A 72,089-nucleotide genomic window follows, 5' to 3' on the forward strand; every position below is an offset into this window, starting at 1 on the left:
ATCATGCTACTTGGGATTTCTTTCTGCAGGTAAAATGCTTTGCAAGTGTCATGTTTAATTTCTTATTTTAATCTTGCAAGAATCTTTGAACATCATACTTTGATGAAAAGCATGTAAATCCAATAATACTTAATATAACGTATCTATGAAGATTCTGAGTCATCTATGACAACTATGATCTGAGTCAGATCATAGTTGTATCAAAAGTGGTTTTTATTTTTTGAAAAGGTAACTGGACTGATTTTTTGAGGAAGTCTTCTTCCTCAAAAAAGAAAAATAACAGTCCAGTTTGCCTTTTCAAAAAATAATTTTGATTAATGCAAAATACTTAAACATAAATTTTAAAGTCATGTCAATCTAACTTTGTTTCAGGTGAATACTTTATGGTAAAATGAAGTGGCAGCAGTTCTCATACAAAGACTATATTAACTGATGCATAACTATCATTGCAGCAGACCTGTTTTTTTTTGGGGGGGGGGAGGAGGAATGACTAATATGTTGTTCTGAAGAAGTGCTGTTTTCAAGCATCCCAAAGTAAGTCTTCTGAATAATTACTGAAGTATATTCTACACTACTATTTTCTTCAATAAATGTAAGGAAAACCTATATCGGCTAGACCTAGCAGATTAAATCAACAGCAAAAAGTTATAGAAGATTCATTAAATATCATTAAACAACTAAAAAGAGTTTTCTCTGAAAATCCAGCTGCTTTCTTTTATTAATTTTCCACTTTGAATTTAGCAATTTCATTATCACACTTCTGGATCAATCTACAAAAGAAAAAAAGTTACAGTATCTTAACAAATGAAAACATCTATATTTTCTTTTCTCTGTATGAGGCTCTTTCTCTGAGAGTCTTTTTGCCATAAGAAAAGTGGTGATGACAAATATAAATATAGACAATGAATTGCTAATTCTTTTTGTTAATCCAACAGACAAAAACTTTTTAAAGTCTCAGTAGATAGATAGACAAACATATACAGAGAGAGAAAGAAAGACATACACACACACACAGACAAATATATATATATATGTATGTATGTATGTATGTATGTATGTATGTATGTATGTATACATATATATGTATATGTATATAATGAATGTGGGACTATTACACAGCAACTAATGATTTTAGCAAGTTATCATTAACATTAATAAATTTACATATTTACATTAATAACGCATTAATAGTATTTAAATTAGATTTTATGCATGGAAATAGTGACTTCCCAGTTCTACATCAAATCTTGAAAAAATCCAATAAAAATAGCTGTGCACTTTCTCATTTACTTCCCGCTGACAAAAATTTGCAGGCTTCTTAAAATAAACATAAATCAACTATAAAGCCTCATTCATATGGTCTATGGAGTCCAGTTATACTTTAGTTTAGATAAATATTTTATATAGCAAAATTTCAATAAACTTGCTATTCTCCCTTTGTTATCGGTACATATCCCTGCAAATACTACTGAGTCAGTTCACAGGGTCCAATATTCGGCCTTGAATAGTAACCACTGCAGGACAACTTCCTGGTATGAAAACATAAAAACCATGTAGCAAGAACAATTAAGTCAATGTTTCCTCCCATTCCATCTTCCCATGGCCATCAGTGAATGAATCAATCTACACAATCTACTGAGTTCTTGTTATACAAATGCATCATTTCCCAATTATTTCAGTAACATAGTTACTCATAGTAAGACCAGTTTCTTGGTAAAATTCCTCAGGTTAACAGAAAAAAAAGTTTAATTGCCAGAGCTCCGAGTATATGTATACATATCAAAATAAATTAAAGCAAATATTTTCCACCATTTACTTTTAAACGATTAATTGTAACATCTTTAACAAATCATAGGAATCCTCCATGGATTTAATCTCAATATACAAGATATGGATTATATTTTACATGAATATAGAACACATATACAGAAAACAGATTAGGAGAGGGAAAGACACAGGAAAGGGATTTGGAATACTTCATTCCACTTCATGGACCCAGGGGAAGAAAAAGTCTTCAGCAGTATGCAGATGAGAGCCCTGCACTGTATCACTAGCTACTCACCAATGTTTTGTAACCAGGTCAGCTAAGCAAGCATAAACTCAGCAAGCATGTGGTTTTCCAAGCCTACGGTTCCTCTGAAGTCAGGGACTCGGATTTGTTCAGAGAACAGGTATTCGTATACCATTTCTTTCTCTTAATCTGATTCCAGCTCTTTAAGAAAAACTGGGTGGTTCTTTCAATCTGTTATAGAAACTTGAAAGATACCTCAAAGAACTTCTGAAATAAGCAAAGACTGGTAAGGATCCCTACCTAGGATCTCAGCTCCTGCATCGCCCATGATTTACTTCAGCCTGGAATGGAGATAAGAACTCAACATGAGATTTTTTTCCCCCCTAAGGCTTTAAAAAGCAGGGTTTTTAGACTAGGTCCCTCCAATATAGACAATTCAGAGGGGCAGTTAAATTATCCCATTACCTGGGTGCAAAATAAAAAGACCTCCCAGTTCTTAGAAATATGCTTGGAAATATTTACAAGATCATTCTCTTCTTTTTACATTCATATTCATTTACATTCATGAGCATTGATTATATTTGTAATACTAAAGTGATGTTTGCAAAAGGAGAATGAAAATAAGGCAAAATAACGCTCTCTCATAAAAATTGTTCTGCAGTTATCCCATATCTCTTCAAAGCCTACTATGTTATAACTTTTCTTCCTGTGTAAGGCTAACATGGTGCAATATTAAGATTTCAGAAATAAGAGTAGGAATATCAGGAATAATTTAAAGAACGAAGATGGTAGCTGTGATCATGGGATCAAAGTCTGTGCCCCTTTTTAAGGGAGTGACATATGCAATGTATACAAAGTGGATACAGGGCTTTAATCATGCAACTGCAGCCACCATCTTGATTTTTCAACATTTCCACCCCTCCAATAGATGTCCATGAGTGAGTGTTTCTGAAGACAAGTTGAAAGGCAAAACTTTTTGACCAAATTGGAATTATGACATTCCTTTTCCTACCTATTGATATGTCATTTTCACCCTTTTAATCAGACAATACACTCACAAATATTATATCTTTTTAAAATTTCTTTGCTGAATTTTTATGAAAGTAAAGTATTTCTCTTCAAATATCCGCATATGGTCACAATTGATTGTTATGTATTATGTTAAGTTAATAATTTATACATCAGCACAAAGGATAAACTTTATTTTTATTTCATTTGTCATAATATATTAGCAATAAAAATACACAAATAATGGAATTCTTAATCATGTAAAATGGTCGTAAAAATCAAAACAAATTTACAATATTTTTTTCCAAGTATTACTTCATCCTGCATGTGAAAAGTCTTATTTCTTCAAAGCTACAACTGCATAGCATCTGGGGGATTTTATGGCATCAAATAACTTTACCAGTCCAGACCAGGCAATGTTGTCCTGTAAAATAATATTTGATCAGTAAATATAAAAAAGATATTAACTTGAGATTTAGCAATTCATTGAAATCTAAGGTAAAGCCTGTGTTATAAATAAAACAAGACAAAAACTTTTCAAAAATGGTTTCTTCTGGTGCTGCTAGACTCAACTTTTTTGCCACCAAAGACTAACATGACTTTCCTCCAACATAAACTTTGCATATGGAGAACCAAACTGGGGACTCAATACAATAGTAGTAATATACCACTATGTATTGAAAATTCAAATAGCTTTTAATTTCAGCAGTAAACCAGAACTTCAATATTCTCAGATGGAGGCGGGAAGAGAGCTGATGTTGCGACGGCACGACGTGCAATCTCGGTGCTCCGAGATTGCAGTCAAATTTCTGCCACTGGACAGTCCATTTGGACCTAAACTGTCCTGCAGAGATGGTGATTGTGAAGGGCACCTCCAGGAATAGCCCTTTTTTTCCAGTGACAGAAACGCAGCTAATGAAGCTGCTGAAATTGGAAGAAAGCAGAAAGTGCGTCGAATTGGTGAGGAAATTTTATTATTAGAGGAAGAGACTACCCAAGAAAAAAAAATTAATTTAAGATTAAAGATAGAAGACTGTAGGCAGAGAGATTGATCTGCATTGAACTTAGTATGTTATCCAGTTTCTTTTTTTTTTTTTACAGATGGAACTTTTGCAGGGGCTCCCTATTTTTTAAACTGAATGAATTAATTCTTTCTTCTTCTTTTTTCTCTTTTGCTTTCACCTATGGATTAAAATTCTTCTTTTTTATAATGCTTGATTTGATTGATTGGATTGGTTTTGATCTCCATTTAAGGGCTTTTTTTTCTTTCTTAAGCTTGAAATATAAAGAAGATAATAAGAAGGATTATAAAGTGGGTTTTAACAACAGGAGGAAAAGCAGTTACACTGCCACTTAGAGGCTGGCTACATTGTTTTTTCTTCTTTCTCTTTGATCACTTGAGATTCAAGTTTCTTTCAGTTTGTTTACTGACAGTGATAGTAGGAAGAGCACAAGTTGTTTATACAGGTGCCTTTTGAAAGTTCTATCACTAGCTATTGGAGGGAAGACAACATTTTGACTTGAAAGATAATAAATGAACCTGTTTGATGTTTATTAAAATAGCCTTGAACCCTATAGTGGCAGTGTCTGCAAAACTGAAAAAATGGCTGAGCAGGAAAAAGAAACTGTAACATTGCAAATGATTATGTTTGAAATTCAAAATCTATTAGTTGTGACAGACAGAATTGAAAAGAGATTGGAGAATATGGAATACAAAACAGAAAAATCTGATGGAGAAACTGAGGATGTTTACCAAATGAAGAAAATGGGACAGAATTCAAAAGTCCATGCAACATATTTGAAGATTGTTAAAAAGCAAAGCAAAATTGGACAACCTCTGGAAAAGTCTAATGGTCACTATTCACAATCTTAAATAATAAGATTGGTGTAAAAGCCTTTATTGGTTTCAACTCAAGCCAATAGAAAATATATTTACAAATATATCACAAATCATGTAGCATAAATCCCAAATAGTCATGAATCAAGTAGAATGAATCTTGTCAAATGTATTTGACACAGAAGTACAATCTGTAATACACAGACAGAATAATAATCAAGAAAGTATGTTCTTTAACTTTAAATCCTTAATTTAGAGTAATCAGTAATTCACACAATAATTTTACAATCACTTAGTAAAAATTATCTAGGATCCACAACGTATAGAAATATTTTTGAAACATAAATATAGGTCTTTAAAGAAAACAGTTGCACAAAAGTCATTTACTGTTTCAAGCATTAATAATTAAGTTTCCTATGTAGGCAATATCACTTCAATATTACTGCAGTTAAAATACTGCAGTAATTTAACATGCAATTTAAACTACATAAAAACTTTGTTACAGCAAATTTTCCCAAAATAAAAACATTTGCTGTTAAATGATGGATATGATAGATTGGACTTTAAAATTTTGGCAAACAGACATAAACAATTATTTGTTTCTTTAATATGAAGGAGACATGATTTGCTTCAAATACTTTAAAAATAACCTGTATCATGGATAAATCCACCAAGACTTACCTGTTCTTTGAGAAAGCAGAGACGATCTAGAAGTATCAACACCTCTATGCAAGGTCCTAGAACAACTTTCAGCTGAAAATTTAAATACAACTGAATCACATTTCTAAAACGCATACTCAAGAAGAGAGAAATACTACCTACAACACAGATTTACATTTCTTATTTAAATATTTGAAGGTAAACTCTCGTATGATCTCATTACTTCAAGGATATTAATTATTAGAAACGTATGAATCAGTTCCAATCCATTTCAAAATGTTGATCTCATTTGGATTGTTAATTTAATTCATAAAAGCAAGGCTATTTAAGAAAGGGCTTTTAGAAATAGATAAAAGACATTATATTCTCAATTAGACTCGAAAAGTTTAGTTGACTGGGAGTCAACTGAATGACTTTTTCATCAAACCTCTCCAAAGGATACTAAGCGGGATTTTCAAAGTGGCTAGGCCAAAACAATTTTAACTGCTGTCAAAAAGATATATTTGGTAAAGCAGGGTTTAGCAATAATTATTAACTGTTTAATGTAATCATGTAAATGTTGTACAATTACCATATTTTGTGACTGCACATAAAAACATCTACATTATTTTTGTTTCAGGAAAATTGCTGAAATCATTTTTGGCATTTATTGTTTTACTACTGAACAGAAAATTGCATTTCCTACCAAATCTATTGAAGAACATGGAATATTTATTTTTAAAAACAAACTTGCCAATTCTTGCCAATTCCATTTTATTGGACATCTTTAAAAAAGCAGCATAATCGTGAACAAAGTCTATAAAAAGTATTAAATATGGTATCTGTTACCTAGTAGGTCTGAGGTGTAACTCAGCATGAAAAATTAAGTGGCAGCAATTTTGTTCAAAGTTGAACAAAGTAATGTATTAAAAGGAGAACAAAACATTCCTAACATTTATTTGACTAGAAAAAGAATCTTCATATGTTCTCAATGAATGTTAATATAATTTTGGAACAGACTATGCTCCTAGTTAAAGATTATTTGAATTGTTTCCTTCTTTACAGAAAATATCAAACACAAACACTTACTTCATCATAAAATATTAGCACAAGTGTTATTCATGCCATGCTAGCAAAAATATCCCAATATTTCAATGTTACCATATTAAAAGCTTCCAGTTCATTCATTCTATGCTTGTATTTTTCAAGGTATTCTAATACGAGGCTGTCTGAAATCTGCAACAGCAAGAACATTGGTGATGGCAACTAACATTTGCCTCAGGCATATGCTAAAATTATTTTTATAATTAAAACAGTTCAAAAATAAAGCAATTATTTTACAATCAACAATTTCTAATTTATTATAATGGCTTCTTAATTTTTTTCGGAATGATATAACAATATATAAGGGACTATATTTAAAGTGTTCAAAAAACAGTCCAGTTTTAGTATCTGAAAATATATCAGATCAGATCATGAAGACATTAATCTGTGAGCATTTTTAAAACATGCAGCAATTATTACAAATCAGTACAACTTTATCAGTCTTACCAGAATGTTCCCATGTCACTATTTTTTTTAAAAAAAAAAACAGGTAATTTTCTGAATATTCAATGAACATAGTAATAGTAATTTATAAACTGAGTATGAAACTGAGTATAGCATGACTGTAAAAAAAAGGAAGTCCAATTTTGTCACATTAATAGAAGCAGAGTTTCTTATTAAATGCTTAAATCAACAATCAATTTGAAAATCTGTGGCTAGACCTTAGTGCCTGGTTAGATTCATGAAGCACGAACAGTGATAAAATTGGTGCAATGAAAGTATTTGCTGTTTTAACCATTTACCTGTACTACCTCAGAGCATATACTATATATACTGTATAATTATATACATAGTTTTGAAATTCTTTTTCAGTGAATAACTGAGATTCAAAACTTAAAAATTAAAAGCGAAGAGCAAAAAGCTTTCATGCAGTGATCCAATAATAACAGTCAATTAATGTGCTGCTGTTCCATCTCCATCTCTTAATTAGCACTGATTTTATCTGGAAATTATACTTTTAGCCAAATTTCTAGGTTAGAAGTAAATGATGGTTTACACCAGCTACATTTTTAGACATAACTGATCTGCTCAAACATAGAGATACAGAAAACAAGTCACACAGGAAGTAAAGAACATGATGACTGAATCCATTCTTCTTGGACATCCAAGAACTGTCCACTATGCCTAAACTAACAGATGTAAACTTCAATGAATGATCTTTTCATGCAACTATATAATACCTTCTAAAGAACTGAAGGAGAACCTTGCATCTCCAAATTACTAAAGCTTTAGAAAGGTTACATGCAATTTTTATCAAGAAGTTGACATAATATGTTCACATAAAAGAGGTCATCAACTTTTAACAGTGAAAAAATACCAATAATAAAAGTCTATGCTTATTTGATCTTGAATGTTTATCTATCAGAGATTTGTTCCTTCTTCACCAACACCTTACTAAATTTTCAGTTTGCTTACTTTAAACTGAAGCCTGTAGTTTGTCAGATGATTTATGTAGCTATTACAGCTGTTAAAACTGTCAGATTAAACTGAAATTTGGCACTGGAATCATGAACATTGAATGTTAGTTTATATTTAAAGTACAGCCATCCTTGAAATATTGCATAAATAAAAGATTTTACCACAATGCTATCAGCCTTTCATAATCTCACTTGACAACGGAACTACATTGTCTTGTCCAAAAACGCCTGATAAATACTTTTACTGAAACGCTTATTATAATTTAGATTAGCTATTTGCATTAAAACTCAAGCTAACAAGAAGCAGGCAAACCAAATTCTAAACAGCTGCAAATAATTTCATACTAAAGTTTTCTTGACAATAGGTTCCACTGAATTTGACTAGGCTTATATCTGAGTAAACTATTGTTAGAATTGCACCATTGCTATTGAAAAAAAATTCACCAGCAAAAACTGAAGTTTTTTAAAAAATTGCAGCTGTTTCTCATTAATTAGTTGTAGAAATGTACAGTATATGAATGTGTATATAAAATACTGTGCAGGACCCAGTTTAAATAAAGTAGACATACAGTAATTCCTGCTGAAAAGCCAATTTGTATCTTATATACTTAATAAAAGCCATTGTTACTGCTGAGTAAGCAGACAAATAAGTGGAAGATAAAAACATTTTTTCCCTGAGATTTCATCTATTCCCTGAATTTGAGATAGTTTTAACATATAGTTTTAAAAAATGTCTAAGTAGTGTACGGGTATGAAGTCTAAGAATATGTGACTATTTTAGTTATATTCACTTTGGCTAAATACTAGAAGGCCAAAGATGTATCAAGACATTTCATCATGAATAAATGATGCCATCTGTGTTCTTTAATAGTCATTCCAAAGGAGAGAAAAAAAGGAAACGTTGCAATGATAGATCATCCTTATGGATCATATAATAAGTTGTCTCTTTGGAAAAAATGGAAAAAATAGACTTTCCGACAGGGCTAGTGAGAAGTTAATAGCTATGGGCATTATTAATATCCATTGTATTAGGGAAATGTGTAGTCCTAGGAGCAACATATTTCTAAAACTCAGGTAGAATTGAGAGAGCTCAATGCAAACATGTACAGATAGATTATTCTAAATATTTTAAATGTTTTAGGACAATCTATGTATAAAAAGAAGTCAACATTTTACAAATATTCTTTTTCACTCTGTAACTACATTTAAAATTTGCAATACCACAATGCATTAAGTCATTGCTAAAACAAATGTTGGTATCATAACTTCCTTCATGAATACTTATTCCAATGTGTATATTTTGCATATTTCTTTTTTTAGTAGATCATTTTTCATAACAGATTATGGTAGCAAAACTCATACTCACATCACAGGCTGATAAACTAAAAGAAACATAAGAATTTCCTTTTCTTTAAAATATCATCACACCTGTTTCTTTTTTACTACCATTTATCAAAGTGAATTTACCTGTTTTCTTGTATTTGATATGATCAATTGTCTAATCAATAAGGTACACTATTATTACTGTTACTACTACTACTTTCTCCTTGTGATTTGACAGAGAAGCAGAATGACTTCAAACTGTATAAAAATATTGATAAATGCTTAAAATTTCATTGAATTAGAATACATATTGCACTGGCATGGGGTATGCAATGACCCAACGTTTTCTGTAATTGCTGTTGTAGCATCGTTTATCTATAACATTTTACTTTTTAATTACAGTAGATTAAATGCAGAGTGGGGAAATCCTCAGATAAATAGTAATAGAAATAGCACTTCATAGTGCTTTACAGCCCTCTCTAAACAGTTTACAGGGTCATCCTATTGCCCCCAACAACCTGGATCTTCATTTTACCGATCTTGGAAGGGTGGAAGGCTGGGTCAACCTTCAGCCTGTGAGAATCAAACTCCTGGAGTGAGCAGTGAGTTAGCCTGCAGTACTGAATTCTAACCACTGCGCCATCACGGCTCTTATAAGCTGTAAATATTAACCTGTTAGAATTTGGCAATGATTATTATATGTAACTTAGATTTAATTGCCAGCATTTGCAAAATTACATGTTGATCTCAACATAATTTATATGACCAAACAAATCACTGAAATATTCTATAGTGGGTTCACTATATGAATTTCAATTTATAACCAGATATTTACCTTTGATTCATCTAGTTCAAGTTTTTTCAAGGAAATTCTAACGTAATCCAAAAATGAAGATGATTTAGAATATACTTTTCCAATATTACGATCACTGAAATGACAAATTATTTCTTTTGTTATTTTTCCAACAGGACACACACAGAGACACTCAGTACATGAAGAACAATTCTGCAGTGAAGAAAGACTCTCTCTCTCATTCTCATTCTCTTTCTTGCCCCCTCTCTCTACACACATACAGAGAGAGAGAGAGATTTAGTATCTGGCCAGTTTTGATAAGTCTGAAACAGATACTAGTATGAAATTCTGGAGAATCACTGCCATTTTCACTCAGTACAAGCTAGCTTCCTACCATTTTATCAGCTAACCTACAGCTGTGCTGATTAAAGGACTGTAGCATTGTACATACTAAAAGCATATATTGGCAGTATTGCAAACTCAGTTTGATGAAGGCAAGTCAAGAAAAGGTCTAGAGAAGTGCAGAACTTCTACACTTGCACAATTAGAGGTTTATGGTCTATGGTTAAGTGTTTACTTAAGGGATTACTTCTCTGTGTTCTAAAACTAAATTCTCAGTCTTCAGTGAGAATGATAATAATTACAACTCTACAGTTCAACCATGAGGCACGTATATTCTCTTCTGGGATAGTACAGAATGAAATCAGATTTCAAAAGGTTAGCTTGTTGACAAAGCCAAAGTCAAATTGACAGATAGATTTTTTTCAAATAGACAAAAAACAAAAAATAGCTTTTCTTTTAGATTTCAACATCAACAAGAAGCAAATGTTCTGTTTATACAACAAAATATAAAATTGCAGCATATTACCTTCTCTTGATGCCATAACATTCTTCTACAATAACCTGCAGCACAGCCCGATAAAACAAAGATTCTGTGGGTAGCTAGAACAAATCAAAGAACAAGAAGTAAAGCTGCAACCATACACCACAAATAAAACAGCAACAATTATTGTGTATCTTCAACCAGTATTTGTATTTATTTCATCTAATGTTCCTAGGAAGTTTCTTATTACTAAAATAAAATATTGCTCTGTGAATATATTACTGCCAAGCGGAAAAATAAGCACAACCAGCAGAAAAAGTTGCGCAGAATTGAAAAGAAAGCTATAAGAATGACAAAGCCATCTAGATCAAATTATGATAATAGGTATTTAGGTTGGACCACAGAAAATGAACTCATTTAATCTCCCTAAAATCAGGGGAAAATACTTTGCAAATAAGTGTCCTTTTTTTCTCCTTAACAACTTCATCTTCTCTCCTTGGTACAAACAGTATTTTGTTTCTAAAACAATGCAAAGTATTAAAGAATATCTAGGAAAGACTATTTTTAGCCTTCTTAAAATTCAGGGTCAAATCCATCCTATATAAATTCCATCAAGATCTATAGCTTTGTAATAGGAACACAATGGTTTATAAACCTGGAGAACTGAAGACTCAGTTTATGCACATATTTTAAAAGGGATGAAAAATGATGCAGTACTTATTTACATAAAAGAAATTTAGCTGTTGATTTAAAAAGAAAGAATATTTAGAGTCCTGCCAACATCTAGCATTTGTAGCAAATCAAAGTAAATGCTTCCAAATTTTTACTATTGTTATATTTTCAGAAATGAAAGAATAATATTTTGAAAAATGAATTATTGGGAGTTTTAGCCAAGATTAGGAAGCCATTTCAACCAGTGTGTTTCTGGTTAAATGTTGGAATATGACTTAGATGATGAATAATCTAGCTTTAAATTAATGCTATTTCATTCTAGAAAGAAACATTTGGTAACCATTCTTATGAAAACAGCAGCACCACATTATAAGGAAATACAGGCAGCTCCCCAGTTATAAAATTAGAGATGACAAGCATATTCATTTAAAGAAACAATTTATAAACTTTTACTACATTACAGGAAAATCTGAAAGAATCCAAATGCAAACAATTCACCTTAAGAGATAGCTATTAAATCTCTAGAATATAGGTGTTCTTATATTTATTTCTCCATGTAACTATATATCTATATTAATAAACATGTACAAGAACGTGTCAAATTAAGTGAGTCTGAACTTATTCCATAATCATTTGCACTTCAGGAATGAACCTGAGTTACTATATATATTCTATTTGAAGTGTTGGCTTCTTTTCTTAATAAGGACATGCACTACAATTCAACACAGAAAATGAACCTGTATGATCTTCTTGGGATAATTATTTAGAAAGAATTCCTAGCCTGAGTGATTGGCAAATTGACACAAGAGTGCTACCAAATAAGACATTCCAATGTAACATAATCAGATGAGGTCCAATTTCAAAGATCTCTGGAACAGAGAAAATGAATGGAGAACCACTTGCAGGTAAGTCATCTATTCTTGTTGAACTATAAAATACGAATTTTTAAAAGATCAATATAACATTCTTGTACCTTAATTCATTTACTGTTCAAAAATTAAGGGTTTTTTAATATTCAAAATAATAATAATCAAATTGTAATACTATACTATCCTCAACCCAATCAATCAGGATTGATTTTAAACATGGATACTGCAATGAAATAAGACTCACAAATCATTTATATTGATTTAATATACAGATGTTTCTTGCTTAATAGCTACTTGTTCACAGTGACCATTCAAACTTATGAGGCATTGAAAAAATTGACTCATATATGTACCTCCCCATTTGCAAACATCTTTGGCCAGTTCCAACAAGCAAAGTCAATGAGAAAGCCAGCAGAAAGTTGTAAATGACAAGTGATATCCTTGCTTAATGATGGGAAGTAGGACTGCCAGAATTTCCACTGCTAAGTAGTGTGATTACATGACTTCATTCTTTAGGACATCGTTTAGCAATGGAAATTCCAGTTCCAATTAAGGAACTTGTTAACTGAGGATTATCTCTATGTTCTTTCTATTTTAGTCATTCTTAATTAACTGAACAAATTATTCAGCTAAATTATTTTATCATAAGGAAGGCCAGAAAATGTCACGGTGCTGATGATTCAAAATATCAATCTATCTCCAGTTCAAGCTTTACTGTTTGCCAGCTATTCCATTCTAGCAAATTACAAACTTCAACATAATATCATGTGTTCAAAGTATTCAAAGAAAGAAAATAACTGTCATTAGAATGTTAAACAGATATTACTTACCATCTGACCAACTGCAACTCTTTCCAGAGCCTTTAAAAAGAAATTAAGGTATTTATTCATTTAGATAAACTTTATAAATAAGCAGACCATGAAATAAAAAATATTTTATCAAACTATATATTAAAATGCTTCTTTAAAGATGTAATCACTTTATATTTAAAAATATAATATTTGTGTTTGTAATATATATATTACACACACACACACACACACACACACACACACACAATACTTTCTTCTGCAAAAAGCCAAGATGATACTAAGCTGTTTATTTTATACGTAATATTTTTTTCCAAACCTAGTGAACAATTAATTTTAGTCTCTCGTTTTCCTAATTCATATTCAGTAAAGTCAACAGTACATACATTTGGAAGATATGACCTTAAAATGATAATATAGTTTGAAATGTGCAATAATGAAATAAACATTATTAGATTAAAGCAGGATACCAATTCACTTCTGCAAAATTACAAAATAATGTATCAATGTCTCCTCATTAATATATCAACTTAATAAAATAGAACATCAATCCACAATCTCTATGCTAATATTAGATACTATCTCTGCAGGTCTCTACCTTACTGACTCTAATTCTAACTCTAAATTCATTTCATTCAATTATTATGCTTTTTCACACTTGAAACATAGAAAGGAAGTTAGGAAGTTTCTTTTGGACTTTAGTAACAAACGCTACAAACCAGGGCTGTGCATGATTTGCAAATGATTCTGAAGAATTGCTTTAAATTCTATACAACTGTAAACTCAAAATTCTCTACTGGTAACAAAAGCAGTTGCACTGTTTTCAGGATTTTGTGCAATCCAGAAAAATATATTTATTATTTATTTCTTAAGGTTTCCATGCAGCTTCATTACTGCAATTAGGGGAAATATTTATTTATTATTCATTTTAAACTAGTTCTGAGCAGTTCTCAAGGGGGGAAAAAGCATTAGGAACAAATAAAACTGAAGCAAGCAGTAAGAAACCAAAACAGCCAGTAATATAGCTTTATCTTAACTGGCACTTTTAAAAGAAGTCAGGTCATTAAATCGACTCTTAAAAAGTACCAGCATCCTTTTTCTATTTCACACTTCTGTTGATTTTTTTAAAAAAAATCAGAAGTTGATGGATGAACAAAATTAAGACCCTGGGGGCTTTAGCATTTTGCACTTAACTTTTGATCCAAACCAGATTGTGTCAGCTTTTCACATGGAAGGAGTATCCAAACTAGTATAATGTGAATAGGAACTTTTTCCTCTGTACATAACATGTGGTATATACAGTTATAAAGTTCCCTACTTGTTTCACTAGATTCTGATTGGCATCCACACATTTGCTTGAAAAATAGCAACATTCCACAGTTGTTAATTGCCTGATTTATTTCACATCTTACTCTTCTTATATGCATATATTCACTTTTATTATGCTTTTGTTTCCAAGTTTCCTTTGATTTCCCATTCTCGCAATTATATATAAAATATGAACAATGATCACTGAATGAATGTCAATATCATTCAAATACTTTTACTGACAAATCTCATGAGATTATATTTTTACTTTCTGCATCTTGCCAGTTAAAAACTTTACATAAACTGTTAAAATTCATACAGCTTTTACTCTTTAAAAAATCTAACACATAATTATACAATTTTAAAGCAACTTCCTCCTTCCTATTTTCTCTACTGCGCCACATTCATAGTTAGAGATATGATACACATTAAAGAAATGCACAATAATATCCTACTGTTTAAAATGGCAGAACAATGCTCCTAAAATATTTGTTAAGATATTGAGAGGCCAAAATGAATAGAATTCAGTTATTGTCCCCCCCCTCCCACACAAATCCTTCTATGTAATCATACACAATGGTACATCAGTAAAAAAATAAACTTTTTATAAGTCCAGCAAGTGTTATTAAGAAGATATAATTTAGCCATTAGACAATTTGCAATTTGTTGGCTACACAGAGAGATAAAATATTTACTTTGAATGGGCAAAGATATTGATAGTCTTTCCAAAAAGGATAGCTTTTAATTATCTTCCCAATTTTAAAATCTGAGCATAGTGTTCAAAACAAAAATAGAAAAAGTCAAAGAAACAACAAACAGGAATGCATATGAATATCCAGTCAGGAGATCCAGGTAATCTCTCTTCAGCCATCTTCTGAAATGAATACATGCTAAGACTTAAGAACTATTTAGGACTGTTTTCCAAAATATGGTTCACAGCCTGGTTTCAGTGCTTGTAAAAAAAAAATCTGGTCCTTAGAAAATATATCTACAACTACTCTCTTTCTCTCCAACCCGAGTGCTGCAGCCACAATCTTGCAACCACTCTCTTCAGAGAAAAGGAACTTTTGGACGGAGTTGGTTTAAAGCTTAAAACCATGTTTTATGCATATATAAAAACCTACTGGCGATTTTCTGCATGTGTAATATGGTAACAAAGTCAACAGAAGAGCTGTAGTCCCTAACTATAACTATTTGGGGAAAGTTATTTTAGGAGATAATTAGTAGGTATCTTAGCCAATCAAAATAACTTGACTGTATTTAAAATTCTATGGGTATGATTTTTGCCTTCTTTATTACATTTTCCTTTTTTCTCAATATATTATTTTATATATCTTTAGCTTTGGCTTAGTTAGTTAAATAAGGAGATTTCTCATTAAAATACTACCCACATAAATTAGCAGCTTCTCTTGTATTTCAGAATTGCCACATGGCTTATTATACATTTTAGGATTTTTGGTTATTCAAAGGCAAGTTCCTTTCTGTTCTCAGGTAGACTGAAGGAGATGTCCTTGTTGGAAGCGGTAACAATATTTCAATCAAACAGAATAGTTCTGCTTTAACTAATGACTACCAATGATAATTATGAGATACTTTTAGAAGAAGTCTGCCAGTGTGATTTTAAACCAACCCTAATTCTAGCTATAAAAATGTATAACTGAAATAGCAATAGTACTTCGACTTATATACCTCTCCATAGTGCTTTACAGCACTCTCTGAGAAGTTTACAAGTCAGCATATGTCCCCCAGAAATCTGGGCCCTAATTTAACTGAATTCGGAAGGATGGCTGGCTGAAATTAGGATTAAATTCCAAGCTGTGGGCAGAGTTTAGAAAATTCCGTTTCTATCAATATAAATATTAGGTGATGTAAATTTTTTCACAAATGAAGTATTTTTTAAATACATTTTCTTTGGCCATGTTCTTCCCTTCAATTATCCATATGAAATATGCTAAGAAGATCTGGGATGGTCTCAAGGCAACTACATTGATCCTTTGAGCAGTATAGATGCTTCACAACTTTGAAAATGGATGTGTGTATGTGTGTGTGTGTGTGTTTAATTTTCTTTACTGAATGATTTGCAGTCCTTCCTGGTAAATATTTGCCAAATATGGCACTGTCTATGTCAAACAGAGATATCTTACCTAGCTTGGGAAAACCTCCGAATTTTAAAGATGCTAAGAATAAAAAAAGAAAAAAAGAAAAAACTCTAGAAAAGGATATACTTTAAGAAAAACTAAGAACACTGAGATATGTAGAAACTGAGAACAGAGAACATGAATAAAAAAAACTTTTACCAGATCCATAGAATTACTTTAAACAATAAGTAAATTTTGTGTTCCAAGACTTTTTGTTCAGTTTTTAGATAGGAATTGTTTGAGGAACACTCCAGAACCCTTCAAATACTAATGCTGACAGGAGGTGCTATTCATGCATTGCATGAATCAATAATAGTTCAATTATCTGCCAAAAGAAGTCAGAGCTGAAGAACTGTCTTCAGAGAAAAACCAGAAAGTACAGTTGCCTCTTGAAAAAACATCTTTGGGATAACCATGACCTGGATGACTGAGAATCTCCATAGACATTCTGCCAAAAGAATAATTTATTACATTACTAAACATATATTCCACATAAAGAAATATGGAATTATCCTACTATATTGCTATTATTAGTTATATATTTTTATTGTGTAAATACAAGGTCAATGATAACATGGTATCTCTAAAAGCACATCCAATATAAAAAAAATGTAGAAGAGAACAATGCGATGGGAGGAGAAAAGGAATGTATCTTTATTCTGATCAGGCTGCTGAAGGGGAAAAAAAAGCTAAGTGCAAAGAAAGCAACAGCCGCTTGAATGCACTTGCTGGAATTATGAAAACGGAGGCAGAGGATGAGCAAGTCAAAGGGGCAAAGATTGAAGTATATAAGAGGATCACACAAGGATTAAATAAGCATTTGGTTCATAGGAAAGATGTTTCAAGACAGGGTAGTATTGCAATCAGAAGCAGCAAAGCAAACCTAATCTCTGATTTGTTTAACATTCTGCTACCCCATTATGATTTATAGTTAGCTTTTGTGAAAATGCTAATGAGTCATATGAATTTGAATCTAACTAGGGAGAGGATTTAAGTGTCAGAAGAACAGACGCTCAAAATAAATTTGTTTGAAAATCTGAATGCATTTCATGGCTTGTCACCATGCTATGATAATGTAAGGTGCAAATGAATACATAGTACATATTAAAAAAAATTCAGCTGTGTCCAGTGAGCAACACAATAGTCAATTGCATGTAGCCTAGCATATTTACCAAACCCCTTTATAATTTATAGAGTTCTCTATCTGGTGCAAACCCAGAAAGTAGGATGAAGTAAACTATGGTTATCTAATTATCGGGTAACCACATTATGGATATATAGAGCTGTTCTATGAAAAAGATACCAGAGATCTCATCCTGCACTGAAAAGACCATCTTAGTCACTATGTAGGTATTAGAACCAGTAAAGACTAATGAAATTGGCAAATGTACTGCATTTTTACTGAATTTTTCCTTAATTCTCTTCTTTTATATTAGCATTTCTCCTCTAAACTTAATAAAATATGGATTCAACTCAATCAGTTTTGGTTCTTTTTTACCAGTGTCCATTGTTTCAATATTACAGAGACACAATATGCATTTTTTTAAAAACAAATGATCACTATTTTTGTTAATTGATACACCATGATCTATATTATTCAACACATCCTGAATTCTGTTCCAAAGCTATGAATTTGCAAGTCAAACAGAAGCAGAAAAAAGGAATCCATACCAAACAGGCAGCCATTCTAGCATTTCGACCACAGAACCATCCCTCTTCTTTCAAATAGCGTCCCAAAGGGAAACCCCATATTCCCCGAGTCCCTTCTGCAGAAAAAAGTAAAACAATTACATTGTTTCATCTTGTACATATGAATCCATGAATCCTTTAATGAACACCTATGTCTGTGTTCAAATCACGTAACCATAAAAAGCAATGACATTTTATGTTAATGAACTGTGAAAATGCAATTCTTGCAAGGAGTTTAACAATCTGTGATATTTAATCTGGGTTAATTAAAGAATGGTAGCTATTTACAATATGGTTTAAAATATGGGTGTAAGAATGCAAGTTAAACTGATTAACACAACATAGCATGTTAATAAAGATTATTTTAAAGCTATTTAAATAACTTGTTTATTTCAAATTTATTAAAGCTACCCAAGTTCGATAAATTTGGATTTAACAGTCTGAACAAAATCATTTCAATTAGAAGTTACATTTTAAAAGTGTGTGTGCGCGCACGAACACACACACACACACACACACACACACACACACACACACATATGTATGTGTGTAAATTCCTTTCTTACCCCTATGGGTGGTATGTATGTTCCTCAATTTAGGTTCTGTACTAGAGGCTTGAGAGTTTGTGGGTTCTGTGCAGCACTTAGTTGTATCTAGCACTGCACTCTTTTGGACAACTCTGATGTCGTTCCTGGGATCTGTTGAAGCCACTCTCCCAGTTTAGAAGTCACCACCCTGAGTGCCCCTACCATTATTGGGACCACTTTTGTGTTTACTTTCCACATTCTCTCTAGTTCCTCCTTCAGGCCCTGGTATTTCTCCATCATCTCATACTCCTTTTTGCTGTTGTTGCTGTCTGTTGGCATAGCTACATCTATCACCACTGCTGAATTCTGATTTATTCCCATCATATCTGGTTGATTGGCTAGTACCTACCTGTCAGTCAGGATCTTAACCCTGTAATTCTCTACAACCTTCTATGGCATCTCAAGTAAGTAAGTAAGTAAGTAAGTAAGTAAGTAAGTAAGTAAGTAAGTAAGTAAATCTTTGACCGTAATAAAGATTTACTTACTCTGTGGCGTCTCTCATCTGGAGTTGGGACGCTCTAGCCCATATACTGTGCAGAAATTTCTCATGAGACAAGAGAGCCTGTCAGTCTGTCTATCTGTCTGTCTATCGATCTATTGTGTTTCCCTGGAAATACAACCTACTCAGAAAGTAAGTCCTACACGTGTGCCCAATATAAGCCCTATCCCCCAAAATAAGCCCTAACTAAGACCCCACCCACTCCGGGGTGCACGGGTAAAAATTAAGCTAGGGTGGGTATGGGGGAGTGGAGCTGTCCTACTACTTACCTTCGGATCATTTTAGCCAGGCCTCACACACCTCGGCCCATTTCTTTTTCTGCAGCCAGCAAGGCTTTCCTGAAGGCCTCTGTAGCCAATATCAGAGCTCTGGATCGATCCGGAGCTCGGTTATTGGAAGAGACTTTCAGCCTTGCTAGCCTTGCAGAAGTAGTTCTTGAAGGCCTCTGATAGCAAAAAAGAGGCCAAGGGCGAAGCACGCGAGTGAGGTGAGTTAGGGGACAACATCCCCCTTTGAAAATAAGACCTGGTGCCTTCTTTGGTGGCAAAAAAATACAAGACAGGGTCTTATTTTTGGAGAAACATGGTATCTATCTATTTTTTTACTGAATTAAATCCTTCGGGTAGAGAATTATTTTTAAATTCAGCACATTATTCAAAATAATGGTAAATTAAATTAATAAAAAGAATATCTATTTTCTTTTTATCACCATACTTATGCTAGCAAACAGGAAGGGATACGTAACTTAACTTGAACATGTGAAATATTTCTTCTTGTTGCTTTACTTCAGCCTAGTAAGGTACATATATCATACACTGTGGCAAAAATCCTTGTTCACCTCACAGGTTGGGATCACTAATAATGATTTCTTTCTATTTCAATGTTGCATAAAGACAGCCATTTGTGTTATACACAAATACACACTATACACCAGTGGTTCCCAAACTTTTTCAGTCCACCGCCCCCTTGGTGCTACAAACTGATCCTCAGTGCCCCCCACCCAGTGGTGGAATTCAATTTTTTACTACCGGCTCTGTGGGCGTGGCTTGGTGGGCGTGGCTGGGGGGTCATGTGACTGGGCGGTTTGCACGATGAAAGGAAGATAGTAACAGTAAAATTCAAAACTGTAACAATTAATTGTATATTTATTCAAAATCCAATTTAAAAACCTTTTTAGTTAATATTAATTCAACAAAATTGTTGAACATGATCCAGTGATACCAGGTTTTCAAAGTCTGATAGTCATTTATCAAGAACCTTAGTAACTAGTAACTTAGTAAACTCAGTAAAATTTAGTAACTACTTCACTGTTCAGTAAATTCTTAATGTAATGGATGGGCTTGATGAAGGGATATCGGTTTCCCAATGTCTGGTTTTAAGTCACTTAGCAGGAGTCTTAAATCACCACGTTAAGTAATCTGGAGTTGATTTCTTTGCTTGGAGAGACGTTGGATGACCACACTGAAGCCACGTTCCACCAAATATGATGTTGGAAATGCAACAAGGAGCTTCGTAACCACTGTCCATAGTGCAGGATAGCAATCAGAAATTTATTTCTGTAACCAAAACTCTTGGTAGGATTTCTTAAACTTTGGCTTCAGCTCAATGTCATTTTGCAGCTCTATGAGTTGTTCCTCCACTATCCCATCTTCCTTAGTATCTGAAAATGGATTTATCACCCAATCTGGAATTTCCATCAAAAAAAGATCCTGATATCACTCAGACATCTAAGTCTTAGAATGTCAGAGAAACAACTTTAGCTGGATAGTCACATCCCTGCAATAACATCATTGTAATTTTTAGTTTCATTAATTTCCACAATATCAACACTAGCTTTGCTACTAACCCCTTCCAAACCAGCTGCATAGTCTTTAAGATTTGGTGGTCTAAATATCAAAAACAGTTGACTCACATCACACATCTAAGCAAAACTAAGGTACAATCTATTTTTCTTTTTTTTTAAAAAAAATCTCAATTTTAAGATTTGTATTACTGTTTTTATCCAGTTTCCATCCAAAAATGGCAAGAAACTCTGGTGTCATTTTTTAAAGCAACCATGGACAGATAATTGCTCTACTTGCCTTAATATTATTGGCTGTGCTAACCAAGAGGTGCTCTGGTCATTGTAACCCTGCTGCAAAATTTATGTGTGCACACATAAATCCACACAAAGGCATACAATATAATCTTATCTCCTTCAGATTACCAATTATTTTGCACGACACAGACATTCTGCCTTTAAATGCTTACGTAGTTTCAATGGCTAAACTTCTGCTCACCGAACCAACTAGTCAAAACCAGTAATTCCGCAAGGAGAGAGGATGGGAATGGGGATATTTCAAAAACTAAACACATATCCTAAAAGAAAATCCACCCGCAACCAGCATTGAGTGAAGCTTTTATAAGCTTTAGAATAAATGAGCCGGAAGGAACCTTGGAGGTCTTCTGGTCCAGCCCCCTGTTCAAGCAGGAGAACCTATACCAGAGGTCTTCAAACTTGGCAACTTTAAGACTTGTGGACTTCAACTCCCAGAATTCTCCAGACAGCTATGGACTTCAACTCCCAGCTATGCTGGCTGGAGAATTGTGGGAGTTGAAGTCCACAAGTTTTAAAGTTGCCAAGTTTGGGGACTCCTGACCTATACTATAGTAGTATATACATATAGTATACTATACCTATATCAAAGAAAGCTCCCATGAGTTTAACAACACCCATATTTCCAAGGTTAGAAACGGAAGATTGCAATGCGAGCTCCCACCTGCTGGTAATCCAAACCTCCCTAACCAAAATCCACACCACCAAAAGGGAGAGACCGCACTTCCGCTCATCACCCCCTCCCTCCAGTTACTTTTACCCAGCAGCGTCTCCATGCAAAGGAAAAGGATGGCACGAAATCTGTGACCGTTTTTTAAACCAGTGGCAAAGAGCTCTCTTGCAAGTTCAAATAGAATTCGATTGGTGGGGGTTTTCCCCCCCCTAACAACACCGTGCACAATTTCCCGCCCACTGACTGTTTAAAAAAAACCTTTTCACAAGCCAAGCTGGTCGGTTAAGTGGTGTTGGGGGGCGGGTGATTGAAGCAGTGCGAACCCCTCTCCTGGGAGGTGATTGGAGGGGAGGGTGGTGATGTTGCTTAAAGGGAAACCCGCAGTTATTTCCAGGTTTGTTTAGGTAATTTCGTCCTTCTGCCTGCGCCGATGGGCTTTAAACAGTCCATCTTCCACTCGGCAAGTTTCTCCTTTCCACCTGAGAATTAGCTAAGGGGAAGCTACCAATGTAGGGGCGACGCCCTCTGCAGCCAACATAATACACAATCTTTTTTTTCCCTCACCCTCTTAACGCCCCCCCCCGCTGCCCCCTTTGCCTCTTAGCACCCCCCTAAGTCACCCCACCGCCCCCCAGGGGATGGTACTGCCCACTTTGGGAACCACTGCTATACACTATAACAATGTGTAAATACCCAGCCAGTTGTAATTTATTACACAAATCATAGTAAAGTAAAATACAAACTGACATAAAAATTATGGCCAAACAGGAAACAACCTAGACTGTCCTTCATGGGTTATTTTGCACACAAGCCTCCAACATGGATTTGATGGATAGATATTTAATAGCTATTTTGATGGAAGAAATCAGTGAAGGAGAAATTGCTTTTAAATCACAGCAGGGTACAGCATGTAAACATTGTAGAAAAAAACTGGATTGCATCGTGTGACATAGTAAGCTAAATTTAATTCACACTTGTGAGTCTAGGCTATTATCTTTAAGAAGCAATAATAAAAATTCTGTTTAGCCTGTACTAATCTCTATTTAACACATGTACAAACTCTTTCAGAAATACACAAATATAAATATAGGTTTTAAATATGAAAACAGGTGTTGTAGTTTTACCTCAAAGACGGAAAATCCTTCATTAAAATACTGTATATTTCTTATAAAGTGAAATTACTAGAATATGCCCTCTACATGGGCTGTCCCGAAGATTACTTGGTAGCTGCAGCTTGTCCAGAATGCAGTAGTAGTAGGGCAGATGCCTCAATGTGCTCATATTACACCTGTGCTCTATGAGCTGCACTATTCTCATTGTGAGGTGTCCTTGGTGATTAGCATTCATGACATTACCTAGTTTGGGTAATGAAATGTTTGTAACAAAACAACCAAGTTCAGAGAGCACTGAGGACCCCTCATTTCAAATACTCCTTTATTGCTTTCCATTGTCTTTTGGGTGGAATTAAGGTGTAGATTGTCATCTATAAAACCCACCATGGTATATAGCCAGTTTGTTTGTTGGGCTACCTGTTCTCAGCTGTTTGTAACATTCTCTAGATCAAAGAAAGAGGTGTCTGTTGCAGATCCTTTCAACTAAAAAATGTGGACATTTTGAACTTTTCGTATTTTACACCATAGAAAAACATGAAAAAATGTATTCCAAAATGTATACATATTCCCAAATTTTTCTGTACTTTCTGTAATACACACACACACACACACACATTATCTCTGAACCTTGTAAACCTCTGTACATGCCTTTACATCTATGTTGACCAACTGCTCATGTTTTAAACTAGTCTGGATGAGATATTTGCAACTATAATATTCTACCACTAACTTTAAAATGTCACATTCTGAAGTTGAATTGTTATATAAAGGAAATTTTGTAAGCAGCAACGTTTCCAGAGACATATATGCATAAGTTACCATATGTATATGTTACCATATGTATTATCCTGAGGTTGTTCTCTGTATATTGCCAAGGGCATTCATTCTTTAAGAGGATGGAATTGAAATAATAATGAACAAACACATTTTTTTACTGAGGTGTAAGTAAAAACAGATGTCTCCATAGCTACATAAAGTGTTTTGCATTAATACAACCATTACAAAACTGAAAAAAGAATCCCAAACAGGAAAACCACAGGGCATTCAGAAGTGACTTCTCCACAAAGCATAAAAACAGCAAAAATGATTCAATGACAGGAAAAATGACAAGCATTTATTAATTCCATATGCCCTTAAAAAGACTTACCTTCATGCATTTCATGTTCCTCTGAAAGCAAATGGTAGCAACATCCCACACTGCAAACTGCCTTGATTTCAGGTACAACATTAAACAGTCTCAATGTGCTTGGAGCAAGATCACCACAGGTATGCAGACCCACAAGTACACAGTCCTAGGAAACAAAACACAATTCAAACCAGGCTATGAGGGTTAGATGAACACATATGTTAATAATTATCATTGTATACATCATAACAATCTTGGACTGAGACAGGAAAATTATGAAATCTAGAAAAATTCTAGTTCCATGAGCTTAAGGCAAGTTATATTACTATTAATTTCTCTTTCATCCGGGGGTGTAAAATAATGGAAAATTAAAAGTCCTTGGCAATCCTCTAACATAGTAATGGGAAGATGGTCTATTGACAGGATAACAGCAGAGTTTGGAAGAAATCTGAATTAGGCAAGTCTGACTATAGAAATCATTCTCCCCCCCCCCCTATACTGAACAGAGGGATTGCTTTAAAAAGTGGAGAGGGGAGTCATTTCTCCTGTTCCTGACCTGTTTCCCTCCTCCCTACAACTTGTAGAGCAGAGATTGAAGAGGAAGGGATTACAAGAGAATAAGCAGGCACACAAGGGGGTATACACCAGGCTTTTTGCATAACAAACTTATAGCTTCCAGACCCACAAAGCTTTTGATATGTATTTCCCATTTGTGTGTCTGACTCTTTTGAATTCCCTTTTTCTCCAATGAATGCAAATATAAACAATAATTTCCTTCCTTGCTGGAGTGAGTGTTCTAAAAGGCCAAGGGGTGAGAAAAAGGAAAGTACAAACACAGTCACATTTACAATTTAGCAACTTTCATTTAACAACAGACATACCAGTCCCAGTTGTAATTGCTAAATGAAGATACCTGCATTACTTTTTATATAGAGTTTCACTCCATCTTAAATGCATGTTTTACAAACTAAAACTTGATAATCTAAAACTATTAGATTTGCATATAGCATGGAAGAATGTGATAGAACAAAAAGTTCTCCTGATGATAGAAAGTTTTAGCTGGCAGAGAGAAACTAGCTATAGTCTGTTGAGTTCTATTAATTACCCTGTTTCCCTGAAAATAAGACCTATCAGGATAATAAGACCGATTGGGCTTTTAAGTGCATGTGCCATAATAAGCCCTCCCCCGAAAATAAGCCCTCCTCAAAAATATTGCAACACAGCAGCAGCCATGAGGTGACCATGCTTGCTACTTCCTGCACCTCAAAAATAATAAGAACTCTCCAAAAATAAGACTAAGCGCTTATTTCGGGGGTCAAAAGAAAATAAGACCCTGTCTTATTTTCAGGGAAACATGGTAGGTGGTAATGTATTTTTTGATTTTGTACCTATTTTTCCAAATACTGCTAAGTTGACTTCACAATATGTTTAAAACACAAGAATCTGAAGCAAGGGATTTGCTATACACAATTTTTGCAAACATAGCAGTAGGAAAATGTGTTTGATACATTCACTGTTTGATTACATATCTTAATTTGCAATTTTTTTGTCATGATAAATTGAATTGCATTCAAGTGTTACCTCTTCCTATTGTCTCCCTCTCCCTATTTCATACATAATTAAATTAGAATAATCTATACAGGATTTAATTGTGTATGCATTGTGTATATGGGGCTACAGTTATTATTAATATGAAATAATTAAAGTTTGTATGAACATATTTCCAACAAAACTTTCTGGCAAAAAATGTAAATCATATCTCATGAACTTGGAATATTGTAACCGAGCTGGTTACCAAGTGCCCAAAATGCAATTATGTGACTGCAAGGATGGGGAGGGAGTGCCAGCATCAGAACTGGTTGTAAGTACATTTTGGGAATTCTGTCATAACTTCAAATTGCCTCAAGTGCCCAATTGTTATAACACATATAGCATATCATATAATATAATAATGTAATTGTAATGTTATACATAACCATGCCACATTTGTATTCCTGTAAATACATGTTATTTTATATCTACTCTAACCTCTCACAGAAAAGCAGTTTTAATTCAATATTTTTCAATTCAGACTCCGAAATCAGATTAAAAAGTTGAAATAAGAATAAATAACCTCCAGATCTCCAACAATATCACGTAGCTCTGTTTCTGCAGTTATAAACGATGTCAACGGAGAATAAATGTTGGCCTCTTTTGACCGGCTGGCTTTGGCTTTCAAAGAAGCCGCCTTCCTTTGTTCTTTCTCTTCTTCACAGAGCTCTCTGCAATTATTTCTGGATGAACAATTTACTTCTACCGCATCGGTAGGCAGAATATCTAGAAATGCATTTTCTGGTATATTGTTCTCAATGAGTTGCACCCGAACCTCAGGCTTGAGTTCATACTGATTTTTAGTAATCCCTATATTAGGATCTGGGCTAATTTCAGCTGATTCAGTACCAAGAGCATCTGAAACAGCCACTTGGACTTGGCTCTGAAGACTTTTATTAGTTTTTAACCAAGTTTCACTGGTCTTTGCGTTATATTTCTCCTTATCTTGTTCTGCACTTTTCTTGGCTTCTTTCAATGTCTGATCTCTGACATTTGCTTCTGCATGTCTTTGATAGGCTGTCCAGTGTTTTTTTAATTTCCTGTTTCTTTCATTAGCTCCATGGGTGTTTGTATTTGAAGAATCAATTCCATAAACCTTTAGATCATATTGCAATGACAAGAAAGAGCTCAGGTAACCTTTTCCAGAACCCAGGTCAATTACCTAGAATGTAAATAATAAGAATTTTTTTTTAAGTAGCAGATACCCCTTCTAAAACTTAGCGTAAATTTACCATGAAAATTATAAGAAAAAAAGTACAATTATTTTTAACAGATGGCAATGTTTGGATGATAAGACTTTATATTAATAAACTATAAATTAGCCCCCTGCATTCATATTTTTGATCCATTTTTGCATTTTATGGAAACAAGCCAACAACATAAACTACAGAATCTTGTTTATCTGACCATGGGAAATGATAGTCAATGGCGAGAAATGGAAATGGAAGCCAAATTAGGCTTCATATGTGGGCATGGATCAAAAACTCTGTTGATCATTTTTGTGGAAGACCTGCAACATGACTAGATGAATAGAGGTATCCTTCTGGACTGATCACAGATATTGGATGTTAAAGGTACTTATGTTATAGTAGTTCCATTTCTTGTTGCATCGATGCTTATAATACTAGGGGTGGGAGGCAAGGAGACTGAGCTTCTGGTCACTCTAACAGATGAGTTTTTATTCCATGATTTTAATATCTATATAAAACCATAGGAAGAGATCATCCATCAGTTAGGGATAGGTAACCATCAGCAGGAAGATGACACTCGGTTGAATTTTTCCACTACCTGACCTATGAGGCTATGAGTGACTGGATGAAATAAAAAATAAAATAATCCAAACAAGATGAACTGATTTTTTTTCACAAAACCATCTTTCTCTTCCTTTAGATGGGATCTCTCTTCCCCTGAAAAAGTATGTTTGTAACCTAAAGGTTCTTCTGAACTCAAAGAGTTCCTTCTTGAACAGCAAGCGAAAAGTGTGACTAGGAATATCTTTCCCCACTTTTTGGTGACTATCATTGGATGCTCTTTTCATCTCATGTTTGGATTGCTGTAATGCATTTTATGTTGAACTGCTTCAGCAAGATATTCAAAAATTAAAATTAATGGAGAATGCAAAAGCTAATTCAGTAATTAAGAGCTGTTTCAGACAGATTATCATCTGTATTGTGGACACCACACTGGCCAGAAATAAATTTCTGGGTACATATCAAAGTGCTGGTTAAGTATTTTATCATTTGAATTTTTATCTGCAGGATCATCTCCTCCAAATGGAATCTGCCCATTCTGTACACGAGCCCCCCCTCCAAAAAAAGCATAGTCAAAATCCAGTCCCAATGTGCAGCTAGAGAGATAAGAGTTTAAAACTGGCCTTGATCGCTGTCCCAGCCCTCTGTTACAGCTTGTTCCTAAGGTCAAATTGGGCCCTTCTCTTTTAAAGTTTTGCAAATTAGTAAAGACAATTTTCTGTTGAACATGTGGATGGAATATACTGAGTTTGTGATCTCCTGGGCAAATTTTGGATTTTTTAAAAGTCTAGTTTTGTGGTCCAAATCTGGTAGCACTACTGAAGTTTTATTTTAGAAACAAAGGGCTGAGAAAATAGAGAAACCTCATATGCCTTTTAACAAGTACTTTCTTGTTAAAATAGGCATAAAATCCCCCCAAAATACTATTATCTCCAACAGACAAAATAAATTTTATGATGTAGGTACCAACGGTGATTTTGTATATTTTTGCTACATTCAGCTCTTAAAAATGATTAAAGTATTGATCAATTTCAGAGCAAAAAAAAAAATAAACATAAAATTTTATTGCAGACTATTTCTTGTTTCATTTTTATTATTAAAGCTTGTGTTTTAAAAAATTTTAACTGAAGAATCTTGATCGACCCAGATTGAATCTTGCAATATTATCCTGGGACATGTATATTTGCTTTTATTATTAAAAAAATCTGTGGATTGGTCAACAAGAAGCCTGTTAATAAAGCATTTTTACAAATTCCAACATACTAGGCATGACTGGGATGTAGATGAGAAACATATCAGAGCTGACAATTTGTGAAATATGAGATGACTAACATCCTCAACATTTCCATGGCCTATCATGAGCTGACCTTTAAAATGGAGCAAACTGATGTGCATCAGATTGACATGCGGCTTGTTCTACCCCAATTCCAGGCTATATAAATAATCTCTGGATATGATTGGATTCACTCAAGCCAAATGTATTCTCCCTTCTTTCTATATATCTTGTATATTAAAATGAGCTTTATGCTTCTTAGCCTGCTATGACTGCACATTATTAAGCCTAGGTCTAGAGGCATTTCCTTTCTTCTTGTTATGTGCCATATCCGTCATCGGATGTTGGCGATCATGTTAGCGACCCTATTTTTATCAACAGCCACACAAAAAAGTGCTGCTGAGTTTTGTCCAAATCAGTCCCTTAGATTTTGAAGCCCTGGTGATTTTCTTCTGCCTGGACCCCATTTGCCTTCAATCTTTCCCTGGAGGCTTATGTGAAGTATGTCATATTTTTCTGAGTGTCGCATCATGTGCTCAAAATATTCTAATTTCCTTTACCACAGGAATTATTCACGGACTTTTCTTCTGATTTCTTGCCATGTTTGTGCACACAACTAATTATCAGTCATTGCTTGATTTTAACTGCTTGGCTGCTAGGCAGAACCAACCAAGGACAATGTCAACCCATACATGCTTTCTTAACAATCAAGTCTCTGGTCCATCTAATATTTGGGCTCTGATATGCATCTTTGGTTGTAGAAAGACAAATTATTCTCCATCTCCTTTAAACATTCAGAACTACCACTGCATGCACAATACAGGGAGTTCTCGACTTACAACCACAATTGAGCCCAAAATTTATGTTGCTAAGTAAGACATTTGTTAAGTGAATTTTGCCCTATTTTACAACTTTTCTTGCCATATTTGTTAAGCAACTCATTGTGGTTGTTAAATTGGTAATAAGGTTGTTAAGTGAATCTTGCTTCCCCATTGACTTTGCTCATCAGAAAGTCACAAAAGGAGATCTCATGACTCTGGGACAATGCAACTGTCATAAATATGAGTCAGCTGCCAAGTGTCTGAATTTTGATCATGTAACCATGGACATGCTGAAATGGTCGTAAATGTGAAAAATGGCCATAAGTCGTTTATTTCAGTGCCATTGTAACTTCGAACAGTGACCCAACGAGCTGTTGTAAGTCGAGGACCACCTGTAGTGAGAAATACTTTACTAGTAAAGCCCCAGTGGATCTTATTCTAGGGAGGGTTTTTTTGCCACTTGGTAAAGATGGTTTTAATTTAACAAATCTTTCTTACATCCTAAATATTCTCCATTGTATTTGAAGCCTATTTTAACTGGGTCTCTGCTGATGTTCTTAAATGTGATTTGAAATGCTATGGAATATGTTCAGCAGGGCATATGCATAAGAAGAATGAAACATTATTTTTATCATGGTTTTTCCTCATCAGATGATTGGGTTATGGTGCATTTTAGACCTACCCAATTGTACTAAAGATGATTGCAGTCATCTTTCACAGAAACCAGAAAACCAGAGTAGTGCTATTAACTTTTATCATCGAAACAACATTGTACATTTCATATACCATTGTACAGTTTGAGTAGAAAGATAAAGCTAAGGATAGTATAAATCCTTTTGCTGAATTGGAAACTTTTAGAAAGCACCCTTGAGATTACTATTCCCATAAACAGTGTACTTCATTTTACAGATCAAAACTCTGTTTACATTTGGCATTTTCTTATAAGAAGGACTAAAAAAAACTAATATGAAGCTGCCCTTCCCAGTTTATTAAAACAAAAACAGTAATTAGTAAAACTAAAACAAATCATTCTGTGATCATTCAGTTATGACAAGGAATGAAAAAGATACTTTGATATCAATCTTTACATTTATAACCTTTGCAGGTCTGTAACGCAAAGAAAAGTGAAGCAAGGTCATCCATACAGACATGGTTTCAATTGGCAACCACGCTGCTGAATGACCAAGTTCCTGGCTCCAACTCTGGTTATTAAATTAGGACAACATATACCTACAAACACACTTATACTTACTCTTTATCTTAACTTCCTTCATAACCACAGAAAATTAAGCTAAATATAATTTTCTTTAGTTTAATTTAAATTCAATTCACATTTAATACAAATATATCCCATTTCTAGCTTCTGACTCTTTAATTGGGCTTTTTAAATGGAGAAAAGCAAACCTAGAACAAAGTCTAATTTGATATTATCATCTTCCTCAACAGGCAATAGTATCTCCTCTAGCACATCCAAGCCTTTGGAAGGAATTCAACCCCAAAGGGATAAAGTAATAAAAAATGCTTACCTGGTTTAAGCCATAATATTTTGCAATGCCATCTACTAAATCTGACATCAGTTTTACTTCATGTGATTTCTTATCATTCATAAAATTATCTGTTTTCATTTCTACCTCTGATCAAAAAGAAATACACATTTAGCTTAAGAGTTTGGGGAAACATGTATCACTAAAATATTGTCATCTTATTTACAAACTATGGCTATGCCCAATAAATACTGGTAAGTGAAAATGCTCTGAACCAATATCACAATATATTTGCTATGCAAGGGTTTCTGAGTTTGACTTTCTGACAAAAGTTTCCAAAGATCATGTCATGTTTAAACTCTATTTGTGAGCCAGTTCAGAGATAAAATTACATATCATCGCTTGATTTGCCTTTATATATTAGAACAATCAAACAGATGTCAAGTCATATAAATACCATAATGCTCCTTTTGTTCTATGTAAGAGAAGGTCATTGGAGGGACAGGAAGAAAACAGAGGGAAAGGAGGCAGAATGATTCAGGTACTGAGATTGTTCCCTCCCATTTGAAGTATATGCAAAATATTTCTGTATTTGCTTAGAGCAAGAATATTCAGGGAATACTGAATATTTTTGGGAAAAGGAAATTCTTTCCAAAATAAGGAAAACTGTTTCTTTAATCAGGCATTAAAACTACTTTACATGGAAACCCCAAGCTGGAAATCCATGTGATTCAGAAACAGCTCTTATTCTGTCTGTCTGTCTTTTTACAAATAACTCAAGGTGGCAAATATACTTAATACTCCTTCCTCCTCCTATTTTCCCCACAACAACCCTGTGAAGTGAATTGGGCTGAGAAAGAGTGACTGGCTCAAAGTCACTCAGCTCACTTTCATGGCTAAGGTGGGATTTGATTTGGGACAGTCAACATATTGCTCCGAACAATCTCTGTCCTCATTTTACCGACCTCAGAAGGATGGAAGGCTGAGTCAACCTTGACCCAGTGAGAATTGAATTGCTGGCAATTGGCAGAATCAGCCTGCAAAACTGCATTCTAACCACTGTGCCACCATGGCTCCTAATAAATGAATTTTAAGGAAAATGTTTTGCAGATATCAAAAACAATATAACATTAACTTACTTGGTTGCTGTTTTCTGTCCATTGCTTTGAGTATCTGCTCTAATGAGGTGCATACTCCAAGATGTGGCATGGAATAGTATTTAGCAGCTAGTACAAAAGCCTGGACATTAATCAGCCTCTGAGTATTTTTACAAAAAATGTTGTAAAATCCAGAGTTATCTGTGTGGAAAGAACAGGAAACCGGATGAAACAGGGCATCTCAAAGCAAAACTTTTCAATCAAGGTACCTGAAATAGGCTAATCTAAAGCATCTGTTCTGATTCTATAATTAAACCAAACATATTTTTCCTTTTGGATTCAACACACAGCAAAAACCTAATTTTTATAACACCTTCTAGAGTAAAACCGAATTGATAATGATCTCTTAATGATGTAGAAATGTTTTATTTTTCAGCTGTAAAAAGAGAAAAAGTGTTGATTTCAAGGATTAACATAAATCAATTAGATACAATTATCAATTCCATTCAGAGAATTCAAACTATCTCAGTAATATTTAAAACCCAAAATACTTTCCAGAAGCTTGGAAGAGCCGAAGATCAGTTCCTGAATTGCAAACAATACTAATATACTAAATAAAGCAGAGGCAGTATCATAAAGTGTTAGCTTTTATTTATGTGTATTATGTATTTCTTTTATTTTTTTACATCTCAAGGCAGGACACATAAAGCTGATTCCTATGGGAATGATGGGTAGGACTGACAACAAGCGACTCGGCCAAAGATTCCCTCCAACAGTGCCCAGAGGTCTGCCTCAGAAAGCGTCATTTTAAATACATCATCACTCTCTATTAAATGTACTATGTGGATAGCTTGTATTGCACGCTGGATTGAGGAAAAGGAAGTGTATGAATTAGTACTGAGGGGATACTGAAACTAAGCAGATCTAAAGGTGGAGAAAGAGGGAGGGAGAGGATGAGAGGAGAGAGAGAGAGAAAAAGAGGGATTGCCCATGGCAGGGGTCTCCAACCTTGGCAACTTTAAGACTTGTGGACTTCAACTCCCAGAATTCCTCAGCCAGCTTTGCCGCTCGGAATTCTGGGAATTGAAGTCCACAAGACTTAAAGTTGCCAAGATAGGAGACTCCTGGCCCAGGGAACCTCCTGAGTTCCCCAAAGCAATCTTTTTGAACCTGGGCAAATTCTGGTCCGCCTTTTATAGTTGCCACAGTTGAAAAAACACTGCACTAAAGGATGAACGTTGTTACCGCAGTAACATTTTCATCAAATCTTCGTAGACCAAGCGAGCACATCCTGACTCCAGGCGGTGAAGAAAGAAACGATGAAGGCGGCGGCAAATAGTTGGCAAGAGGCTGGACGGAGAAGAGCGGAGGGAAAGAAACCGAGAAGGAACGAGGCGACGCTCGTCTCTTCACGTTCTGACTCTACCTCGTCCCTGCACAGCGCGCTCCCTGAGAGCGCAGTCTTACTCGAAGAGCTCAAAGCAGCGCCGGCGGCTTTCCAGATGGTGGCTCTTACCGGCGACTTCCTCCAGGGGGCGCTGCGGAGTCGGCTCTTCCAGGAGATGCTGCAACCTGTCTCCGCTCAGCGCGCCCAGCACCGTCTCGGGAGGAAGAGCTACGAACTTCTCCCAGAGCCCCCGGGTGTAGAACTCCACCGTGTGGGACTGGCACAACGGAAGTCCCCACCGGAGGAACTCTGCGACTGCCCGTAGCCGCTCGGTTACGGTCTCCGCGGAAGGCTCCGGAGGCAAAGGGTAATTCTCTCGGGAGGCGGCCGGCGAGTGATCCCGACGACACCTCGACATGGTGAGCCCGGCACAGAAACCGCGAGCCAATCATCGAAGAGAAAACGCTGGGAAAGGAGTACCGATAGCTCAGCATCGATGGAGCTGGGTTTCGCATCTCCCCCCTCCCACTTTTCGTTCCAGGCAAAGTGAATCAAGTGCCGAGCAAAGCTATTTCTACATTGTTCCCAATCGGATTGTCCTGCTGCTGAAAAGAAGACGGTGACGCCTATTGATGACATAGGCAACGTGCGACAAAACCGAATAGATTGCATGATGGCGCCAGTTGGGAAGAATAGAGACTCACCGAGCTCCAATAGAAAAGGAGGAAAAGAAAAGGCTCCGGCTGGTCTGAGTCGGAAGCAGCCCCGGCGTTGGGACACTCATCAATTTAGGGGAAGCCTCCAGGAGGGTAAGAAGCTCGCCGCGTTGGACGAGACAAAGGGGAAAAGATGTTAAGGTTTCTCTCCAGTATGGTCTCTTCCTCTTTTACTTTTTTCCGTGACGCCACGCTAGGTAACAAAGGTAGCCGATCTTGACTTGGTCTCAAAGGGAAGCAGAAACAGGCCAGACTGTGAAATTAAGGACGCCTAACCTGGGAGAGGATATATCATTTCTGTATTTTTACTCTTGTGGCAAAAAAGTAATGTCAATACTTGGGAGATCATTTTATTAATACAAGACTAGCCTATTACAGTGAGCAGGTGACAGTGATTCGGTGATGTCTTGATCCCAATAAAGAGCAAGAACCACAAGGTTATATAAAATAGATAATTTTGAGTGAATGTGTGTGTATGTGCATGCAAAGAATCCCCATTACATTAAAAAAATCACTTTACTGATGAGGAAATTAATGAGGGAAAGAACAGCTATAGAGGAAGACAGTTATATCCTATTTGAAAAGGGACAAATATGATTTGGTTATCATATGTTAAATTTTATATGAGCTTTACTTCATATGACTCAACAGTTTTTATATATAACTTTGCCAGGAGTCCCCAACCCCTGATCCGCAACCAGTACACAAAGCTATATTTACGCAAGTGGCAGGCAAAACCATCCCCTTCTTCCTGCCCCTTCCCCCGCTGCCAGTCTGCAGAGCCAGAAAGTTGGGGACTGCTGACTTAGCTAAAGTTCTAATTGTTTGCTGACATTGAATTTACAGATGAAACAGATAAAGATGTATAGCAATATGTATCCTTGAATCTTGTCCCATCTCAAGGTGTACACTAACCAATTAATCACTATCAGATACAGACTGGTATAGTAACAGAATTTCAGTATTAAATATCAGATTGGTAAGTACATGTTATGAAAGAAATACATTCATTAAAAAGTAATTAATATGGATGTCCTATACTTTTAGGTCAAGGCTTTGCCATTTGGAGAAAACAAAAGATTCAACGTGCCTACAAAAAGTTACTTAAAAAGGAAAGACATGTGAATCCTCAGAAGAATGTTGGGTATACTGAAGATTATCCAGAACATCTGAAACATCTTTATTTAGCTGAAGAGGAAATGCTTCGGAAACAGCAGAAACCTAAACATAAACCAGTAGTACTTGAAGAGAAGGAGACTGTAACTTCAAAGTAAGAATGCTAGTGTTCTTAGTAGTAAAATGGTTTATTTATAGTAATGTTATTAAAAATTACAATTGCAACAATAAAAATCAATAGAAATAGAAAAGAAAGAAAAATAAGAATATACTAAAGAAAAATATATAAAGTAATGACTTCATCGCAACAAGTATAAACAATTTTAGTTACTCATCACTTCTTAAAATAAAATAAATCTTATTATAAAATGATTTTATTTTCAAATATACCATCTCTTACCTATAAACAAATCTTTAAAGCATTGTCATTCAGTTCTGATTTCAGCAAAAGTTTATTAAGGGTTGGCAGAGAGAACAACAGCTATTTTAATCTTGATCAAATAATTCAAGTTTATATTTCCTAGCAATCTTTTTCATTCTGAATTTGTAAGTGTTCTTTGTAAGAAATCCTTCTAGAGTATAACGTTTGAAATTTCATTCTATTATGTTGTTTTTAAAGAATTTAAAACAAATATTTTCCACAGAGAGGATTTGTATAAGTAATTCCAAAATCTTATTTCAAGTTTATCTGGATCCTTATAGTCTATTTGTAACTTTCCAAAATGATAGTTATAACCATTTCTGTGCTGCTTATTCAAAAAAAGTCATTAACTTATATTTAAAACTTCTGTTGCTAATTCTTGAAGGAAATTCACCCAGATTTGCTGATCCCAAAGTTCCTAATAGTTGAAAAGCAGTTAACAATTTGTAAAAATGATTAGAAAAAGAAGTACATAAATCCATTGATCTTTTAAAAGGTATCAACTGTGGTTTGAGCAAGATTCCCTCTTCTCCATGGAAACCTGCTATAGACTTTGGTCTCCTTGCAAGAAGCAATTGCCTAGAGTACTTGTGAGCAAGCTCCCAAGAGGTATTATAAAGAACCCGTCTATTTGCGGCTCTTCATCATTAGCTCTGCTTTTAGCAAGCCATTTTTACTTCACCATTTCTTCCCCAGAGGCTAATGATAAAATTATTTCTACTGCCATTCCCCAAAAAAGTTACAATGACTAAACAAGGTACTGGGTTGAAGCAAATAATAATCTAAGAATCTTTGCCATTCATCTGTTCTACAAGTTTTCAGTCATTGAATCAAAGAGAATATAGTTCTACTTAACCAAAGGCATATTTTAATTGCCAGTATTTTTGTTTAACACAGGAGCAATGTGATTCAGAGAAAATTTAAAGCAAAAACTTCAAACCAGAAAGCAAAAGCGGATTATGAAAAAATAAAGACTGAACGAAATGAGAAAAAAGAAGTATGTAACTTTTAAATAAAGTCATTGGTTTTAGGGCTATATATCTTGGTTTGCTGATCTCCCTTGAGTATTTTTTATATAGTCTTAAAAGCATATGTTTATGTTTCATAAGTTGTTAAAACTTACCGTAGTTTTCGGAGTATAAGACACATTTCCCCCCTATAAAAGGGTGAAAGTTTGAGTGCATCTTATACACCAAATGTAGCCCCGCCCACCCGCTGGCCCCCACTCTTTGGCCTCTTCCTCCCACAATTTTCCTCCTTGCAGCAATCCGTGAACAGCCTGTTTCCGTTTCAGCTTCTGCACAGCCTGGTTAGCACAAACAGATGATTGTCGGTTGGATCGGCCTCCCGACCATCAGCTGTTTCAGGCTGCAGGGATTGCAATTGCCTATTGCTGCCTCCGTGCAGTGCATTTTTGGCCTTTGCGCGCCCCGTTTTCAGCCCCCGCATGTCCTATTTTCCACTCATTCCGATCCCCACTGCCCGGAATGGGTGCAAAATGTGGCGCACGGAGGTCAAAAACGGGGCATGCAAGGGCTAAAAACGGGATGCGGAGGGCGAAAATGGGGCGCATGGAGGCGGCAATAGGCTATGGCAATCCCTGCACCCTGAAACAGCTGATCGTTGGGAGGCCCGACAATCAGCTATTTGTGCTGAAACTGAAATGGGCTATTTGCTGTTTGCTGCAAGGAGGAAAATTGCTGGAGACAGAGGCAAAAAAAATTTTCTTGTTTTTCTTCCCAAAAGCTAGATGCATCTTATACTTTGTAATTAGTAATTAGTAATTTAATAAATTTATATGCCACCCAATCCCGTAGGACTCCGGGCGGCTTACAGAAACAAGATAAAAGTTAAAAAGTTAAAAATAAAAAAGAGAAACAAATTTAAAAACAACACACCATACATTCTGTCTAGGTGGGGCTGGACCTTGTTCATGAAGTCAACTGCCCCAGGCCTGCCGGAATAGCCAGGTTTTAGTGGCTTTTCGGAAGTCCCGAGAGAGTGGGAAGGGTCCGGATCTCTACGGGTAGATCGTTCCACAGGTAGCATCTTATACTCTGAAAAATACGGTATGTCAACACTTGCATGCTCTGTCATGAGTAAAATGAGAATTCAGAATATATGCTGATAGATGCTGTTTTTTTGTTATATACAGTATATAGTTGCTAAGATTGATGTAGCATGCATAGTATGAAATAGCTGAAGGAATGAAATAAGTACATCTTAATGATTCTAGTTTGTTTGTTTTTTATTTCAGGCAGCCCAAAAAAGAAGAGAAGAAAGAGAGAAAGCTCAAAAGCTTTATAAACAGAAGAAAATGGAAACATACAAAATATTAAGTAAAAGGACTAGAAAAGGACAACCAAATCTAAATTTACAAATGGAATATCTACTTCAAAAAATTGAGGAAAAAGCATAATTTGTCATATTATTTTAAATTATAGACACGAAAAATGATAATATGCACTGGTTATGGACTTTTCTTTCTACAATGGCCTGCCTTTAAATTTTGTAGCGTCAACTCTTATTAAGGTTTATTATGTTATAATGCAAAATTAATGGGGATGCTAGATTCACTTAACAACCGTGTCACTGCTGTAACATTTATAGTGATTCACTTAACAACTGTAGCAAGAAAGGTCATTAAATGGAGCAAAATTAACAGAAATGTTGGGCTCCATTGTAGTAGTAAGTCGAGGACTACCTTTACAATTTCTAAGTGGGCATGCATAGAATTGCATTGCTGTTTTCAATACAACTGGTATTTGCTGTACTTTTTTCCCTCTTTTTGTTTTGCATACATTCAAAAATTCACTTTTAACTGACTATGAACAAAGTGTTCTTGCCATAACTTGATTAAAATTCAGAAATAGAGTTTGTAAATGTTTGCCAAATACAGTGTAATTATTACTATGATAAACCTGAGCATATAAACATATTTAGAGAAAAAATGCTTACTGAAATATAACAGGATAAATTTTTCAAAAACATAGGACTATATGGGTTTAATGGGAACTAGTTGGAATAGGGTAGGAAAATTTTGTGTATGTAATGTATATCTAGGTGTAGATAACATTCAACACTGAATATTATAAATGGTTTAGGAGTACCTTCAGCAACCAGATGCCTGCATACTAGTAGGTCAATACTATTAAATATTTCATAAGCAATCTTCACAGTACTAGCAGAGGCATTTTTCTAATAATTTGCTCAATAATTCTGTATTGCAATAATTTAACACATACAGTCATGTGAAAAAGAAAGCTTATTTGAGTTCCATGGCATATATGAGGACATAAAAATTATCTGGTGCTTAGCAGTTCTTAAAACTGGGTAAATACAACCTCAGATGAACACCACCAACACAGGATATATTACACCAGGGGTGTCAAACAAGCGGCCTGCGGGCCGGATGCACCAGGTGCAGGCCATGCCCATCCCAGCTCCAGGAAAGAGTCAAACATCGCAATATGGCAATGTGACTCCACAAGTTTGACACCCATGTATTACACTATATCATGTATTTTTTTTAAAAATGGAGAAGTGTGTGAAAAGTACACCCTTACTGTTTCCATACATATGAAGGGGCTAGAGCTGTGATTGCAATTTTTTCCCCATCCCTTTACACTTGAAGGATGTTACTACCACGTTCAACTCTGCAGGGCTGCTCATCACCCACACCTGTTCTAGCACCAGAGCTTTCCTATTCTGGATTGGAAATATATCCAAAACCAAAAGGAAACATCTCCCTACCCTCTCTAATTCTCTCAGCTTTTCTTAGCCCAGTCATTCATTTCACCTTAGTCTATAAATAGCACAGTATTCTATACGTCATGATAGAATATAGGGATATCATTCGATATAGGATATAGATATATCCTATATAGAATGATATCCCTATATTCTATCATGACATATAGGATATAGAATGATAGGTTTTTAGCCACAGTTGCCTAACATGGCTTTGGAAAACAAGCTCAGAATGCTGTCCAGTGAGATCTCAACTAGATTATCTCTGTTAACATACCCATCACATCTAGCATTCTGATGTTTTGCTTTTGACAACAGTTTTTCTCACTAAGTCAGTATAACAGTGCTAGATATAAAATATACTGCTCAAAAAAATAAAGGGAACACAGAAAAAAGACATCCTAGATGTGAATGAATGAAATATTCTTATTAAATACTTTGTTCATTACAAAGTTGAATGTGCTGACAACAAAATCACACAAAAATTAATGGTAATCAAATTTAGCAACCCATGGAGGTCTGGATTTGGAGTTACACTCAAAATTAAAGTGGAAAAAAACACCACAGGCTGATCCAACTTTGATGTAATGTCCTCAAATGAGGCTCAGTAGTGTGTGTGGCCTCCATGTGCCTGTATGACCTCCCTACAATGCCTGGGCATGCTCCTGATGAGGTGGTGGATGGTCTCCTGAGGGAATCTCCTCCCACACCTGGACTAAAGCATCCCCCCAACTCCTGGACAGTCTGTGGTGCAACGTGGCATTGGTGGATGGAGCAAGACATGATGTCCCAGGTGTGCTCAATTGGATTCAGGTCTGGGGAATGGGCAGGCCAGTCCATAGCATCAATACCTTTGTCTTGCAGGAACTGCTGACACACTCCAGCCACATGAGGTCTAGCATTGGCTTGCATTAGGAGGAACCCAGGGCCAACCGCACTAGCATATGGTCTCACAAGGAGTCTGAGGATCTCATCTCGGTACCTAAAGGCAGTCAGGCTACCTCTGGCGAGCACATGGAGGGCTGTGCGGCCCTCTAAAAAAATGCTACCCCACACCATTACTGACCCATTGCCAAACCGGTCATGCTGGAGGATGTTGCAGGCAGCAGAACGTTCTCCACGGCGTCTCCAGACCCTGTTACGTCTGTCACATGTGCTCAGTGTGAACCTGCTTTCATCTGTGAAGAGCACAGGGCGCCATTGGCGAATTTGCCAATCTTGGTGTTCTCTGGCAAATGAACAAATATAGCATGTATGAGGTAAGGCCCTAAGTTCTTGGACTAGCAGAAGAAGCTTGATTTAGTGGATAAGGCACCAGGCTAGAAACCAGGAGACAGTGAATTCTATTCCTGTCTTGGGCATGAAAGCTAGTTAGGTGACTGGCTAGTCAGTCTCTCAGCCCAACTACCTCCCAGCCTCGTTGTGGGAAAATAGGAGGAAGCAGTATTAGGTACAGAGAATCTTGACTTAGAACCCATTTGTTTAATGACTGTTCTAATTTACAATGGCACTGAAAAAAATTATGACCAGTCCTTGTGCTTACAACCACCACAGCATCCCTAGGGTCACCTTATGAAAAGTCAGGTACTTGTCAATTGGCATGTATTTATAATGGCTGCAGCATCCTTAGATTATGTGATCATTATGTGCAACTTTCTTAGACAATGTACGACAAATTCAGTGGGAGAAGGTGGATATACGTAACTGTGATATACTTAACAATGACAAAAATGATTGTAAAATTGGGTACAACTCATGTAATGACTGTTTCAGTAACAGACGTTCTTGTCCCAATTGTGGTGGTTAATCACTGACTACTTGCATGTTGCTGCCTTGACTTATTTATAAAAATTACAGTGTTGGGATATGAATAAGTAAATATAAAATAAAAAGTTCTTTAGGTGAAACATTCTGAGTAATAATACATTTGCTTAATTTCTTTTTGTTAATTGCCTCTGAATAATAAGAAAACTAAAAATATTTGTAATTGGAAGCAGTGCTTTGACTACTATTGCAATATATCTATATAAGCATTTCAAGAAATCAATCCATCTTTTATTATGGGACATATATGTAGGAATTAACAGTGTTCAGGCTTGTTAAATTAAGAAAACAGAACCAGGTACAGCATACACACGCTTAGGATGAAACAACAGAATGTGTCTATAAATTTGTACTGTAAGAATTATAATTTCTACTGTTACTGCCAAATACATGGTTTACATATTGTGAGTGTGATGCCAAATGATTAAAGCCAAATAGTTGCTAAATAGTTACTTAATTTATTATAGTAACACTTCATAAAAATGGTATAAATGTAACACTATATACACTATTTACTCTGTTAAAAATGTACTTCAATTTTTATCAAGAAAACCCCACTGGGTGGAAGTATGGAGCTGAATTTCACCAATTTGTACTCAGTAGTTCAATAGAACCAATGAAATCAGATAAAAATATTCACTTGTTGTGTTGAAATACAGTATAGGAATTTTTGAGCAGCTTCCATTTAATAAACATGATATATTTTTAAAAGACTGCCTAAAATGGGTATATCAAAGAGGTGTTTCTTCTTCAGATTCTTTATGCTCTTAGGGAAATCATTAGAGCTATGCAATGCTTTTGATTTGATGTCAAAAATGTGCTTGGAGCATGATTACACTTTTTTTTAAAAAAGCAGCTACATTTTAAAAGAACTCCAGACAAGTGCTATATTTGTATACCCACATGCCCTGAAACGTTTTCTAGGAATCATACCTAGAAGTATTCCACAGCCTTCTTAAATCTAATTTACAGTAACAAAAGAATATAGGGAATGATACTGGGAGCCGTTTCCTTGGCAGTTTACTTTCATTCTATTCTATGTTTACAGTGATACATTGCTCTGTTCAAGAAATTGCATAATTATTTTTGTCAAATAAATGCTTTCCAATCATTGAGTCATTTTCATCAACTAATATGCCATACCAAGTGTATTAGATGATAAGTATTTTAGTAGTTCAATCATGGAATTCTGTGATTGCCACATTTTTATTATATTCAAGGCCTGAATGGCCCTTTTAGCAATTGCCTTTTCACAGTATCCATGGCAAAGTGAGGTAACATATGATTGCTGGAGGAATTAACTGGAGAGGAAAGACAAGAAAAGAGCAAAGAATGAAAAACCAATGACTACACCGGTTCTTTGAAATGCCCCTGGAGAGGAGAGGGTGGAAGATTACCCAGATGTGCTCTAGATAGCTGCTTCTTATGAGTACACCACAGGATAGCTGTTTTCCTCAATTGGAGTGCCCCAACATGAAAAGATCAATCAAGCTCACAACGGCAGCAGGACTTTTTAAAGGACACTAGGTTGCTCATCTTGCTTTTAATCACTTTCAGAAATCTAACTATCTTGCAGTTAATTACCTAACCATCTTAAAGCTATTAGAAATCTTTGGAATGACTTTCTAAAAGTTACCTATCTTCATTTCTGAAAGAAAAATAAATTATAAGTTTAAGCATTTAAAGAATTTAAAATAAATGACCAAAAGTTAAGTGTGTTTTTGAACCAAGAGAATTATAAACAAATTAAGGGTCCAGATAAGTTTGGAATATTGAATCTTTTATTATAAGAGTTTGGAACTATATAAATTAAACTTTTCTTGGGAACCAAAATTATTTTATCCATTCTAAGTCAAAACAGACTTTATGATTTAAATTGGGCACTCAAGGGGACTAAAGATTTCATGCAAAAAGAAAACAAATTGTGTTTGGTTTCAATTAGGATTGAAATTTACAAAATGATATCAACCTCTGTAAGATTTGAAATATTAAAAGAGATCTTCAAAGAATGGGGGCAGGAATAAGTAGCCACAATATCATTAACAATATTTGTTTCTATGAATAGAATTTGTCTAAAGGATATTAATGAAAGAATGACAGACATGAAACAAATTTTGCTTGATGCAAAACTAGTAGATTCATAAATATTCATTTTTTTAAAAGTGTGGATTAAAAGACAAACAGAAGGTTTTAAATGGAAATACAAATTGACAGACCAAGAGAACCAAGACAAGGAAACTTTATTGGATATACAAAAGAAAAGAGACTGAAGTTTTAAAAATTAAAGGGGAAATACAGTACAAATCACTACCTCAGAATTACAGGGTTCTATCTGACATTTTCGTCGAAAATGAATTAAGAGTGTGACAAGGTTCTATAGACCATGACTTAATTTTTTAACAACTTATTTCATAAAATTTCTAAATAAATTCACCAAAATAGCAAAATTACAAGGTTCTATCTACACTATTGCACAAAAATTCAGAACTACAAGGTTCTATTTGCAGCAGCCAGTTGTCGTGCTTGGCTGCTCCAATGTGACGGAGCAAGGATAGACCCTGCAGCACCTAGGGTTGCCTCCTATCTGGACACGTGAATCAAAGGTGGTATTCAGCAGTTTCTGACCAGTTCTGGAGAACCGGTAGCGGAAATTTTGAGTGGTTCAGAGAACCAGTAAATACCACCTCTGACTGGCCCTGCCCCCATCTATTATCTGTCTCCCGAGTTGCAGCTGGTCGAGAGGGAATAGGGATTTTGCAGTAACCTTCCCCAGCCATGCCCACCGAGCTAAGCCCACTAAGACATGCCATGACACTCCCATCAAGCCATGCTCACAGAACCGGTAGTAAAAGTTTTTGAATCCCACCACTGACGTGAATACCGAGACAATGCCTCTTTTCCATGATATAGAAGCAAGTTCAGACTTATATGAACCGAATAGATCCGAGTATGTTCCAGAAACTGAAGTTGACCAATCGGATATGGAACTTTTAATTGAAAATGAGTGAGTATTCTGTGCTTTAATGCTATACCATTCACTAACACTATTGCAATGCTGGCCTGGAACCCTGCATTTTGATCCTCGTAATAATTGTGGCTACGAGTCACACTCGAATATACATGTTTCAGGGCACTGCAGTGAGAACTTTGTAATCTATGCTGAAGTATCACAACTAAAATTCACCCATTCAACAGTAAGGTTCAAGACAACCTACACTGTGGAAAATTGGAACACGGCCACCCTCCGTGCCTTTGAAAAGAAGACGAGGAGTGTTCGCGGGGAACCTGCTTTGCCAACACCACCTGCTGCATCTGTTAAATTGCCTGTGCCTAAGACAGAGACACACACTATCCAAAGCAAAACAAGATAACATAGAAAGTATGCTCAAATGGATGCCTAGAGTCGATAATGACTATTACTATGATATACCAAGATGAGTCACCATTGGCCTCATTTTTTTTCTTGCATGTACTACTTGTTGGTAGGCTGACATACCAATTTTTTTCCTCCTACATACAATGGTGCAATCAGTACAATTTTTCCAATGGTCAAAGGCTCATTTCCCACAAAATGGTCGTGACACACATAGAACCCTGTAATTCTGAGGCAAAATGATAAAAGAAAATGATCTGAATAATGTCTTTTTTATTGGATTTAAGAAAGAAACTTGTAAAAGCCTCAAAGAAGAAGGGACAAGAATGGGACAAAGAGTTGAGGAGTAATCAATTCCTTTAACATTATTTGAATAAATTAAAGCTTAAAAGTTTCAGAAGTAAAAGGAAGGAATTATTATTGATTTATATTGATCAAGTTGATGGAGGTTGATCAAGGCTAAAATCAGAAACATTTGAATGCAATTCCAGCAATCCTTTGTAGAGTTTTTCCTGGCTCCAAATTGTAATGTTATGGATTTGCTTACAGATAAAGGATGAGTTATGGGAAGTAATGCCCATTTTTAAATTTATAGGAAGTAAAGAGTTAACAAACCTGTCTATATTCTTTGGGATGAAGATTGAAAGTAACCTTTTTGTGTATTTCTTTGTTTTTCTTTATTTTACTACTTCTAAAAATATTCTTTGCATTTTACTCTCTTTTTACTTTCTGAGTTTAGTTTACATTAATTTTTATAACAATAATATCTTCAAAAATATGTGTATTTGATTATTGATATAATAGACAAAAAGGAAAGAATGGTGAGCATGTGAAAGAGCCTGTAAGAAAATTAAAAGCTGCATGCAGGTTACTCCCTTATAATTTAACTTTGAAAAGTTATACTGTACCTCTTCATGGACCATGCAACTAAAATATAACAAATGTACAATTATAAATATTGCCTGTTGATTTTCCAATCTATGGCAGTGGTTCCCAAACTTTTTCAGTCCACTGCCCCCTTGGTGCTACAAATTGATCCTCAGTGCCCCCCACCCAGTTTTTTTACTACCAGTTCTGTGGGTGTGGCTTGGTGGGCATGGCTGGGGGGTGTCATGTGATTGGGCAGTTTGCATGACGGAAGGAAGATAGTAACAGTAAAATTCAAATGTAACAATTAATTGCACATTTATTCAAAATCCAATTTAAAAACCTTTTTAGTTAATGTTAATTCAACAAAATTGTTGAACATGATCCAGTAATACCAGGTTTTCAAAGTCTGATAATCATTTATCAAGAACCTTAGTAACTAGTAACTTAGTAAATTCAGTAAAATTTAGTAACTACTTCACTGTTCAGTAAATTATTAATGTGATGAATGGGCTTGATGAAGAGATACCAGTTTCCCACTTGAAGATGTCTGGACTTCAACTCCTTGAATTCCCCAGCCAGGGAATACTGGCTGGGGAATTCTGGGAGTTGAAGTCCAGACATCTTCAAGCTGCCAAGGTTGAGACACTGCTCTAAAAGCATCAGAACTGTTTTCCTCTCCTCTCCTATTACAGTATCAGATGAGCCTTTTCAGTGGCATTAACTCCTGGCTCTAGTTTCTAGTAGTTTTGGGTGATGGTTTGTCTTAAAAGACACTTAAAAAGAGCGGCCCGTTTCCTACCAGTTTGCCCCTGGAGTTCATGAAAAACTTGCTTTGTCATCGCCCATGTCAAAATTCCCTTTGGCCACTGCCCCAGTGCCCCCTTCCCACCCAAGGAACACCACCCACCACCCCCTTTTTTGTGTCACCAGAGGATTTTAGTTGCCACACGCACATATGGGGATTCCGAGTCCCGGGATCACCCTTTGCGCGCCCGCAGAAAAGAGGGCTCCCTTCCTGCAGAACATGGTACTGCCACCCTTGGCGTACAGTGCATGGATCGATGGAGCGCGTGCCGACTGGCTACCCTGAGGAATGCACAGTATGCAAGAGACCAGAAGCAACCATTCGATGGGATGGGGAGGGGGGAGGATGGGAGCAGCCCATGTCTGCAGCAGGCTCAGGGAGCACGCACATTCCGAGCCATGGTGATTGGTTTCGGGGGGGGGGAGCTCTGAGAGGTGTGTTCCTAGCTGCCACTTGGGAGTGGCTTGGTGTCTTCTGATTTAGTTGTTTTGACTCCCCCCTCCTCTGCTCGGTTGCACTATCTCTCTCTCTCTCTCTCTCTCTCTCTCTCTCTCTCTCTCTCTCTCTCTCTCTCTCTCTCTCTCTCAGGTGGTTGAGGCCGCTGGTAGTTAGGATCGATTCTGCTGTTGCTTAAGTCGCTGCAGCGGACAGCAGCAGCAGCAAGAAGCAGCAATGGTAGTATCAAGTAGATCAACAAAGAAGGGACATTTATGGCAGGCTGGCCAGCTGAAGCTCAGCACGGCTCCTTCTCTGCTGCTTGCCGCCCCCCTTGCCTCTTAGTGCCCCCCTAAGACATCCCACTGCCCCCCAGGGGGCGGTAACACCCACTTTGGGAACCACTGATCTATGGTAAACATTCCACCAATTTATGTACTTGCAGCAATTTATGTATAATTTGCAATCATTCACTTCATTTTCCCTGTCAAACATACTTATTTTGGACTCCAATGCATTGTTTTCACATTGATCATGATCTGCATTGCATCAGACAATTTATCCAACATTAAAATGTTTCTTTTTGAGAATATTCCAGTTAGTAGAATAAAGAGTGCAAGGCCAATAAATGTAAATATTAGGTATTATACTGCATCTCCACCAGCCTTCCTAACTGACTTACCTTGCTTTACAATAGAAATAAAGTATAAATAATTCAAAAAAAAAAGTACTAGCCTGCAGTATCTTTATTTCCAGGACTGCCTCTAGACTATCACATAGACACAGAGGCAGTTTAGTATCGTGACCCGTCAAAACCGCGTTCCACAAAAGCGCAGTCGACGAAAGCGCGTGTGTGACGTCATCACAGCGCGACGAAAAAGATCGAAAAATTGAAATAAAAATTAAATTACAAGCAAGCCGATTCACATAAAGGTAAGGGTTAGGTTTAGGGTTAGGTTTAGGGTTAGGTTAAGGGTTAGGGTTAGGTTTAGAGCGTTAGCGTTACGTTTAGCATTAGGTTAAGGGTAGCATTAGGTTTTTCGTTAGGTTAAGGGTTAGGTTTAGGGTTAGGTTTAGGGTTAGGTTAAGGGTTAGGTTTAGGGTTAGGTTTAGGGTTAGGTTTGGGGGGGTTAGGGTAAGGTTTTCGCTTTATTTTTACATTTTTCGATCTTTTTCGTCGCGCTGTGATGACGTCACATACGAGCTTTCGTCGACCGCGCTTTTGTCTACCGCGGTTTTGTGGTGGAACCGTTTAGTATATATAATATTGTGAGCTGTTTTCCCAAGATCTTGGTGTTGTATATGTTTGTGAGGGAAAGACGCAGGAGCCATGGAATCAGAGAGTAAGATGTTTATTGCGAGATGACAAGCGATTCAAAACGTCCCTGCAACTGTCAGGGTATTTATACTCGAGCCCAAAGCAACTGTCAAATGACCAGCCAATCAGAGAGCTGGTAACAGGGAACATTTGCATATATAACACTCCTTCCCCCCAGTTATTTGCATACTCAACACTCCTCTAACATTTGCATATATAACACTCCTTCCCCCCCCCCCAGTTATTTGCTTTGTGTGCAAAGAAAGTCCAAGCCTGTCGGTAACTTTGGTTTTTGGAGGCAGGTTGGTGTCCTCGTGCTTCAGCTTCCCGTCCAGCGCCAGGCCTCGCTTCTCCCGGTTGTTGGTCAGCAGTGGAGTCAGCGTGTAAACCTTGCAGAAGGTGGAGCTGGGAGGCAGGCAGCTTTGTAAGGCAGGTGGCTTGGGAGGTGGGCAGCTTTGTAAGGCAGGTGGCCTTGGGAGGTAGGCAGCTTTGTAATGCAGGTGGAGCAGCGGAGGCTCCAGGCAGCAGCAGCTGCAGACAGTTTGTATTATGCAGATAGAAAGCCGTGAGGAGACGGATGGCAGCAGCGGCTGCAGACAGGCAGGCAGTTCCAGCCGAGGTTGGCCTTCGCGGTCTTTGGCTCGTCCTTGGAGTTGGCGTGGCTCATCCTTCAAGTTGGCGTAGATGGAAGGCTTCACGGTGGCTACTGCTGCTGCTGAGTGCATGCTGGCCATTGGTTCTCTGTTGTGGCTTTTGTGTCTGATTTTCGTGGGGCCACGACTGGCTTATTCTTCGTTGTTGTTTTCCAGGCTCTGCGGGAATCGCATATCCCATCCTCGTCGCCAGTTTTACATATGTGTAGTGTGAAGGAAAGACGCAGGAGCCATGGAATCAGAGAGTAAGATGTTTATTGCGAGATGACAAGCGATTCAAAACGTCCCTGCAACTGTCAGGGTATTTATACTCGAGCCCAAAGCAACTGTCAAATGACCAGCCAATCAGAGAGCTGGTAACAGGGAACATTTGCATATATAACACTTGGGATAAAAACAAAAATCTACATCAAGCAATGTGTGAAAGATTAATCTCACCAGATTGTCTTTTGAAAAATAGGTATTTTGTAACTGATCATCAATGCCACTGATGAAGTTGTGTTTTGTCAACCTTGTAAGGTAGTACAGACAAAAGTACACTAACCTTAACCCTAACCCTAACCCTAACTATCAGCTCTACTTCATTGTAGGGTTTTATTAACATAATTTTGCAAGCCTGAAATACATTTTCCCCCCTTGTCTTTATAGCCAAATAACTAGGGAGAGTCCCTTTTGAGATTTTTGCCATGGCCACATTTCTTCTGTTCTTAAAATGACCTCATATTCGGCCACTGCCCTGGTTGCAACTCTTCCCACTGTCTCCCATGGTCATTAGTACATGGAGTTATATGTGCCAAATAAAAAATATTGTTAACTATCCATGCTGCCACTTTCTACACCAGGATGCTTCTGAATGATCTTGAAAGGCAGTACGTATATATGTAGTATAATTTACAGCACAACTGTAATCACTTGAGCAGGATGGAGAATATTTGTGATAAATTGTTTGACAAAATTTGAAACAAAGCTATGCTTTCCATAGATTTCTTATATTCATTGCTCACTTAATACACTTGGGAGTTGTAGATAGGAAGGCTGATAAACTGGGCATTGTCTTTAAATCAAAAGTTATTGATCGCTGAACACTGTACTCCATTGTCTGTTAGTAATGTGGAACTGCTTCTGAGCTCTTGCCAAGTCTTTGTTGCTGGGCAACAGCATTTGCCCCTACAGTTAAACATTTATAGCATATATGTATGGATTAAAAACAAGAATGATGCTGAAGGAAAACCATTCTATTCTTAACTGTTTACTAACTAAGCATGATGGCTTGCATAATTAGAGCATACACAAAATTTGATGAACAAATTAGAGTAAAGCATGGAAATTCTGAGTTACACAAACTGCAAGCTATGAGAAATCCAGTAATATTTATTTAACAAGAGCAACTAGTCTCCTCCTCCTCTCCCCTTTTTTGCCTTGAGGTGTTAGCTGCTTGAAGAACATGTTTCAGAGAGGCACAACATAGTAGTCATGGTAATGTTAGGTTTATTGCCATATTTGACCTTAAAAATGCTTCAGTATTAGAAAAAAACCTTGAGGGAAAAGACAAAATGCAGCATAAGCTTCCAGCTCAATCTTGATATTCAAAAATGGTTTTTGATTCCCGTAGACCTCAAAGGCATTATTAGAAAATAAAAATGATAAATCTATCTCTTTGTATATATAATACAACAGCAACAGTGAGCATCTTTATAAGGTGTGCTAGTGAGCATCAGTACAAGGAGAGAAGATGGCTAACTAGTTTGTGAAGACGATGCCTAATGGAAGTCATTTCATGCTCGGACCTTGGAAGCTTTTTTTAATGAATAGAACCGCGACATACCATTAAATCAGATAAACTGTCCTAGTGTAGATTATATGGATATGAAGGGGTCACAGAGGAGGCATTTAGTAAAAGCTACTTTTATTAGACTGGCTATTCTTATTTGTTAAACAAATTCATATAGCCACCAAACTCACACACAGGTGACTCTAGAAAGCTTACAACATTAAAAAAAACGTCGTAGCAACAACACAATCAGATCAACCACTTGATGCATTCTGTTTTCATTCCTTGTCCCCACATCCTCTTACAAAACCATGTCTTTGAGCCTTTCAGAAAAGCAACAAGCTAGAGGGCAATTGTGCTTCTAGGACACGGGTGTCAAACCCAATCATGTCATATAACATATTGTGATGTATTGCAATATTTTTTTGCCTTTGCAGAGCCGGGGTAGGCTTGGCCTACGTATGACACATCCAGCCCTTGGACCGCCAGTTTAACAGGGTTAAACTGCTCTAGGAGAATAATGTCCCATAGAGAAGGGGCCAACGATGAGGAGAATCTAATCTAACAGAATGTTGTTAGTTTGATCATATTGTACCTCCTCCCATTTCTTATACTCTAGTGAATTAGGGAAATGTCTGTGCCTGAGTCACTTCCGAATATTATCTTACTTGGCAGGACTTAAAAAATGCTTCAGCCTCTTCTACCTCTTTTACCTAGGTAATGTTTCTTGGGTATTTCTCTCAAGATCTTTGAGGGTATAAGTACTTACTCTCTGCATATTTACTCTCTCTATATGTTTACTCTCTACCAACTTTTTCTATACAGAGTTATTATTCTGCACATATACAGAGTCATATGTAAGTTAAAATGTTAGTTGGAATTGATTGCAAAGCAGAAAATTTAGATTCAGTGACATTTTGGTTCATTCACTCCTGTCTCCAATTTAAACATTTTCTATGATCATAGATTACTGCACTTACAACCACAATACACAACTTTGAATAAGATGAAATATCAAGCGTATCTTACATTATATTATACTCTAATATGGTTTTATTTCATTAGGATTTCGTGTCAATGTATTGAGAGTTCATGATTGGAAAAGTCATGGCAACAAGGTCAGCCAATGAAGAAACATGGCAACTGGGTCAGCCAATGAGGGCTGTTTGAAAACTGAAACAGTATTTTCTATGAGCAACAAAGAGACAGCATGGAGCCTGGGTATGGCTTAGCTCTGCTGCTCTGAGTCTGTGCTGAGCTCAAAACTATTCTGCTGCTTTGAACTGAAACTGAAACTATTCTCTCCTCTACCTGTGTTTGCTTGCATTTACAGCACGTTGGAAAACCTGCCTTTTGCTATTGTATATTTACTTTATGTGTTATTATGTATATAAAGAGAAGTTAATGAATCCTGCTGAATCAGTTACCTGTGTGTACTTTCTGGATGTGATTACTGCAACAAATTCTGACATTTCGTATGTTATATTTATTTATTTATAAAAAGCAAAGATAAATGTTGGTTTAGTACAGCATGTGATCCAGATAACATTCAATTTGGTACATAGTAACTTTTATAGTCCTTCTCCCAAGTGTCTGTACAGCTTAATCTATTTGTACTTAGCTATCGTATGTTGAAACTAAATACATAGACATAGACACAAGTAATGAATATATCAAACAAGAAAAACATCTTCTTGAAAAGAACTGAATAATGTTAAAAAGACAACTTAATATACTTCTATGAGAAAAATGAAACAAAGTTCACATTGTGCATGGCTTTCTTTTCCTGAAAAGCAGTTATCATCATATTCTAGTACTGCACTGCAGCATGCTTTTAAATCAGAATTTACAAAACAATTTGTGATGCAGCTTAGATGGATATTTCTGTTAACAGTAGGTAGTTTTGTTGTGAGGGGAAAAAAGAAAAAACTCTATTGTGAATTCATCTTGTAGGCTGAAACTGGTGCCTCATAAAAAAGCCACAAGAGGAAATATGAAAAATATGAAACAGAACAAATATGAAAAATGCAAAATATAGCAATTAGTTCACACCACACTTTTCTTTTGGGCTGTAAGTGCAGAACTAGCTGCCTATTACTCACACATTTTTAAATATTCCTATCTTATTTTATGAATAAAATAATATATTTTTAAAGATGTACATTACAGATTTGGAGATGCTTAATAGAAGTTCTATATTGATGCTCACAGTCACAATAACTGGCTTTTGCTTGCCAGGTATGTCAATGTTCCCACTCATTAAAAATAAAGCAGGTAATTTCTGAGATGGCCCTGGCACATAAGCCGAAACTGTACCAGCTGTGAAAAGGAAAATATGAATTAATATCAGCCTGTCTTATGCTGACATCATCTTGGGATATGATTTATTTATTCATCCATTCATTCTGCAAAGCTTTAGTCCTATTAACTGGTCTATTCAATTAATAAATAGATAAATGATGAGCAAGGACAGGGGAAAGGTTAAAAAAACAGGGTAGAATCATAGGATAAACAGATCTAGGCTATGCAAACATATATCTCAAGATTATATCATACTCCACTTTTCAGTGGGGAAATAAAACCCCAGAAATAACTGCTGTAGTAACTGCAAGATTGGTAAAGCAAAGATCAAGCACAGGAGCCAGGTTTGGATCTAGATATGAACTATAATACTAGGATATAAAACAATGGATGTATTAGACATATTTCTGGGAAAAAAGCAACACCTCATGCTCTAAAACAATCCATTATTAATATCTCAATATCTGGCCTCGATTCATATAAGCATTATTGCTAGGACTCTCTGCTTTATCTTTCTTGATTCTAGACTATGAAGTGTCTTGAAAAACTTTCCCTGATCTAGGTGCTTTTGAGGCATATCATTCCTAGAATTAATAGTAAGAATGATTATTATTCAAATTGGTGGAGCTGAAATGTTGAGGGAAGCAGAAGGAATAGACTGGCTTATAAGCACTGTCTCTGAGCTCATATTATATACATAGATACAAGAATCTGTATGTTCTTCACAGTGGTGGGATTCAAAATTTTTACTACTGGTTCGGTGGGTGTAGCTTTGTGGGCATGGTTTTGGGGGCATGACGGGGGAAGGATCCTGAAAAATCCACATTCCCTCCCCACCAGAGGTGGCATTTAGCCAGTTCGCACCAGTCCACCCAAACTGGTGGTGGAAATTTTGCAAAGTTTGGTGAACCGGTAGCAATAGCCAGCTGGCCACGCAATCGAACCAGTTCCCCTATAGCCGCTTGCTTTTCCCGCCTGCCTGGTTGCCGCTCACTCACCCCGACACTTTTCATACCAGCTTTCAAAGAGGCAGCGGATGGCTGCAGGCCACTGAAAAGTCCTCCAGCCAGCAAAAAAGCTGCTGCCGTTGCCGCCATGTTCTTTGTGCATGCACATCCCGTTGCCTTGCAAGCCTGCTTGGACTTTTCATTGGCCTGCAGACAGCCACCGCCTCTTTGAGAGATGCTTTGCAAAGGGGCTCTCAAAGAGCCGGCAGCTGGGAGGCTTCTTTGCCAGCCAGCCATTTCCCAGCAGTGGCGGCAGGCTGGGAGCTGCCAGAAACTCTGGTCAACTTGCCTTCTGGACTCTGGACCAACCACTGTGGAAGGTAAGCAACCAAAAAGGCATGGTGGGGGAGGAAGCGGGGCTAGGGCTAGGGCTAAAGAAAGGCAAACAGGGGTGACTGGAGAAGGACGGCAGGGGTAGATAGGGAGAAATCCCAAACATTTTCCTACCTTTTCCTATGGGCATGGCTTGGTGGGGGGGTGTCTTGGGACCGAGTGGGTGTGGGCGGGGTCATGAGTGATATCAAGTTGGCCAATGTGGCCACTCAGTCACATGCCCCCACTTAGCCACGCCCACCAAATTAGTAACGAAAATTTTTGAAACCCACCATGGCTCCCCACCCCACTAACCTGCTTTCCAGCTCCATTCTCCTTCAGGGCAACAAAAAAAGATCAGCTGGGAGGCAGTGGGGGTGGGGCCTACCTATTTGCCAATTCTCCAAACTACAAGCAAAATTTTTGCTATTGGTTCTCCGGAACCTGTCAGAAGTGGCTGAATACCACCTCTGGTTCTCCAGATGTTGAAGAATATTTTAGCATTGCTCATTTCTAACCATGCAGTTAGGAGATAATATTCATCAACACATGAACACCACAGGTCATCTATTTTTATGCTGCATAATGTCTGATTTGAAGCAAGATCTATATTTAGCTTTCCAGTGAGATTGCATTGATGATACAATAACTTGAATTTGGGTGAGAGCATTAAGAACATTTCAATTACCAATCATATATTGAAAACTCAGGGAACTGGGTGTGGGGGATAAGAATGTTTAAGACCGTACTATTCGTGCAACAAAGATACAAAGTCTTTGCTGAGCTTGCCACACCAATGCTTGATTTTTCAGGTCAACCTGGAGCTAGAAACAGACATTTTCAAGCACACAAAAGAGGCACAGCTTTTTGGGGGGGCGGGGTGGGGCGCGTCTCATCTGATAGATTTCCACTAACTTTTATGAGCTTTGTGTATAAGAGAGCTCTCACTACCTGTGGTACTAAAGGACACACAATATGGACTTTGTAGTACCAACAAATTACTCTACAACAACCATTCCTTGCTTTATGTAAGAAAAGGCTAATTAGTCCTGTTCACTGACCTTGGGAGGGGGTGTCAGCACACACATGCATTCACACCAACTGTTTAATATCAGCATACTCAAAAAAAAAATCTCCATAAACAATTCCACAACACTGAATAAAGTATTTTTTTCATCATTAGAGGATCTTCCTTCCCTGAAGTCTCAAAAACTACTAAATACTCTCTTTCTTACACATAAAAACACATTCAAAGTTGTTTTTAGACCTATAGATGCTTGTCTCTTTAAATTTGTGTAGGAAGTTATCACCCAGCCCTCTCACAGAAAAATGAAATATCCTAGGAAATATTGAAAAGGCAGAATATTATGTTTCCCTGGATGTGAAAAAGGAGAAAAGTTTTAAAGATAAACTTGCTGCAGCTTCCTGCCTCCCCGCTTTTTGTCAATGGGCCATTAAGATGCCAAGCCAGTCAATTCACATAACAAAGACCCCTCCCCTTCAACTCCAGGGTGATGGAATCAAGGCATGCTAGTATAAGCCCTTTACCCAACTGATCACATGGCATCTGAGAATTCAACCAAACCTGGACTCAGCCTAGAGAGTTGCCCCTGCATGGCCCCACGTGAGTCTGACAACCAATCAGAATACATTTCTTGCACAGGAGCAGGAGGCAGATAGGTGGGGCCGAACAGATTATAAAAAGCCCTGTAAGCCCCTCCCTCACCCCTTCTTCTTCACCCAACACCTAGAAGCATGTGATCACCTTTTTCCCCAGGACCTCAAGCCATGCAGTCCTGTCCACCATTAAACATTAAACTATCTTTCTAAGCAGCCTCCATGCCTACAGTATCTTTTTCTCCACTTGGAGCTGAACCCAGAAGGACATTTCTTCCAACATTTGCATTTTTAATTAATTTGTTGACCAAACATGTCAATTTTTCGAAGTGTTTTCTACTTATTCTTTTTCTTCTCCTAGCTAGGTTTAGTAAAATTAAAGGGATATCAAGAGGACTAGAAGTCCCTCCCACCATCCACATTCACAGAACCTTTTCCTTTCAAGTTCCCCATTTAAGTCAGGCTTACATTTTCTGCCTGCTAAATTCCCCGAGGGAACAATAGATAACTTGTACTTCACTTACTTAGCCATTTTATAGAACTTTTCACACTTTCATTGCCATTCTAACCTTCAGAAGAAAGCATTTATATAAGAATCTTTATTTGCTGCTTTACATTTAGGGGTGTGGGATGTTGGATGCTTCTTAGAAGAAAAGACAAAATCAAAAATTTTATTCTGTCCTGTGGAGGTTGGTGCCTTTGTTTCCTCTAGATCCTCAGCTTCCATTCTGTTTTATAGTTAACACATCAAAGAAAAACGCAAAAAAAGAAAGTTGATTGGATAAGATCAAAACTAAAACTAACTTTGCATAGGAAATCAGTTACACATCCATTTAAATGAGCTCTGATGAAAGCAGAGGGATAAAATTTAAGATGTTAATGAGGAAAAAAGTCATAATGTTTGGAGTTCATGGAGAGATAGACCAGATCCCAATTAACACTAACAACCCGCCTTTCTCTCTTATCAGAAAACAAACTCCAGACATCCTGTTAAAACTAACAGTCTTATTCTATTCTGACCTGTTGAGCAAAAACAGTTTCTATCTTGCAGGTTAAGAATGTTAGAAGTTATCAATCAATCCATATACCATAGAAACAAAATAAGGAGGTTTCTACATTTCCAACTGCAATGGTTTGGTAAACCATTTAAAGGAGAGAAAAATAAGTTATAATATAAAGTAACTAGCAAGTAAACAGTACTACAATGTCTATGTTGTGTGGCCTTCAGTATCTTTCTCTTAATGAAAAGTCTGAAAACAAGAAATGGATTAATTTCTATAGTACCACTTACTGGTCCTATAATATTAAGCCATATTACTAGAAAAATCACACTTTTGTCCCACTTCCTACTTTGGGAAGTAAGCCAATCTTACAAAGACAAATAAATGGAAGTTTATTTTAAAGAAAAGAAACATCACTTTTTAACTTTAAATGTCAATGAAATATTCACAATCAGGAAAATAATATCTACAGAGCTCTTCTGCTTATAATAAAAGAGGAGATTCATTTTTTAAAAATGCAACAGACAATCTAATGCTCCATACAGATTATAAGGCTGATCTGATACCAATAGCATTTTTCCATTCCAAAGTTCCAGTAAAAGGTTGGGATATCTCTCTGTCATAAATCTTTGGTTCTTGAAAAAATAATTAGGCAACTCCAATACAAACTTTCTGGTGAACTTACTTTTCTTTATTTGCACATAACACTACATTACATTAGAAAGTCAATTTAGCCATGAAAAGCTGCACATGCAAGAGTTATAGCACAAACATTTCTTCCTTCTCTGTCCTTTTCTATAATCTGTGCCATAAATCAAGTAGAAAAACACTACTTGTGCTAATGTTTCTAGGATAATTATTACCCAGCTTATAAATGCTCTAATGCTTATGTGGATCTTAAGTCTTTTGTATGGAGTTACAGTGTTTCTAAATCCCACTTAGAATAAATCAAGGGCATTAATTATCCTTCACTGGCAGTCTCCCAGCTAGCAAAATGTCTTGATGCTCACCTTTTTTCAGGCAATTCTGGAACACTTCAGTAAACTTGTCTATCTATGGTAGGGACATTGCCTAAATCCATAATGGTTCTCTGTCCATAATTTTCCTTTCCTCCAAAATTCCAACAACCTGATGCCGAACTAACTTGCTGCCAGCATATCAGCTTCTTTTAACTTGTCCCCTGAGAAAGTTTCTGTGTTAATGTAATTGCTGGTCTCAATAGCTGGTTGCTTGGCAAGGCCAGTTTTCTAGGCTGTGTTTACCACAAAGCAGGAATAATGTATGTCTGGTTGATCATGTCACGGTATTTTTACTTTCTCTATTCGACCAGGTCTCTATGACAAAACAGAATCTGATTGTGGAAGAATGCTTTGAACACCTGGTGCTTCAGCTCTTATCTAAATTTATGGCTTATTAAATAGAAAAATCCATATTAGGATAAACATTTTCATAGCAGAGCTAATTCATCATATTTATATTTACAAATCCTTCTAAAACTCAACAAAAGGACTTAAAATGAAGTCTTACTCAATCTGTACATTAAAAGATTCTGTAGTCCGTGAATATTTTTTTTATCTTTTAGCCTATTTTTACATTCTTTTCATATAATTCATTTCTGCTTCGCCCCCCCCCCCAAATCAATTCAAGGCTTTATAGAGGCCACACTACCATTTTTTTTTAAAAAAAATTTATTTTATCAGCTCTTTTACGGCTGATTTTTTTCATTGTATTTGTATAGCTAAGCATTAGGGAACATTCAGCCCTCCAAAAATGACAACCTGCAGAAGTATTGCCAGTTGTGACAAGACGAAAGAATTATCTCCAATCTTGTTCTCTGATTCATAATGTATTTTAAATCTAAGCTTATATTGTTGAAGCAAAATATACTGTAATGTATATGTATATACCCATGCACTATAAATATCTGAACATCTGGTGACAAGGATTATTTTATTTTAATCATAACATTTTAGAATTGGAATATGAACTTCTGTTGTTTAATAAAGCTGCCTGATCCACTTTAACATCTTGTAAGTACAACATTGCTGTTGAAGCATTTGCCTAAAGTAGGCTGTGTTTATGGTAAATATAACCATGGTTTCTGATTATCCACAGTCACTAAACCATACACTAAATTCATTGGCAAGCTTCAAACTATATATTAAGACATATTTAGCTTAGTGTATTCTTAAATCCATTTGAAGTATGAGAAGTTTCTTTATTAAGCTTTTAAAATATTCAGTTCCTTGCCATTTCAACTACTTATTTCTAGTCTTGCCTGGAAATCTTTTCAGTGTATTCTTATTTCATGTCATTTTTTATTTTAAAAAAACCCTAACAATTGATATTTCTACTCTTGATTTCTAACAATCATTTCTAACATTCCTAGTCAAACTGAAACAGAGTTTGGCCATTACAGTTTTCAAGTAATTAAATGTTGGCAGTTCCTGGTTCATTTCTTCTAGTTAAGTAAAATTACTGCTTTTTAATTTTTTAATAATTAAGGACTAAGTTAAGATTCAATTTGGAGTTTCATTTGAGACTATTTGATTTAACTGCCTGTATGAGATTTGTTTTCCAGATCAAATCAGCAAGTCAGTTTGAATCATTGAATCGAATAATATGTTTCCAAGTTAATTTGGACACTTATATCCAGGAAATATTATTTCCCCCCTAAAAAAAATTATTGTTCCTTTCTTCTATGGAGGGGGATTTACTGTGGAGAGGGGAGTTACTTAGGTTTTGTGGATTAGCATATTGTATTAACCTAGTCATTTCTAGTTTATTAAATAAACCACATTTAAGCAAACCATTATTTGTTATGTCAAAACAGCTGTAGTTGGAAACTTAATATCTTCAGTAGTCAGTAGCACACCTCCAGTAGTCCAATAGTTCAAAGACTTATCTAACAATACTTTGCTTCTTCCCTTGTGTAAAAAATGCATTTTGCACATGTGCAGAAAATATAACCTACCAGAACAAATCCTGTTAATTCCATACTGCACATTTTTTCTACCAGCATTAAGTAGTTAAAAACTGATTTCTAATTCAGTGATTTTCTAATCATAGCATCATAACATAAACCTCCCTTTAAAATCTAGCAATGAAAATCTAAGTAGTTATATTTCCTCCAAGTGAATTATGTCATTGTTAGCAGAAAAAGGAGAAACCAAAGCTATCTTTACAACAAGCTCCCTAGTGAATGTTGCTAAGTGATGGGCTCAGTCCCACTGAGGAAGTCACGGAAAATTGCATATGCATTTAACTGGTCTTTATGAAATACTGAGAAATCACCTAGAGTGCTTTCTTTGAGCTCTGTTCTCTGGGAGAAAATAACCAAACAATCAATAACCAATAACAATAAGCACATAACCAAGTGCAAGCCAGAACAGTTGCCTTACCCTTAATGACGTTACTGGTGTGATTTTTCCTATTGGCACTTACTAGTGATGACATTAATCCTTTTATTTCTATTGCAATGTACATTACATAAAACATGCAGGTTGCAAATCCAGTCTTAGAAAAATATATCTTTAAGAGATAAAACTGTGAAATATATATCATTTATTTCATTGACTGGGTTGATACACTATAATAGATCAAGGTGTGTTTAACAATAGCATGTTAACCTAGCATTGGTTAACTTCATGCAACATACTGTATCAAAAGCAAACCACACAATAGTATGTTATGTAAACTAGATCTCTAATTAGGTTTTCTCAGTGTAGGAAATATAATATGGATTGCTTTTCTGGTTTTTAACTTATGACCAAGGAGCAGCAAGAATGATACTATTGAAAATTAGCTAGTGGAAAGGTGGTTTGAAGCCTCACTTTGCTGGCAAAGCCAAGAAAGTAACAAGAAGATTTTATATCTTTAATGCTCATTTGGAGTAAAAGCAGATTTGAAAACTAAAGTTAACTGAGAGTAAATTGACAGTCTTCATTATAGTGAGCCTCTTTCTTCTCAGAGCTGACATCTGAACTGTATTGCTTCTTCTCAGATAAACTAAATATTTCCTCCCTTGTTTTTCCACAGTCTGTTCTAGGATAAGTCCCTGGTCACAATGGAGAGGTTTGGCAGATATAATTAATGGATAAGTGTAATGTAGCTTGCAGGGCCAACCCAAGACTCTTGTTGCTTAAAGCAGTGCCTTAAAATAGCTCTTCTATGTTTCACTCAGTCTCATGTAAGACATCACCTGTTGGTTTGGCAGACTGAGGAGGGGGGCAGATACAATTTCAAGAAAAAGATATGAGAATCAGAAAAAAAAGAATAACTTGATGGACTTGATAAAGGTGATTACCTGCATTAGAGATGAAAGTAATGCTGGCATGCTGGGGAGGAACAGGTGGCATTCAGATCTTTAGTCTAAAGCAGGGGTGTCCAACTCATGTCATCACAGTGGCATCATGTGATATATCAGGATTTTCCCCCCTTCTCTAAACCGGGTGTGGGCATAGCCAGGGCATGACGCATCATGCCCATGGGCTGTGAGTTTGACAGCCCTAGTCTAAAAAGATACTTCTTGGCTTGTCTTTCTAGGTACTGTAACTTCACAAGATATCTCCCTGAATGTTTAAACTCTAATAAAAGTTTCTGCTGCTCATCTTATATCTTCTAAGAAAGTGCCTACCATGGACACAGAAAAAGAATAGGGGGAGCAAGAGGACCAGGGGAAGGAGAAGGAGGATGAGATGTGTTACTTCAAAATGGGCCTCTCAGAAAACACTGGCCTCAGTCATCAAGGTTTTTCCTATACTTTTTCATTGATAAAAGCATTTGTAATGATTGAGCAGAAAGAAGAAACCTAGAGTTTGATTTCAAGAAAAATAAAGCCTCCTGACATCTTTGTATTATCAAGCTGAGAATTCAAATTAGTCAAGCCAAGAGGTTCAATTAAGCTATGAAATCTCTGGAGATGCATAATTTACTGCTAAGACCGGTTAGTCGAGTCTGACAGATTTCAAGAAGCAGAAACATGTTTTCTTGAAGTCTATGAAGTTTTATGATGTTTTATATCTCTAAACATATTTAGAGATATAAATACATATACTGACATATTTGTCCAGTATATTATACAGATGTTCACCTGAATGGAAATATCTTGTGTCTCCAAAAACCAAATGAGACAATTAAAGGAACCAATGGCTTATCTGATCAAGGATGAAAGAGTTTTTCAAGAATGTACTCAGAAATCTTCTTAATAATTGAAGTCAGGTATATTGATGGATGTTCTAGAGAGTTCAATTTTCACTAAATTCTGCTTCTTTTTATGAGAGCACTAAAATGTTTATAGTGTCACATATGTTACCATCTAGTGGAACAAACATCTGCTGTTTTAAAATTTATGTTTCTTCGCATTCTGGGACTAAAATTTGAATTATCTCTAGGTGTGGGTGACTGGTTATAAAAATAAATAGTTTGCAATATCTTATTTTTATAGAAACATGTCAGATACAGTGCCAAGTAGATCATTATAACCTTTCTTGCCTAGAAGATCACCTCTTAATCAGCAAGTTGACATTGCAACATTTTTTTCACATCTATATAAGCACCCCACTCCCAAATAAGTAGGAACCTATTTCACAGATGTTATGAAAAAAATTATCAAAAATTTCTTCTTTCATTTTACTTGAATGTTTCCAATATTCCAATTTATGATATTTTAAAATCTCTGTTTATTTAGTACTGGGGGGAATAATTTCATCTGTTCAAACACATAACACTGTTAATTAAGCACTAATGCCTATAACTGTGAAAATTAGAATGGGATAAATTCAGCTTCCCTTTTTAATTATCTGAAAAGACAGATTATTTTGCAGCCAAGATATAAAACTACTTGTTGTTTGGCCTAATTGTTGTCAATCACTACTCCATTAGAATGTAATATTAAAATTAAACGTGGCATGAGAATGGAAGTGATCTTAAACACCTTGTTTGGAAATATGTTTTTGAAACATGAAACCACAGCAATATGCTTTCAGTTTAGTTTTTTTTATACTTTTTGGTGTTTTCCAGATATACTGGGTCTGCAATTCTCAGCCCTGATAGCTGAACTGTTATATACTAAGAAATTAAGAACTGTTCTTATATAATCCAAAGGCACCATCCTTATAAAAGGTGGATTTGGTGAAAAGTCATGGGTTGTGATGAAATAACAAATTTATAAAAATGAATTGTAGAAAACCATAAAACCTTCCACTGAGTATACTTGTTGTTTTAGAAAGTTAAATACACCCCCTCAGCATTTCAAAGTATTCTCATATATAATTGCCTTACATAAGGGAGTAGAGGTAATTGGTGATGATCTACACTACAGTATGGAAAATGAAAAGGAATTTTCATGTCAGTTAAAGAATTTGGAACAAACAAGCAGGTCTGCACTGGGTCAAGTAAACACACTAAATATGTAAAACTCCAAGAGTAGTGACTCAGATGTCATCTTTCCACATCAAATCAGAGTTTAAAAAAACCACATCTATTGTAATCTTCCTCAATTTGGAATTGCTTTGGACAGTGTGATAGGCAAATAAAAAAGTAAAAAAGTAAATGGTATTCTCCAGAAGTGTCTAATTCTGAGAGCTGGATTTCCACACATCCAGAGTGCAAATATATCCAGTGAAATTGATTTGGCCACACTGAATAAATCACAATTAATAATTTATAGTTAATAAACTAAAATAAATAACATAAACGTATAGATTTATGCTCACTGAACAAGCCACAAATATAGTGATTAGCTTCATATAACATATGAGGTTCAAACCAAACATATCTCTTTATTGCTCAGCACCATCTTTTTCTTTTTTTCTCCCTTTACCTTACAATGGGCACCCCGTTTTGGGCACTTTGAGCTTGGCTTTGATGGCATAGGGGCGGATGGGTGCACTTACCATCAGCTCGTCTTCACTGGTTTCCTCCTCCACTGAAGTAGGAGGGGTTTCCCCATTGGTAGGACTCTCTGTCTCCTCAGGCTGGGGATCAGATTTCTCATGTTGTTGGGTCAGATGACTTTCTTTGGGTGGCTTTCGGGGCCTTCTCTTTGTCCCACTGGTGGCTGGTGTGTGTCCTTGGGGGATTGGGGCTGGAGCCAGGAACTCCAATGCTCTATGCCCAAATTGGAGCTCTGCTATCCACTCTGCAGCTTCCCCCTCATTCATCCCTTCTGATATTGCCAAGATCAATTCTCTATTGGAAGGGTAGTGATCCCCAAATTGATCAATGTGCATCCAGATTCGATTAAGGAAATAAGCTAGCTTCCCTGGGGTCCCATCAAACGTTGCCCAAAATCGAGGGGGCACAAGAGCCAGTGGGGCTGGTGGCTGAATTTTAGCAGGCGGTTGGGTGGCCACTTGGGGCAGTGATCCCCCTTTTTGGGCCGCTCCCTGCAGCTGAGGTTGGGCAAGAGCCTGTTGGGCCATTGCAGCTGGGGGCTGCCCCTGTGGCATCAGTGGGGCTGGAACTGGTGGGGGTCAATCCCTGGGGTTGCCCCTGCCCAGTTAGCTGAAATGGTGCCATCTGCTGAGGAGGGGCAGGTGTCCATTGGTATTGCGCCCATCCATGGCCTGGGAAGAAAGCCCACCGAGATGGTGCTTGATTCGCAGGCTGCAGCCCAAAGATCGATGGCTGCTAGGGAGAGATATACCCCAGCCACTTTGTTGCTGGCTGGGTTGACTTCCCCATCCTGGTGGAGGGCCCATCTGCGCCCCAGGGGAGGGAGGCGCTGATGTTGGTTTTGCTCCAGCTGTTGACCTGACCCGTGACCCGTCAAAAGCGTGCTGACAAAACCGCGTTGATAAAACCGCGATGTCGATAGCGCGCCCACAAAGGCACGCTGACAAAAGAGCACCAATAGAAGCGCCATTTCGGTTAAGGTAAGGGTAAGGGTAAGGGTTAGGTTTAGGGTTAGGTTCAGAGTTAGGATTAGGGTTAGGTTCAGGGTTAGGTTTAGGGTTAGGTTCCGGGTTAGGTTCAGGGTTAGGTTCAGAGTTAGGATTAGGGTTAGGTTCAGGGTTACGTTTAGGGTTAGGTTTAGGGTTACCTTTAGGGTTACCTTTAGGGTTAGGTTAAGAGCGCGCTTCTGTCGGTGTGCTGTTGTTGGCGCGCTTCTGTCCTCATTCTTCGGCACGATTTCGAACTCGCGCTTTTGTCCCCGCGGTTTTGTTGGCACGCTTTTGTCGAGCGTGCATTTGTTGGTGAACCAACCTGATCCACTTGTCACTGTGTGGAAGGAGCAAAGATCTCCAATCCAGCATGTTGCAGAGTGTCTACTAGGGAAGGAGAATGTGGGCTGGGCCAGTGGTCCTGAACAAAGGCTAGGGTTGATTCCACTCACATTCAGCTATCTGAATTGGTCTGGGGGGCTGGTCAGAGAATGACTGCGTGAGGGTGGCTTGGATCCCCAATTATCAGATCAGCTAGCCAGTGTTTGCTTTGGTCTCCTCCAATCATATGTCGAGGTTGCCCTCGCACCCCCCTGCGGCTCCAGCAGCAACTCCCTAGATGCAATAAATCCTGAGGCTTCATCTTGCAGAGCTAATTCCATTTGTGAGGGAGGCCTAGGGGTTGGCTCTTTGTGCCTGGCTCCCAGCTGGCATTCTCTCTCTGTGGCCTCTACCACGGCCTTGGAAGCCACATAGATGGTCTCAACATAGATAGGTGATCCGTCATCTGCTGCTTTCCCCATGGCTTTCTTCCATCTTCACTGAGATTTTTTACTGCCCAAGCTCGGGTCAGTGCTGGGACTCAGAACCCCAAACAGTGCCCCAATTTCTGATGCAGCTGGTGAAGTTTTTTAACGGAGATTCAGGTTAATGTCAGTGTTTCAAATAGCATCCAAAATTAAATCAGAGTCCAAGGAAAAGTATTGCTCAAAGGCCTGACAAGTGGATGGGTTGCAGTGATATGGATTGTAAGTTCAGGCCAAGGAATGCTGCTTCAAAAATGGCAACATACCCATGACTTGCATTTGAAGACACAATCTATGCTTTCACAAAATTCTTTGTTCATGTAACCACTAAATTCCTGGGAATCCAACTTTCATGATTACATAAAAAACTCACATGCAAAATAAAGAGCATGCCAAATTTAGCAGTTCAAAAGCCACAACAGTAACCATGAAGAAACACTAGAAAGGATAAGTGTGTAAGCACTGATCCAGGACAACAAACCAGACAAAGGCTGTCCTGATCATAGCCTTTCCCTTGTTTTTCAAAATGTGGAGGCATATTTAGGGGTTAAGCAACTTTTATTATTTATTTGGTCTTTTTTATGGTGCAAGATAGGAGCTATCATTTCCCCCCTTGTATTGAGGGAAGCTTGGAATTTCTAGGTGAAGCTTGATCAGATGGCTGTGGATGGGACCACCTTTGCATCTGTGAGGTTATCATTTCTGGTCTTGTATGGAGTTATATTATCCCAGAAAAAGCCAACAGTCTGGGGGTGCTCCAGGGTTCATGGCTCCTCCTCAAGGAGCAGGTGGCAATTGTAGCTAGGAGGGCCTTTGCTCAACTTCCTGTTTTGTGTCAGTTACCCTTCTCTCAGGCATTCATGTCCTGGTCATGCCCTGTTGGACCACTACAATGTTTTCTACATGGGACTACCCTTGGAGATCATCTTGAACCTTCAGTTTGAACAGAATACGGCTGTGTGCGCTATTTTTTTGGGAGGGGGCAAAAATGGTGCATGGAACACTCAGCTGTGCAAAACATTTTGGGTTCTGGTTTGCTTCTGTGTCCAATTCAAGAGGTTGGTTAAAACCTTTGAAGCTCTACAAATCATGGGGCTACATTACTTGATGAACTGTCTTATCCCCCATTGCTTCAGCCTTTCTCACTCAGTCAGGCAGAGAAGATGTGTTACAGACCCCATTCAGTCAAAGAATTTTGACTGGTGGAGTCCTGAAAGAAAGCCTTCTCTGCTATCACACACACCTTTTGGAATATCCTCCCCCTAGAGGTCAGGTAGTCCCCATACTCCTAGCCTTTTGAAACAGTTTGATGACCTAGCTGTACTGATTCCCATGAGGCTCACTGAGGAGCATGTAACCTCCCCCATCTTTTAAACTGTTAGTTTATTCTATCCTGGCTTTACTTGGCTCCTTTTATTCATTTTTTTATAGCAATAGCAGTAGACTTATATACCGCTTCATAGGGCTTTCAGCCCTCTCTAAGCGGTTTACAGAGAGTCAGCATATTGCCCCCAACAATCTGGGTCCTCATTTTACCCACCTCGGAAGGATGGAAGGCTGAGTCAACCCTGAGCCGGTGAGATTTGAACCGCTGAACTGCTGATCTAGCAGTAGCCTGCAGTGCTGCATTTAACCACTGCGCCATTTTCATGTTTTTTACATTTTTTATATTTTTAATTGTATGCTGCCCTAAGAGTGAGATGGGTAATTTCTAAATTTGAAAATTAGATAGATAGATAGATAGATAGATAGATAGATAGATAGATAGAGACAGACAGACAGACAGACAGACAGACTGACTGACTGACTGACTGACTGACTGACTGACTTTTTTCTTTTTAGAAACTATGTTAAGACTCATTTTAGGCTATGGGTTTTATGCATTTTCTATCTTAAGATGAGAAAGGCGGTATAGTCTTAGGATAGAACAGGGAGTGGCAATTTAAGCTCATCCTCACATTAAGTGACTTTGAGCCAATTAGTATCCTTCAATCAAATGTACTTCTCCCTAACCACCATGAACTCTTGAAAGAAAAGTGGGAGATAAACTAGTGAAAAGTTTTGAAGGAGAGCTTTGTTTGATGAAAGTTTAACCAAATCAAATCCTCCAAGCTGCTATGCAAAGCGACATGGCACCCTTATTTAAGTGGCTCTCTTGCTTTGTGTTTCTTCTCATTTTCTCTTCTACAATCTCCTGTGGAACTTGCAGTAGGTGGCAACGACTTCAACACCAGCAATGCAGTGCCACAGAAGTCTATCCCAACTTTTTCAAGTAGCAAAGGAGATTGCCAATGGTAAGGAATTAGAATGTTGTTTTCCCATGCTTGTAGTCAGACAGGCTCTGGGGACCACATGGATGCATGATCTGTTCTTCTCGGTCAATCTACTCCATATTATTTGTCATCCTGGGATCTTAATTGCTTCTAGATTTCATCTAGTATACAATTTTCTTTTGTATTGTGAGAGGGAAGGCTGGAAGCGTAACTGAGGACCATTTTCTCAGAGGGTAGGACAAATTGCCACTGGCCATTCCACTCTTTCCCCAAAGTGCTAGTCCTGGGGAACAAAAAAGATTATGTGCTCAATAGTCTTCTTGATGGCTCCTGATAGTGCAAGAAATTTTAGATCTTACTCTCAGAAGAAAATTCTCATCATTAATTTATGGGTTGACAGTCTTTTTGAAATCCATTAAGGAAGACTATTACATGTGGTAAAAATTCAGAATGCTTCTGAATGACCATACCAGCTGTTATTCACAGCCTCCTAGGAAATTATGAATCACTACAGCAGAGAAGAGAGATTCTTAAAATGATGTTATTTGAACAAGTAATCAGCAAATGAAATATCTTTAAAAATGAGTTGCTATTCCATTTTTATAGTGCCTAGATTTACAGTTAAGTGGCATCCATCTATTTAATTTTTTCCTGCCTTTATTGTGACCGTGAATGTCATCAACTGCCTATAAAATTAGATAGTCTCACAGTAAGCAGCAGCATTGAGAAATACGTACCGGTATTAAGTGATAAATCTGTCTAAAACATTTGCTAGGATTTTCTGTTGCCTTTTCTAGGTTTATATATCTGATACTATATATCCTATACATATGGTACATGTTTCTCAGAAAATTATTGTGAAATTGGGATCTCATGATGCTTGTTAGTCTTATCATCCAAGGATGCTTCAGATGGAGGCTATAGTTTCCAAAATCTTCCCAAGTTGGTTGGCAATTATGGGAGAGAAATCCTCACATTCTGGGAAGTTGCCCTAGAAAACTTGGAAGAGTGAGGAAAACTAAGGTAAATTTTGTACAAATCTATGCATATTTTTTTTGTTTACAGATATTGCAGCATTCTTTGCCATCCTAAGTAGTTTTTCTGTTGTTATTTATTTTTAATATGTTACTATTTGAAAAACAATTTAAAAGGAATAAAGCATAATATACTAAAACAAAAATTAATCTCATCTGTGTTATAAAGATAGAGACAGAATATTAATATTACCATTTACTTATGATTATATTTATTAGATAAATATTAGTCATAATTTATTGCATCATATAGTCTCAGGATTTTTTTGGGCGTTATGTTCTAAATCCTTTTCCATGAACCAATAAGTCCTTCTACCCAAAGGAGACACGATGATCCAGCAAAATATTATAATATAGATTCTAATCTTCGCTATCTGTGCCACTTACTGCATAGTGATCCAGAAATGTATTCAAACCCTCTGGATATATTGCTGAAATACCAAGGACTCAATTTATATATAGATCAGCTGTTTGATATCTAACCTTTGAGTCAATATTTCAATTGTAGCTCAATTTTCATAGGCCACTTGTTACAATAATGGCAAGAACACTGATAATTTTTTCCCATCGTGCTGAAGGGTACAAGAACTTCAAAGGGGGAAAAAATCAAATCATATATATGCTGAAATAATCTGTAGCCATCACGAAGTATGAATATATCGGTAGATGTGGAAAAGTATTATATGTATGACATTTTACACAAATATGTTAGGTATTCTGAATTGTTTTTCACTTCCATTTTGGTATTCTGGGTGAATTGGGATTATTATACCACAGCATGTCTAGCCTTTGGCTATACTTAGGGATTCTATGTACAACATATTTGAAGAATTGCAGGATGAGGCTGATATAGACCCCAAATTTAGTTTTGTTTTTCTTTAAAAAGAAAAGTATTTCAAGTAAATATGAAAAACTTCCATTTAAAATATTTAGTTTCTCAAGATTTTATTTAAGATTAATCAGAATTTAACTGCTACTTCATATCTCTATTCACAACAGCATTGCTAAATAAGAGATTGAGATGAGATGCTTTATTTGTATGCCGCCCTTTTCCCTGGGGGGACTCAGGGCGGCTCACAACTCAAGGGGAGGGAGGACAAACAAGTCACAGACATAAAAACGATACATCATTAAAAACACAACAGTCATACAATTCGAGTGGGGTTGAAATCTTTAGCCCCAGGCCTGTTGGGACAGCCAGGACTTAAGGGCTACGTGGAAGGTCTGGAGGGTGGTGAGGGTACGAATCTCCACGGGGAGTTCGTTCCAGAGGGTCGGAGCAGCCACCGAGAAGGCTCTCCTCCGGGTAGTTGCCAGCCGACATTGGCCGGCTGATGGAATTCGGAGGAGGCCTAATCTATGGGATCGTATCGGCCTAGTGGAGGTAATTGGCAGTAGGCGGTCTCTCAAGTACCCAGATCCAATACCATGCAGGGCTTTGTAGGTGACAAGTAGCACCTTGAAGCGCACTCGGAGATCAACAGGCAGCCAGTGCAGCTCGCGGAGGATAGGTGTTACGTGGGTGAAACGGGGTGCACCCACGATTGCTCGCACGGCCGCATTCTGGACCAGCTGAAGTCGCCGAATACTCTTCAAGGGCAGCCCCATGTAGAGCACATTGCAGTATTAAAGCTGCAATGGGCAGCCCCATGTAGAGCACATTGCAGTATTAAGAGTCTTAAAGCTGATTCTCTCTATAATTGCACAGCTATAGCAATATTTCAATTATGAAAACATTGCCAATATAATGAATTTTAAAATTATAATAAATAATAACTTGATTACATGATAAATCCAAGAATACAAAATCCAAGAATGGACTAACTTAGATGTGGGCAACCAAAACCCCCACCAAATGATTTGAATAAAAATTTCTTTAAGTGCTACCTAGTATGACAATAATAATGAGTTGTGTAATGAGATTGCCAATTCCTAGGCTATCAGCATTGCTTTTAAAATGGCATTAAAGCGACTGTGGTTATATTATCTCAAAGTCCTCATAGAAGGAATCATTCTCATAACCCATGGTACAAGAGTTGTTTGTTATTTGAAGGCAAGTGCTTATGAGAATATTTGTCTTATGCCCACCAAACTCAAAGGCAGCTTGTTTTCTTCTTCCACACTTCTGCTTTTAAACAGGATAGCCATTATGATGTAATTGTTTAACGTGTTAAACTGGAAATGGGGAGGGTCAGTTCTATTTGCCAAGTGCTATAGAACAGGGGTCCCCAACTCCTGCTCTATGGACTGGCACCGGTCTATGACCCACCAGTTGGGAACTGGGCTTCCCAAGTTGGGAACTGGGCTTCCCAAGCGAACAATGCCCCATCTGTGCAAGCATGGGAGGCAGGCAGCATGCAAAGTGACACACATACATCCACAGAAAAACTGTTGTCCACAGAACCAGCCCTTGGTGCCCAAAAGTTTGGGGGCTGCTACTATAGATATTCTATCTCAGTATCTGAATGCTATGGATGGGGAAGACCAGGCTTCATTCAACCTAGCAAGAGCATTAGGGGTATCTGCAATCTGGAATTTCCCCCTTTTTGTACTGGCTGGGTTTCACTAACCCAAACATAATTGGAGAGCACGTTCTTTTTGAGAAGTAGGTGCAGCCATGGCTAGGAAAGCTTTTGTACAACTTTTGTTGTGCACCGACTGAAACCTTTCCTGGACTAGAAGGCATTACTCACAGCTACTCAAACATTTCAGAGGAACTAGAAACTTGGCTCTTCATCCAGGCTTTTGGTTAGGGATTTTGAGTAGTATGTATGTTTTACTTTTTGTTGCCTAGTTTTGCCATATTTTTTCCATTGTATTTATTGCTATATTTTTATAGTTATTTTTTTCTGTGTTTTTACTTT

At 36.8% G+C, this 72,089-nt stretch overlaps 2 protein-coding genes across 5 annotated transcripts; one reads left to right on the plus strand and one right to left on the minus strand.

Annotated features, from left to right (window-relative positions):
* Nucleotides 1-3,199: 3,199 nt before the first annotated feature.
* On the minus strand, nt 3,200-34,464 carry METTL25 (methyltransferase like 25). 3 transcript variants are annotated; one of them, XM_032221255.1, is made up of 12 exons: nt 34,066-34,463; nt 32,592-32,750; nt 31,495-31,601; nt 26,647-27,285; nt 24,555-24,699; nt 18,424-18,518; nt 13,328-13,357; nt 11,002-11,075; nt 10,176-10,269; nt 6,657-6,731; nt 5,538-5,609; nt 3,200-3,443 (listed from the first exon to the last, which is right to left on the minus strand). In XM_032221255.1, exons 1-12 carry the CDS (start codon nt 34,352-34,354, stop codon nt 3,357-3,359), a joined length of 1,866 nt encoding a protein of 621 aa, XP_032077146.1. In that variant the 5' UTR covers nt 34,355-34,463; the 3' UTR covers nt 3,200-3,356. The 3 variants fall into 3 exon arrangements, 2 of the variants coding, with proteins under 2 accessions (XP_032077146.1, XP_032077147.1); XR_004255736.1 differs by having other exon boundaries at nt 3,426-3,443; nt 6,585-6,731; nt 34,066-34,464; XM_032221256.1 differs by lacking the exon at nt 6,657-6,731 and having other exon boundaries at nt 34,066-34,464.
* Nucleotides 34,465-34,477: 13 nt separating this feature from the next.
* CCDC59 (coiled-coil domain containing 59) lies at nt 34,478-39,072 on the plus strand. 2 transcript variants are annotated; one of them, XM_032221258.1, is made up of 4 exons: nt 34,478-34,745; nt 35,700-35,922; nt 37,087-37,186; nt 38,447-39,072. In XM_032221258.1, the coding sequence occupies exons 1-4, from the start codon at nt 34,607-34,609 to the stop codon at nt 38,606-38,608; spliced, it is 624 nt and encodes a 207-aa protein (XP_032077149.1). In that variant the 5' UTR covers nt 34,478-34,606; the 3' UTR covers nt 38,609-39,072. The 2 variants fall into 2 exon arrangements, with proteins under 2 accessions (XP_032077149.1, XP_032077148.1); XM_032221257.1 differs by lacking the exon at nt 38,447-39,072 and adding an exon at nt 36,686-36,798 and having other exon boundaries at nt 37,087-37,179.
* The last annotated feature ends 33,017 nt before the right edge of the window (nt 39,073-72,089 follow it).

The sequence above is a fragment of the Thamnophis elegans genome, chromosome 7 (assembly GCF_009769535.1).
Source record: "Thamnophis elegans isolate rThaEle1 chromosome 7, rThaEle1.pri, whole genome shotgun sequence".
NCBI classification, from domain to species: domain Eukaryota; kingdom Metazoa; phylum Chordata; class Lepidosauria; order Squamata; family Colubridae; genus Thamnophis; species Thamnophis elegans.

What these genes read in the sequence shown, in the direction of transcription:
- CCDC59 (XM_032221258.1), top strand. Translation starts at nt 34,607, where the DNA reads ATGATGGCGCCAGTTGGGAAGAATAGAGACTCACCGAGCTCCAATAGA. An exon ending in TAGGGGAAGCCTCCAGGAGG is followed by an intron (nt 34,746 to 35,699) that starts GTAAGAAGCTCG and finishes CTATACTTTTAG; the next exon opens with GTCAAGGCTTTGCCATTTGG. An exon ending in AAGGAGACTGTAACTTCAAA is followed by an intron (nt 35,923 to 37,086) that starts GTAAGAATGCTA and finishes TGTTTAACACAG; the next exon opens with GAGCAATGTGATTCAGAGAA.
- METTL25 (XM_032221255.1), bottom strand. Translation starts at nt 34,354, where the DNA reads ATGTCGAGGTGTCGTCGGGATCACTCGCCGGCCGCCTCCCGAGAGAAT. An exon ending in AATATTATGGCTTAAACCAG is followed by an intron (nt 27,286 to 31,494) that starts GTAAGCATTTTT and finishes TTTACATTCTAG; the next exon opens with GTAATTGACCTGGGTTCTGG. An exon ending in GGAACATGAAATGCATGAAG is followed by an intron (nt 18,519 to 24,554) that starts GTAAGTCTTTTT and finishes TTTTTTCTGCAG; the next exon opens with AAGGGACTCGGGGAATATGG.